The following is a 70497-nucleotide window of genomic DNA, read 5'->3' as shown; positions in this document are numbered from 1 at the left end:
CCCAAACGTGACTCCCAATGAATGATAGTTGTGCTGCGTCTGTTGGATATGTAGCCGTACCACATCTGACTTCTTTTTTAGCAATGATGCCGCATTCCCACATCTCAGATATCGATTGATTAAAGGGACAGTGTGTAGGATTTGTGGCATCAGAGGCGACCCTTACTATTATAACACTTCTAAAGGGGCGACAGAAGTCACACGGCAGCTGGTGGTACCATGGTGTTGCACTCTTCTTATAACGTAAATACATGAAAGGGGTTTCTCTATGGCCAGTGTTTGGTTTGTCCCTTCTGGGCTACTGTAGAAATGTGGCGGTGCAACAGTAAGTAGATGTGAAGGGTTCATTCGAAGCTAAAGAAAACACAACGATTCTTAGCTTCAAGTGATAATACTCTAATGACAACAAAGTTGTGATTTTATATTGCAGTTCTGCTTTCTCCCCCCGAAATCCTACACGCTGGCCCTTTAAGACAATGAATTGTAATTGTAATAAATAGCATTTTTGAGATGCATGGATTTTCCCTGAACAACCAAATTATACAATATATATAAGAATTGGATTTCAATAATCACAGACACTGCTCTATTTGTAGGATGACAGCATATCAATAATCTATCATTGTTTGTGATAATGGAGTTTATTTAATTAGACGATTACTCGTTTCATTTAACCGGTAAAAAACTCAAATCTTTTGAGCTCAGATCAATGTTCAACCATCCGGAGCCCCAAAACTGTTAAATCTACAGTGATGAAGAGAGAAGACTAAGCCTTTTTTTCCACTAAAGACTTAATAGCGAGATACCAGGAGAGTGGTGTTTCATACAGAGAAAACCAGGCCAGGGCAAGTAAGATTATCCAGTCAGTTGTTTGCTGTATCAGTCATTACCGAGTCCCTTTCATGTGGACAGCTCAGGGCATGGCGGCTCTCACTATCTCCCACTTACCCATCTCTCTTTCCGCAACTCTGCCGATTATCTCTCCGTCATACCTGATCTCTCACGGCCCAAACACAAAAACCCGTCTCTCGTATGCGCCGATGCTTCTGCTCAACCTGGGTTATCAGTCCGATCCTGACAGCACATCGCCAGATGTATCGGAGGCAAAGAATCTGGATGTGATGTTGCTATCTATCCCGGCTGGAAGTGGAGAGGTTGACGGGTTGAGATAAGGAGGGGGGAGGGGGGGGGGGGCACAAGGTGTGACACGAGCAAGTTAAGTACAGCAAAGCACCTCGACCGTATGTGATGACAGCAAAGTCAAGTTACAGGAAGTAACATGTGCCCCAACACTCAGCTCGGCTGCTGGGAAATGTTCTATTAGCCATAAAAAAATTATGAATTTATTGGAATCATATCTGCTGTGTTTTTGTATTTTGGGCAAATGATATCCGGGAGGTATTTGATTTCTTAGTACAGCTATGTAACAAACTGGCAGCTGGCAAAAGTGGAGCTAATTGTAAAAGTTTACACGCTCATAACTAGTAACTGTTAGCTGTCAGGCAAATGTAGTGAAATAAAATCTGAGAGGCTACAATGATTCCCGCTGGAAGGCAGTGGGCATAGACGTCATGCGCACGTGGTGAACTCTCCGCCGCCTGCACGACCCAATGCATGATGGGAAATACTTTAGACTATTAGTCGCATGTTATACAATAGAGGTGTAATCTAAAGACGCATCGTGTGTGGTCGATAGTAATAAAGCTTATTTATACAACACATTTTAAAATGAGCATCAAAGTTTCACAGGCCACATAAATATATATTCACAAACGCATATGAAAAAATCCGAACAAGGAGTGAAAACTACAAGTTTCTTTGACTTCCTGTTTAGTTTTTTTCCAGCGCCCCCTGCTGCTGCCGCCTGCTCTCGTCCAATTGGGTCGACGGGGATCGAGAGCCGAAGCACCTTCAGGTGAAGGAGAAGGAAAACCAGGTCATACTGTTGTGATTAGTGGACTCATCAGTGCATACAGCACCAACACATTTTGAATACGCTCTTTTGGTCGTCCTCCGCGTGACACAGAGCCGTATCACCATTGTGTCATTGTAAAGGACTTCCTTGCAGCTGTGTCTTTTGCGAACCTGAATGCACCGTTGTGGCGCATGAACTGCCTTTATTGCAGCGCTCCACTCCGTCTGGCAGGACAGCTACCAGATTGGCCATCCTCCCCACGCTGCTGGTGCCAAATACCATCCTAAGTGGTTACAGTGGGACAGGGAGTATCGCTGACGTGTGGATCGTTACATATAAAAAGGCCTTCACGAGACAACTTAACAACCTCCTCCTGCCATCTACTGTACTAAACTCCACATCCACCTCCTGGCCTCCAGTGGAGTACAGGGGGAGCTGCTAGACTGGAGATAGCCATTAGTGCCTGGTGGTGTTCTGGGGGTGGGGGGGGGGGGGGGGGGGGGCGGTAATGGCCCACTTTGGGGCATGGTGGGAGCTTGTCAGGGGGGGCCTAATGAAGACAAAGGAAGGGTTCTGAGTAGAGAGGCATGTGTGAGGAGGGACTAATGCTTCGTTAATGGCAAACCTCTGCTGTCCTTGACAAATCGTAGGGTTGGAGCTGGGCGCTCGCTCGCCAGTGGGCGTGTTAGTGCGTGGATGCATATGTACGAAAAACCGCAGCACAGCATGCTGCATGCAGGTGGAGTGAGGCACAGGATGTCCACAAGCCCAGCACGCAGGGAGGCGTTCAACTTCCATGATTATATATGTGATCGAGGCACGCGGACGCTGTTTACGGAAAACCCGTGCGTTACTCGAGACAGACGGGACAGAGGTCTCATTTTTACAATTGGATAAATCTCTATCCAACCAGATGCAAAGTTAACAAGTAGCGGGAGGACGTTAAAAGTTTACTGCTGTCTGGAATGGCCCTTTGCATTCGACGTGGTCAATTAAAGGCTGGCAAATGGATTCCTCGGGTTACACACCTGCTTTTATGACCTGGGAAGAGGATACACCAGGAAAATTGATATCGGGGGACGTGCGAAAGGAAGATCAGTGGCTCTGCCGCTTGCCCCCCTCTCACGGCCCACTGTAATGCGACACTGATGTAGCCGTTCCCCTCCAGGCCCGAGAAATGGGCCGCAATCTACCGGCATCAGCAAAGTGCTCCGAAAGATCCCAGAGATCAATACTGAGCGAGAGCTGGTGGTGCGTTACTGTGAAAACATGTTGTGTCTGACCAGAAGAGTTTCTGAGAGGAGACGATGCAAACGTTGAGACAAACGTGACAGACAGGCCGAGGGCGAAAATATGTGCATCATTTAAACTGGAACAATACCAGCTGGTGGTATTTAGCGGGGAGGCTATACCACAAAGGGACAATGTAGTTTTATAGGCCAACCTGGACAAAAAGACAATGGGATTTTTACATTTGGATTTATTTCAAATAGGTTTATGATGCTGAAAATTCCGAAAACTCCCATGACTTGTTTTTGGAAGGATGACTGGCGTGAGTGCCATCCATTTCCTCCGATTCCAGATATCAGAAAGGTTTGTGTAGTCGTGCAAGCTGCGAATCAGCTTCTGCGTATGACGTCTGGGTTTCTGCCAGAAGGAGAAGAGCTTTATTCCATACGCAGATAAATAAAAAAGTGAAAATGCAGCTCATAAAGCATGCCGGGATGTTTAAAGGTGCATTCAGTGCAGTGCAGGAAGCGGCGTGAGGCAGAAAGAGAGGATGTGGAGGTGATGGACGGGTGTGTACCGACTCTTGTGCAGGAGATGGAAGTTCACAACCTGTCACACACCTGCTATTAATGTGTTTCTTTAAATTATCGTTCACTATATATATCAGCGTTGTTGTATGGCTGGATAGATTAAGTGAGAATATATTGATTTGAAATGCGGGTGAACTAACACTTTTAGGGAAGAAAAAAAAAAAGGTGAGAAGTGGGTCTTTTTGTCTGCTGTGGAAAAACTGGCGATACGTTTTCTGGAATGCGAAGAGAGGCATCTTTACTAATAGCAGAGCATTGATTTTTGACTGCCGTGCCACACATCATTCAGATGGGACGTTCAGAAGAATAGCTGCACTCACAGGCACACACACACACACACACACACACACACAGGGAAAACAAAATGCTGCTCCCCCTATATCAAATCATTGATACCTGCCATAGGGGGAGGAGGGATGGTGGGAGTGGTGTGTGTGTGTGTGTGTGTGTGTGTGTGTGTGTAGGGGGGGTGCTGACAGCTGAGTGTCACAACAACTTTATAAAGATGTTGTTTTTCAGGAAGCATGAAGCCCTGTGAGCCGAGGATGACATCACTCACCCTTCCCTTTCCCCCTCCCCCACAACCCTGCATGGAAATGTCACAGCCCATAACCACAGCTGCTCTGTCACTGCAACAAATGACATTCACGCTTGTTACCGTTACACGTTATTTAGTTTGTCTTTGTGTCTCTAATAACTTTTTGTATTGGTTATTTTTCCTTTTTAAGTAGAAGTCCCACCCCCGGTCACCCATGATGGGTGATGGGTCAGCTCGGCTGCCGGTGTGTTAGCAGCCGAGCTGATTAAAGATACATCGTTGTAAAGATGTCCCTCCTGTCGCCCGAGGGTGTCAGGGCTGCAACACACTATCAAGGTTGTGATCAGTGCAAAAGGTGCACAACACTGCAATAAAATGAAGGACGATAGCATTAGCATTAGCATTAATGTGCATTGCCATAGGTAAAAGGAAAATCCCTTAATCTGATTTAGACTAAAACCATGTCCGACCACGGAAACGAGGGACCACGGATTTCTTGGCTTGGACCGACGATGAGGTCGGAGAGTCATGTGACAGGGAATCAGGGAAGGACGCGTTGTGACTGCTCAGACCCCAATCGAGTAGCGGAAGCTGGCGTCCACGTTGTCGTTTCCAAACCCCTCCGTCCTCGGTGCTCTAAAACTCCGGCGTCGAGTGGACACTCTAAAAATGGAGACGTCATCGTGTGGAGTAACCCCGAAGTAAATCAAAGCGTGCATAAAAGGCTCTCGGTTGATCCCCCAGCAGTGACACCTCCAGCTACATAGACAGTTCAGTGAAGAGTGCGAGGTCACCTCCGCTCCACTTCCAAAACCCCTCTGGGGAATTTTACTATTAATAAAAAATATGACTCACCCCTTCACAAAGAAATGACCTGACTGACAACAAACATGGTTCCTCTCTCCGTGGACTCACTAGTATCTCATTGTGGATGTTTTCCTCTCTCTTTGCAGGTGTTGTAAGTCTCTTTTTAGTCTTTACACGACTGTTTGCTGTGTGCTGGCTCCTCATTGGTGGAACGAGCTCCCCATTGACATCAGGACAGCAGAAAGTCTCTACATCTTCCGGCGCAAACTAAAAACACATCTTTTTCGACTATACCTTGAATAGGTAGCACTTAAATGCCGTAGTAGCACTTAAATGTCCCTTACCGATAGCACTTTAGTAGCACTTAAATGGCACTTACTTTGTAGTTTAACTTTATTGAAGAAATTGTACTTGCTTGATTCTTGTTGTTCTGAGTTTGGACTCATGGTTTAATGCACTTATTGTAAGTCGCTTTGGATAAAAGCGTCAGCTAAATGACATGTAATGTAATATAATGTAGTCTGTTTCTCTTTGTTGTCATTTTGAAGCCTTTTTTTTGTTGTCTGCCCGTCCAGTAGTCCTTCTGTAACTAACGCACACACACACACACACACACACACACACACATGCTCGCACATTATTTACAGCCTTCAGCTGAGGAGATCGGTGGAGTCGAGGGGAGAAAAATGCTTGTTGTGCTGCTGTGATGAGGCCCAGCTCAGAGTTCTGACTCCTATCAGACAGAAGCACACCTGTCACCCGGTTACCCTGCCTTACACATGGCCGTTTGATGCACCATCGTACACTGTTTAGTGTGAGTATCATGTGAGTGGGAGGAAAGGGTACTTTGTCACGTGTCTGGGTGTCGTTGCCAGAAAGCACATCAGTCAGGCAGCGGGGAGCTACCAACCCGGCCTCACGAGACTCCAGCTGCAACCTCTGTGGATGTGGAGTCACTTTCAAAGGGAAGTGTGAAAAAAGGTTCATTTCAAGGTGCATCTGTCGCTGTGACAATTCGTTAGCAGAACACAAGACAGTGAATGTGCTGGAAGCTCCCCATGGTCATGCTTTTTCTCCCTAAGGAGGGGGGAGGGGGGGAGGCCGGCTCAGGAGCTCCTTGGCGTGCTGCCAGACTGCCCCCTTCTGGCGGGAGATTGAAACTACAAGGCTGGGGTTATATAATAAATCTTCTGAATCTGTAGAGACTGGTGACTATTTTACATTTTGTGTCATTCATATGTGTCTGTGGCTCTTATCATAGTGTTTTATAAGTTTGCATATGTTTATGTGTAATGATGTCCTGTGATGCTGTTGCTCTTTGTTTATTGTCCCACCCCTTGTATGTGCAATCGTAGTTGGCAATAAACCGTTTCTGATTCTGAGTTTCTTTGAACCAGGGATCTGTGAACACTGATGTATTGTAAACGTTTGTGTACTGCAGTCATTGCATGACAGCTCACCCGGCCCATGAATGGTGGGATGACTTGCATGACTGACACTCCGGGCCCTCTTTAAAGTTTGAAGCGCTCCATCCTCACACGGCGCTCTGGCAATCGCCGTTGGGTTGGTTTTCTTCTTTTCTTGGGCCTGGAGTTTTCAGCACTATAACAAGGAAATGTACTTAATTATTAAATCTGACAAGTTACCCAATGTTACACAGAATGTATCTGCCAAGTGTTTCCTGACCTGTTTTTTTGCTGACCATTTGTTTGCGAGGCAGTTAGATGTGTTTCTTGAAGTTTGTGAACCACAAAGTGCAGCTGTGTGGAAATGGAATGAAATTCTTGAGTTTATTCTGGGTCAACAGTTTCCTTTTTGAGGGACAAACGGGAGTGTCAGTGTGTGTGTATGTGTGTGTGTGTGTGTGTGTGTGTGTGTGTGTGTGTGTGTGGAACTCCCTGATGAACTCAGGGTCCAGGATGAAGGACCGAGGTAGCCAAGACCGTTCCTCTGGGTCGTATCCCTCCCAGTTCACCAGGTTCTGGTACCCTCTGCCATGACGACGTACGTCCAAGATCCGTCGAACAGAGAAGGCTGGGGGGATCTGAAGGAGGGCAAAGAGGGCTGGAATAAACTGCATGCGAGACATGGGGGGTGGTTGCACTCCCCATTTAGCTTGAAGTGGTGACGAGTGGAAGCCTGCAAACTGACTGGGACGGCCGGCCCTCTCCTAGCGTCGCTCACGCAGGCGGTTATCGAGCCGGATAGCAAGGGAAACCAGAGAATCAAGGCAGGTTCATCACGAGAAGCCAGTTCATCCTTTAGGTATTCGCCGATCCCATTCAAAAGCACCCCTCACAATGCCTCAACGTTCCGTCTGGAATCCGCTGCGAGCGTTCTAAATTCCACAGAGTAATCAGCCGCACTTCTGGGGCCCTGGCAGAGGTTAAGCAAGCATAGAGCCAAGTTACCCACGTGGTCCGGGTGGTCGAAAACCCCCTTCATCCTGCAAATGAAGTCTTCATAGGAAAGGGTAGTTACTGCCAGATTAGAATTTAGACTAGAGCCCTTCCTTTCAACAGCCACAAAATATAACATACCTTGGAAACGTTGGAGGGGAAGGTCAACGGCCGCTGATCCGATGTGAGGTCCTGGGACAGGGATGTCGTATGTGTACAGATTGTAAAGCCCTCTGAGGCAAATTTGTAATTTGTGATATTGGGCTATACAAAATAAACTGAATTGAATTGAAAAAAATTAACAGACACACTTGATTTGTTAATTCCAGATTTGGTCTGTCATTGCCCGGCCGTTATCGAATAGGGTCTGGAGATACTGTTGATGTTGTCCGAGTAGAAGTCCTTGGCTGGAAAGCGCCCTTGGGATGGTGGACTTCTGCACCGGTTCCTTTGGTTCCACATGGACAGATCGTTCTGGGCTGGACCCAAAAGCAAGGACACGGAGCAGGAGTAATACACAATTATATTTATTTCAGGAGTTGAGATGGAAGAGGTGTGGGATCAGTGATGGTGTCCTCTGCGAGCTGGTGGCTGCTTGGGTGGCTAGTTTGTCCTCCAGAGAGTTCCGGGGAAGCAGAGAGGTGTGGCTGGGAAAGCACAAGTTTACCGACAAGATTTATACAAGAAATCCAAGAAAAGAAGGCCACGTCCAGGCAGACACCCACATGACAAACAGGGGATCATGACAGATTGTGTATAAACAGTCTTTTGGGATATAAATGCACTTGATGCAGAGACCTCTGGCATTCAGAGATCAATTTACAGATATTAAGCATTAAAAAAAAAAAAATTGTTTGCGGGTCATTTTGAAGATGGTGTGGCTCTCTCTGTGATCTGTGAGCAACATAATCCATGTCCATTACTGTGGTTATAGAGGGAGCTTTGATACTGGTGCAGCTGAATGGACTGAGAAGCAGATGGAAACAGGATGAACCATTGTAAACCCATCAGATCAGGTATTAAAAAAGAAAGAAAGATTGGACCAAAGAAGGGTCCCAAAATAAGTCTGACATGATCATTTAAATTAAAAGACAAAGCAAAACAATCTATTGCACAAAATGGTGTTTATTTTCATCCACTTTGACCCTTTTCTTAGACGATATAACTTTAGCTTAACTTTTCACAACTCATACATACTGCAGTGCCTCCATAAACAGCCCATAAAAAAGGACAGATGAGATGTTTTGGCACCAGGAAATGGATGATGAAGAATCAGGTGGAAAAGCAGGAGTAGTGCAAATAAGTGTAATTTATAGACAAAAGGTTCATTAAAACAACAACTTTTGTTTTTTTTAATAAAATACTTCCTATGAGACCATGAGACAAATACACTAATTTTGAGATTGTGCCATTTTAATTGAGAATGTATATAAACATAAATAATTTATAAACTGACACTTTGGACTGAAATGAATAATTTTACAAAAAGCACAGTTAATGAAAAGGGTTTTCAGCACTATAACAAGGAGATGTACTTAATTATTAAATCTGACAAGTTACCCAATGTTACACAGAATGTATCTGCCGAGTGTTTCCTGACCTGTTTTTTTGTTGACATTTGTTTGCGAGGCAGTTAGATGTGTTTCTGGAAGTTTGTGAACCACAAAGTGCAGCTGTGTGGAAATGGAATGGAATTCTTGAGTGAATTCGGGGTCAACAGTTTCCTTTTTGAGGGACAAACAAACGGGAGTGTCAGTGTGTGTGTGTGTGTGTGTGTAAAAAAAACATTGTACCTGACAAAAGGAGATATATCCGTGCACGAGGCCTGTTCAGCATTCCGGGTCTGAGCACAGCGCGTACTGTACAGACTGAAACCCCTGAAGGCAAATGTAGGATTTGTGATCTCGGGCTGTGTAAATAAAGTGACTTGACAGTCCTTTGAATTATGAATTCATGGAAACAAAAACTCTGTGTTTCACAAGGGGGAGCTTCTGCCTCTTTCTTTCTTTCTTTTTTACAATCCAGAAATGTTTACTTTTGCAGAGGCTCCTCTAGTCACACATGGTGTGTGTGCTCCTCTAGTCACACGTGGTGTGTGTGCTCCTCTAGTCACACGTGGTGTGTGTGCTCCTCTAGTCACACGTGGTGTGTGTGCTCCTCTCGTCACACGTGGTGTGTGGGCTCCTCTAGTCACACGTGGTGTGTGTGCTCCTCTAGTCACACGTGGTGTGTGGGCTCCTCTAGTCACACGTGGTGTGTGTGCTCCTCTAGTCACACGTGGTGTGTGTGCTCCTCTAGTCACACGTGGTGTGTGTGCTCCTCTAGTCACACGTGGTGTGTGTGCTCCTCTCGTCACACGTGGTGTGTGGGCTCCTCTAGTCACACGTGGTGTGTGTGCTCCTCTAGTCACACGTGGTGTGTGTGCTCCTCTCGTCACACGTGGTGTGTGGGCTCCTCTAGTCACACGTGGTGTGTGGTGCTCCTCTAGTCACACGTGGTGTGTGTGCTCCTCTCGTCACACGTGGTGTGTGGGCTCCTCTAGTCACACGTGGTGTGTGTGCTCCTCTAGTCACACGTGGTGTGTGTGCTCCTCTAGTCACACGTGGTGTGTGTGCTCCTCTAGTCACACGTGGTGTGTGGGCTCCTCTAGTCACACGTGGTGTGTGGGCTCCTCTAGTCACACGTGGTGTGTGGGCTCCTCTAGTCACACGTGGTGTGTGTGCTCCTCTAGTCACACGTGGTGTGTGTGCTCCTCTAGTCACACGTGGTGTGTGTGCTCCTCTAGTCACACGTGGTGTGTGGGCTCCTCTAGTCACACGTGGTGTGTGGGCTCCTCTAGTCACACGTGGTGTGTGTGCTCCTCTAGTCACACCTGTGTGTGGCTCCTCTAGAGGTGACACACGGTGTGTGTGACTCTGCGCCTCGAGGGCCGGAGCGGTGGAGACCGGTGTGCAGGGATGTGCGTTCACGTGCCCTGCAGGTGGATTCTGGGTTCAACAGTTTTGCCCATCTTCAGATCGCAGGGAAGGGGGCTTCAGAGGCGCATCTGAGCGCCTGCCGCCAGAAACCTCCCACACCTTGAAATCCCTCATTTGCCTCTCCGTAGAGGAGCAATGTCAGGCAATAAACCAACCCGCTTTTTTCTTTCTTTTGCCCGCCAGAGATTTGCGTCAACAACCATTTTTGCATCCGAAAGCAATTCCGCCGAAGCGGCATCACACTCTCGCGAGCTGGGAGAAGTGCCTCTAAAAGCACAAATAATGACTCCGTATTACAATCCAATACAGCACAAGAAAAAGAACCTCTCAAATTATGCCGCCTCCTCCGTGTGCCCCTGAGAGAGGCCTTCCCCCATAAAGCACACACACGTATACACTAATACGCTTTCTGGAGTAGTGGGAACAGCACAGACGTCAATAATTTCATTTTCCTGAAAAATCCAGCGTGAGAGAGAAAGAGAGTAAAAAATAGACCTGATCCTGGCCTTAAACCCCGGGTAAAAATAGGACTGTGAGTAGAGCGCCACAGATTAGGCCACGGGATTAACTCCCCATTCGTTTTCTGAGAGCATCCGCTGCCGCAGGTGCAAAAGGCAAAGGGATGAAGTGAAGGAGAGGAGAGGAGAGGAGAGGAGAGGATTGGAGAGGAGAGGAGAGGATAAAGGAGAGACGAAGGAGGGAAGCTGAGAAGAGGGGGAAGAAGTATGGAGAGGAAACAATAGGACAAAATAGGACCAAATAGGACCAAATAGGCCAAATATGATTTGGTTTATTCCCTTAGTAAACATTGTAAACATGAGTTTATGGTCTCAATCTCTAGTTTGAGTCTTCTTCAATACAGTATTATGTTCATTTAGTAAATTATGGTCATTTAGAACAAACAGACCTTGCAAATCTATGTCCCCAAAAAAAAGTGTGTGTGTGCGCGTGTGTATGTGTGTTTATGTGCGTGTGCGTGTGCGTGTGTGTGTGTGTGTGTGTGCGTGCGTGTGTGCATATGTGTGGGTGTGTGTGTTTCGCTGATATGCAACCAAAGTGGTGTCAATCAAAGGCCAAAAATAACCCGAGTTAATCACAGACACGCTTTATCTCTGGCTCTCACTCTGTGCTGCCTCGGTGTTCATGAAAGCCAGTGGCAGCCAACCAAGGAAGAAAAGGGTGAACATGTATTAATGTCTCAATATCAGAGGAAGATTTGGTTTTTGAGCCAACATACCTAATATTTTCTCACTGCTTGGTAGAGTTTGGAGGAGCTCAATCAAGTGAAGTGGACAAGGTGGGGATACTATAGTGCCCTAAGCAGGAGATGCATTTATTGGCCTCTATATCACAGGCTGCATTAAGGTTGGTCCCATTAATGTCATGCAATGCCCAGTGATTTTATGATTCATCATACCATAAAAGCCATGGGCTGCAAATCCCTAACCTTGAAGTCCCCCTAAAGCTGTCTTTTATAGACTGTAAGCCTGCAGATTTCACATGTGTGCAAAACACCATTACTATTAGCATGATAGTAGTAGTTTATGTAACATCATGGAAGTTCACAACGGCATTTCCGCGCCAGAATAGCTTTCATTTACCCTCTCTGCCTAATTTCTACTTTAGTAACTACATTATAGTATCTTGTTGTCAATTACTATAATTACTATATTAAGAGTAATTGTAATTTAATAGATAAATAAGACTCCCTTAGGTTAATACACCTCACAAAAGTGTGTTTTACTTTTCAAACAGCTGGTTCGAACCAGGCGGCACCCTCTGGTTACACCGAGTGAAGCCGATGTGGAAGTGAATTCAATATTTAGAGCATGTAAATAGCAGCAAACGTCTATTTGCGCCGTTATGATATAGTGAAATAATGTGAACTGGAGCTGAGAATGATGGTGCTCTCCATCTATGTGTTTTGAATCAGAAGTTCTCCGCTTTGGGGACATCACCGAGCCGGTAAACCCTACAGTTAGCTCTACTTGTTGTTGGCACCGTTAGCGCTGTTAGCTGCTAGCCGCCGGGCTCAGCCATCGCCATGTTGAGGGTATTGAAAGGCAATATAAATGCTTCAAATCTCTGTTTAGCACCTTTAAGCCAATCCGTGCAAGTTTCCAGCTTATCGTTTTTAAATGACGAGTACAGACTACTGCCACCTGCTGGTATGGAGAGTTATTTCATCTCACGCATGCGCAGAACAGAGGTGCAAGTTGACCGTCTCTTCTCTTTTTGGACAAGACGTGAGGCCAAACTTCTATGTCTTTTTGTTGTGTCTTGGCCTTAAGACTCGCCTTAAGAGTTTGCACCAGGGGGGGTCAATCAGATCCAGTGTCCATGAAGTGGCCCTGTGCCACCCCAGGCTACTTCATGGACACCCTCCTGGAAGTTGAACATGATGATTGAGCAACTAAAGAAAAGAGATGTGAAAAACTCAACATTGTAAAAAAATACATATTTATATCTATTATAAGGATTACATGGTGTTGAGACTGAGAAATATAATTTAGCAGCATTTAAAGTAAGCATTTGAGTCATAGCAACACACTGGATCAGTCTCTTCCTTCAACAAAAGTGAGTGAGTCCTGATATTTAACAATCTTAAGCTGTAGGTTCATTTCAAAGTTAAAGACTTCTGTTTCTTAACATATTACAATTCTCTTTTTTTAATTAATTTTACGAAGGTTATCAAAGTAAAATAATGCAAACCATATTTCAGGTGTGCAAAATGAGCATAAAGGAGAAATATTATTTTAAGCACTAAGGATTATGCCTAATGGTGTACTCAAGTGTACTCAACAGATTTAGCACTGCACTCGGATAATCACAAGAGATCCTAATACCTTTTATTTTGTATTACATTTTGACTTTTTTTTCATTAAAGTGTCATTTTTTTTGCACTCAGCCTGTACATTCATTCGGCAACTCTCGCGACACCAGAAGCGAAGCGCGGGACTTCACGAAACTGCTTTGCGAATTGCTCTTTCTATTTTGTCTCCAATGTCTTGCCGTCGCGTGCCAGTCTCCCCTTCTGGTATAAATTGCGGCTGCGCAAGCTCTGTCGGTCTTCTCCTCCCACGTCTACCGTTGCATCTCCTTCCTACTAGGTTACCCAACGTGAGCTCTATTGTCAAGGTAATGTGAACATTTTACTAGATATGTGGCATCTGGATTAGTAGAAATACTCATAAGTGCCTCCCTTTTACACACAAGGTTTAAAGCTAGTGTTCGTCAGTTTAATAACAGCGGGTGTGGCCGAAAGCCAATGTGGTTTGAACACGTTAACGGCTTCTGTTTTAACTGCATGTTAATAACTAAAGCTACGGGTTAACTCTTTGAAAAAATAAAAAAACATGTTGTAGGATATGTTTGGATGCGTCACTGACGTTAGAAGTGAATAACATGTTTAAACTCCGCAGCAGTGCGAACAAAAGCGCATGCGGCTGTGTGCCTGAGAAGGCCCGGCCTTGTCCTGTCATCTCCTCTGGGCTGTGGGTTCAACCTGTCTGACTATCGTCCGTTTGATTGGCTGCTCGGGCAGTTTCCTGCAATGACGTGTTGCTCAGGACGATGAAGCCCACTTCTTTGTTCGGGGGTTTTGAGTTCAGACGAACGCTCACGGATGTCGATGACTTTCGGTAAGCCGGCTGCGCGCGACAGCCGGCTTACCGAAAGTCATCGACATCGGTGAGCGGTCGTACTTTCGGTGAAAGTACTATTTTAATTTTAAAAATGAATAAAAGCTATCTCGCGCACACCGGACATAAAATATTTCCTGACCCCTGATGCTATACATGCATATCTATTCTCATGTGCGCTATGCTAACACAGCGATGCCTCCGCTGCGTGAGCCTCAACGTCAGCCTGCTGCGGGTGCAAACGCAAGTTGGAGGCTGTCTGCCTCAATGCTGAATATATCCGTCATATTCCGGATATGCTGGTTTACAATGGGAACTTTAGGGCCGTTGGTGCCTCTTTTCAGGCTGGAGTTATTTTAATGTTGCTCTGTCTTGGACTCCATCTTGTTTTTTGGGTGCATACATTAAGTTAATGTAGAGCTGTAAATAATTGTATCATATCTTAAAAAAAAAGTGTAACCAATATCTTTGAATATCCATGGGGAGATTCCTAAGAACGATGTAATTAGTTTCTTAATATAATAGAACAAAATCTGAATATTATGTAATCAGGTTCTTCACATTTAACTGAACTCTGATTCATTCTGTCAGAGGTTTGAAGTCCAGCGCCTGTAAAAGAAACATCCTAAAATTAAGACTCACTTAATCACTCAACCTTTTTTAAAGTCTGGGTTCAGGATCCTAAATGTGGATGGTGTAAATAAGAAAAGATGACGACCGCACAATAAGATTACAAAAAGCTAGAGAGCAATTTTGTCACACCAAAAGCACGAGATTGATGGAAGATCACATTGTGGACCAAGTTTAAAAAAAATCAATCAATGTGGGCCCTGGAAAAAGATGCTTCATTGTGTAGATAACAAAATAATCACAATTGTTAGTTTCCATATGTTCCTCACCGGCTGCAGGTCTGCTCTGGCAATAATAATAATAATAATAATAATGCACGTGGGCAAACGGTCGGTTGCACCTCAGAAGTAGTGTAAGAATAACTCTGTGGGTAGGGCTTGCCGACAAGGTCAGTGGTTTAGATTAGGTGATCGAGCTGTGAGCTCTGAACCAACCATTGTCCGTTGTATGTGTGCAATGGGGTCGGGGCTCTCTGCCGCCGACCCCACCGCTGACCGTGCCAAATGCAAGCAAGAGGCGTGAGTGACACTCCGAGCTTGATGGACTTTATGTCCCTTTTCTTTTAAAAACATGATTTGATTTATTTTTCTGCTTGGTTTCAGAATCATGTCTGAGATGGAGCGCACATTCATTGCCATCAAGCCTGATGGTGTGCAGAGGGGCATCATTGGAGAGGTCATCAAGAGGTTCGAGACGAAGGGCTTCAAACTTGTGGGCATGAAGATGCAGCAAGTAAGTACATGTTGTTGTTTTTTATACGGTGCTCTTTTAAATTGGTTTCTTTCCTGACGGCTGCTGGTGTTAACCATCCACACTGAGTGAGAGTGCAGTGTTGCTTTTAAGAAACTCTGGTGAGTGGATAAGCCTACGTGTCTATTTCTGACTGTAGCATAGATTAGCACAGAGTTAAAGACTCCTGATCCTCCAACATCTGAACAGAGGTGGATGAGGCTTTTACCGTGAAGTGTGTTCATTTATAATCCTGCATTATGCAATAACTCATGTAAAGTGCAACGCATGCAAAAGTCTCCCTCCGTATTACTGAAGTGTAGGAGCTTAACCCTAATTGCTCAGATTTGCAATCCTGCTGTCAGGGCAGTTAGAAGTTGAAGGAAAATGGGTTAAAATGAGGTGCACAAAGGCCTGTCCAGAGACTGTAGCGCTGCAATGTGTATTTTTAATTGACGTTGGGTCAGAAGTGATTTTACTTGACTGACTTGCTCAGATTGTTCACTAGTTTATCGATGTTCCAGCAGTAGTTTGTCTCTCTGCCCCAGTGTCAGACCCAGTCATCTCCTCACACTGGGATGTAATGACCATGTGACCTGAGGTTTGTCGTTCCAGCTGTGAACAAAGAGGATGTAGTACTTGTTAGTCTTGTAATCTGACACGCTTAACATCAAGCCTTTGAAGCACACAGCACGCCGCAATGGATGTCACAGAAGCCAAACTAGGCCAGAAAGTGTCATGACATTAATTGCATGGCTGAGTTTTGTGTGTGTGTGTGGCGCAATTGATCAGGATAGCTGCAGCGTTCTGATTTGGCTGCCAATGCTTTCCCCCAAAACTCCAGGGATCTGAGTTCTCTTGAAGATGACACTGGGCCAGGATTACCTAGCTTTGGAAAGTGAGTTGTCATCGCGTTGTGGCCAAATGCTAGCCTTCCTAGTGGAAACTAAAACATAGAACCCTGAGTTGGCCAGAAATGTACTTAAAGCTTCACTTGCCCCGATACAAATAGTTTTATTAGTGGTTATCAAAAGCAAAGACCCAAGTGGCCCACTTATGTTGAAATCTTTAACGTAAAGTAAATGAATCTGTAGTTTCACCCTAATCCTGTGAACAGGATTTTAGTTGGGTGGCATTTAAGTCTTTTCTCTCTATGATTTTATTTTCGTTGGCTCAACTCGGCTTGTAAAGTGCAGCTACTCATCCTTTAGAATGAATTAAAATCTAACATGTCCGTTTTGGAGTTTAAGATTTTCAGCCCCGAGCAACATGGCTGAGTTTCTGCTCCCCTGTAAGTCGGGGTGCACTCAGATCCTCAGGCTGGTCTTGAGTCCCAGCTCAAGTTATGTTTATGTGCATACATTTTCCTTGTTTAGCCCCACTGTACAACATGGACAAATCAGTGTTTCATGTATTGGGTTCACATGTCCGATGCCCAATTGGCTTACTGAGGTCTGTATGTTTCCTCATTGTCTCCATGCAGGCCTCTCAGGAACTCCTGAACAATCACTACAGCGACCTGAAGGGAAAGCCATTCTTTCCTACCCTCATTGAGTACATGAGCTCCGGCCCAGTGGTTGCCATGGTAAGAACATGTGTTGTGTATAAGACTGGTAGTGAGAAATGTACCAGGAGATGCGTTAATGTACCTGCTCCTGGACAAATGTTAGTTCTGAGGACTACTGGAGAAGCTGGCCTCATATCTTTCTCTCGCGTGTGTCTGTGTTCCAGGTGTGGGAGGGCAAGGGTGCAGTGAAGACCGGCAGGGTGATGCTGGGTGAGACCAACCCCGCTGACTCCAAGCCCGGAACCATCAGAGGAGACTTCTGCATTGATATCGGAAAGTGAGTACTTTTCAGTAACCCAGACACAACTCTTTTGGTTGTTAACGTTTGTTACTATGGACCGACTTACGTTTCGCTCTTCCTCACGTTGTTGTTGTGCATTCCTCCCATAGGAACATCATCCACGGCAGCGACTCAGTGGAGAGTGCCAAAAAGGAGATCTCCCTGTGGTTCAAAGACGACGAGCTGGTCAGCTACACTAGCTGTGCCTTCAGCTGGCTGTACTGAGCACCCGGTCCTGCAGCGGTCCTCTCACTGGTTGGAGACCAGTGAACTTTTGCCTCGAATTTCATCTTCATGACTAGCCTAGAGGGGCAAACTCACATCACCCTCTGACCATGGACATCATGCTGATGTCGTCATTCCTCAGCTCTATTCCTTTTTTAGAAACATTCCATTCAATCCTTGAAATGTACAGTTGGTGACAGTCGTTTTGTTAAAAGGTGATCTGCTTTCCAATAAAATGAACACGTACCAACTGTCTCTTCTTTCAGAAATGCCACACTCGTACATATGATCCTAGGGCAGACATGGGCAAAGTACGGCCCCCAGGTCGGGCTTTTTCATCCGGCCCGCCGAACTATTAAAAAAAATATATATATATATATTTGTTTTTTAAACTAACAATTTTAAAGGAGCGCGCACACAAACAGCCTGAAAGAGCTGAGCAATAAATGAGCATTAAGAAACATCGATGCTGGTCTGTTGCCGTCATCGTGCTTCAGGAAACTCAAGTCGGGAACGACACGCTTTCTGCTGCGTGTCAGGCTGCGAGTCCAGCCGGCTGCTCTGCTCACGTCCACCAAGCTCACCGTAATGTACCGCTGGAAAGCGCCGCTTCTTAGTGTTCAGAATGCTTTGGAATTACGTCGTAAAGCGTTAACTTTCGAAGACTTCTGGTAATCTGAATTTGGCATGTCGCCGGAGACGGGGTTCGTACTACAAGAGTTGTAAAATTAACAGCTGCATCCAGAGTATTTCTCCTCGGCATAACGAACGCACATCAAACCCACGGGACCAACAACACTGTTCAACTGGAACGGATTCTTTACTTTTTGGTTATTGGCTTTTACTTGTAATTCATATTGGTTCACACAAACACTCCAAGGGGGTCGTTAGGCCTATTTTAGGGGGGCTACAGAATGTGTCTGTCGGTAGTTTTAACGTGTTACCTGTTTACTTGAGGCAAATGAAAGGGAAGTTAGAAACTGTCTCATTGAGCGAGTGAACGAGCGAATTCGAAATACAAGAAATAACTCTTCTTTGCATTAATAAAAAAAAAAATTTCTATTGAATGTTATATTTGGCACTGAACTGGTTAATTATCTCAGTGATGGTGTCCAAATGAGCATAAAATATCACTGACCCTGAAATTCTGTCTTGTGTTATATACTGAATGAAGCAAAATCACACTGGTTGTGACGTGCCGGGCCGGTTCTATGAACCGGCCCGGCACGTCTGTCAAATTTTAATGTGGCCCCTGAGATAAAAAGTTTGCCCACCCCTGTCCTAGGGTGACCTGCCGACCTCTACCGGACCGCTTTAGTTGATGGTCAAAGTTATCGGCTCCCTTGAGGATTGGAGGGAAACCTAATCTGACATCAGCTGGTTTAATTTTGGGAAATGTACTTTTACTTCACTCCACCTACGTACTGCTTTTGCTTAAAGATTGAATGTACACAAATAAAATGGTTTGTGCTTTTCCAACCAGTTTATTGTCTCTAATGTAATAACTAAATGATGCAGAATGTAATGTTCTATCAGGATTTGTAACCCACATATCGTGACGAATAAATATAGAATCATGTATTGTTATATTCTAATTCATTCACTGGTCATGTTATCTATTTAAAGTAATTAATCTTGGTACATATACTAAGGAAAGTACCTAATGTCAGCTACCTCTCAAATGGAAAGTTGAGTACGTTACTCAGATGTTGGACGCTCCTCCATTCGAGGCCACCGCTGTGCTTTCTACAGGACTAGTTCATGTACAGATAACGAACCCCTGGGCTTCAACACGGTCACAAAGAGTTTAGGTATCAAAGTGAAAAGTGCCATCAGAAAATATGCTATGACTGTCCAACTAAGCTATGATGTTCCAAATAGTCATGTTGGAAAAAGTCAAACAATATTAAAGATTGTTAATGACTTTCTTTTTTTTTCTTCAATATACTATACTTTTATCGACCTATTACTTTTTTGGACATGCTAAACATGACTACTATTTCCATTTGTTTGTAGTGGTTTGTGTACACCTGTTGTCAGGGGAGGGTTCCCCATAGCTAGTGGGCTGCTAGGACCACATGCTGCCCGTGGTCCCCAGAATGTTACATAGATCAGATGCTGTGTTAATTGTGGGTTAAGTGAACACCTGGTTGGTCTGCGCCTAACCTTTTGCTGACCGCTAGAATAAGGCGGTGTTCACGGATGTTGCAGACTCTGAAGTTAAGGAAAGAGGCAATACTGGCAAAATATGGAATCATAGCAGCTGCGTACCGCGGAAGGTTTTTCGGTCTATAAATATGAGAGCCTTCATCTGTTCGCCCCAAAAGACTTGTTTTCAAAACATTTTTTTACTTCACTCATGACTTCTATATCACATGCTATATAGTATGACCTTTGAACAAACAAACCCATGAAACCAGCAGACACCAGTCGAACCAGCTGGAGGACTGAAGGGCATCCAGTCTGGAGGAACTGGTCCCTGTGTGCAGGTTCAAAGAGCCCAACGTGCTGACACCGTGTTTGAAGTCATACGCCTTTTTATTCAGTGTAAAAGTCAGATCTTACAAAACCACCAGATAAACGTTCACAGCCATGCGGAAACAGTTTGCAACGCCTGGAAACCAAGAAGCCATCCATAACAACCGATATTATGATCCAAACGTTTGGCTTTATTTACAAAGTCTATCAAAGCTTGATCACAGCACAGATTTACCATATGAAAGGAAAATGGTATACACTATCAAAAAGATGTACAAACTTTAAACTGTAATCTAATAATGTACCTCAGGGGTCAGTGTTAATATCAATAGCTTTATAATTATTAACATAGATTTTTTTTCTTTTTCATTTGTATCCAAAATAAATTTTGCACAATAACCCTCTCAACTCACAATTATTTTCAGACAATAGTAATCCCAATACATTAAGTCATTTTTATCAAATATATATAGCACCACAATATAATGGTTTAATATAGGGGGTGGAGGGGGGGCTATCACATACAAAAGACCCGTGTTAGTATCCAAGAAAACAAAAACAAATACCGCTGCCCACATTTGGCAGAACCAGTTCAGACCTCTATGGAAGCCCAATACCGTCAGGGAAAGAAAGAATTATGAAATAGAAAGTTCAGATGTAGTTTTCCGTTATGAGATACCTCAACATTTGGACAACTAAAAGTCAATATTATTAAATACATCAAAATTATGAGGCAAAATTGTGAGATACGGTGTCGAAAGTTTGATTCACCGAGCCAAAATTAAGATAAGTAAAAAAAAAAATCAAACTGTCCAAATGAAAAGAAAAAAAAAGGTAATATTATTTGTTATTTAAACGGACACATTTTTACTTTGTTATAATTTTTCCTGAGTAAAAATAAAATATTGAATTAGCATCTCATAATTTTTCTTTTTTTTTTTAATCATGGCCCACTTTACATTTATTTTCTTGGCAGACATGGGCAACCATAATACACTTTACGACCACAGCGGAAGAGGAAAACAAACCCACAGAGACTGGAGAACCAATGACGGTCACAAACAAACAAACAAACAAACAAGGAAAGAAAAACAACCCAAAAGAAACAAGCGCAGCGCGACATCGCGTTCTGTTCTACGTGCGTTCAGTCGGTCAGTGAACACATCATCGCTCCATCTGCAGCTGCTGATGCTCACACACACTTCTCCGACACACACACACACACACACACACACCCAGGGATGGAGCTCAAGCGTTCCATTTCTTTTAGATTTGGGGATCAAGATGAAGCAAGAAAGTGTTCAATATCTACAAGGAGTGAGGAACAGAGGATCCAAAACAGTGTCGATTGTGCGTTTTAAGTATTTAGGGTTAATCTAGAGGAAGGTAGCAGCAATTAGTCAATAGAACAGTCTATTGTTTTCTTTTTGTGTACTAAGATATTAATGCAGTTTGGTCGGGAAGTACTTCAATGCTTCGTTCTGCCTCCAACATCGGAGAACTCCCGTGACCAGATCCTAACCTGAACCCAACCGGCTCCAAATGATTGTGAGACACTGCGTTTTATTGCTCGTTTGGTCTGAGAAGCTCCGTCTCCAATCGGATCCGGAGACACTTCCCAAAACCAACAAGGAAACCGGTAGAAAGGTCATCTCGCATCCCGCTAACGAATAAAAGCAGGAAGCCACGAAACAAAAAAAGAGAAGAGAAAAGCAAATCAAACACCTCGCCGTAAGCTTAAATGTTTAGTGTGAAGGCGGATCTTTTTGAAAAGCCACAAAAACACGTGGACATGAATGCGTCGGATGGTTTGGGAGTTCAGACCTTTGTTGTTGGAATCGGATGGAAGCAAATGAGGGCCGAACGAGCAGAATCTTGAAAAGCCACAGAAAACGCTGAAAATGAGCCACGACTGAACGCTTGATGTTGAAATTTAAACACCGACAAAAGCACAACATGCTTTACTTTACTCTGGAAAACACCCTTCAATGCACGGCATTTGACTTCAGGGGGGGGGGCGCAGATTTTCAAAATCATCCGATTTGAGGTGTGGCGTTCATGCTCAAAGCTTTTGATGCGGCCGCCCCCGGAGGTCACAAGGTCACGCTCAGGCGCCACGTTTCAGCCGCTCGTTTGCTTCCGCGAGGGAGACGAGCGCGACGAAGATGAAGATTTGAGCTTTTCAAAGTCGGACGTGTGATTACAACCCCAAACAAAAACAACAGCACAAACTTCCTGAGAATCTACTGGTGAACCTTACTGGCAGAAAGAGAAGTTATGGATCTTTTACCGTCACTGAGAAGTTGAAATCTGCTCTGCGCTTCACAAAAACTAAAAACAATCATACAATACCATTTTTTGTTGTTAAATTATCTCATCTGTTAATTATATTAATGTAGTGATTATGACATTTGAGGGTGCTATAAGATTTATTCAACATAGCAAAACAATACGGGATCTATTATTATTGCATATCATTCAAATAAGAAGACTACCTCATGTGCTGCGATAACATTCTTCCAATGTTTGGTGTCTAGTCTTCAAGCGGACAATTTTTAGGTAATCACTCTCATTTGCATATGCTAACACACTGCCATATTCTATTTCACGCTCTGGTTTCAGCTGAACGTGGCTAGCATCAGGAGGTAGTAGATGAACAGCTCAAAGATCTCGCTTACAGAAGAAGGAGGAGGAGTCTCTTCCACGGCCACGCGTGGGTTTCAGACTAATCAGGACATGAAACTCCATACCATCATAGTCTTGAAGAATATATATTCTACATATATATATGTATATATAGAATCTATGTCTTTATGCCACTTTTAGATCCTGTCGTGTTGAGTGAATGCTGCCCTCGGAGAATATTGGAAAAGCAGTGCATTGTTCGTGTTTCATTATTAACAACAAACCTGTTATTCTGTGGCTCAGGTGAATCATAAACTAGCTTGCATACATATGGCTCTGACATGAGAACAACCTAAGCAATAATTTTTTTTTTTTTTTTAAACCAGCAAAAAAACAAGAAAAACATGAAAGCTTTGCATATTACCCTAATAAAATATTTAACGTGTTGTTTTTTTTTGCATTTGAAAAACCAAACTTGATGAGTCCAACGTCTTCTTTTGAAAGACAGAAACCACGGCGTGACGCTACAGGTGCTGAAGTACGGAGTCTCGACTGTGCCACATTGTCAGTGTTCAATTATATTCAATTAATACATTACGTTTGTTTTTAAAGAAACTATTATTAATTAATTGCAAAGCATAAAAAAAGAAGAAGAAATCGCTAAATTATTTTGTAATTGTTCTTCGCTTATACATCTTTAAATGATAAGCAAACATAACAATTAAAAAAAAAAAAGGTAAGCCATTTGCAATTCATAATTTACAGACAGAATAAGAAAGTAGAAATATTAATTGCCAAATTGAACATTCTTTTTCCGCCCTTCCCCCACTGTTAAAGCATATCATCGAAACAGAAGGTGAAACTATTTATAATTACAGGTATTAATTGACTATAATTTCATACTGAATAAGTCATGTGATGCATACTCCAGACTCCATATGAGCTGGTGCTCCTCTCGGGGTCAAAATACAGCAGACACAGAAACACCTGCATCACCTGTGGGCGACGCGTCTGCAACGCGGTCTGACACACACACACACACACACACACACACACACACACGCGCGCGCACGCACACACACGCGCGCACACGCAGGTCAGCTGCGTCTCTCCGATAAGACCCAGGCCCCTCCCACGCCGTACAAAGGTCGAGCGCATACACATATGGGGGTCGGCCTGTGAGTCGGCGTGCAGCCCATCACACCAGTAAGGTTTCTCTTGTGTACAACACACCCTGCAGCTCACGCAGTCACACTATGCTAATTATGATTCTTTTAGTATTCCTTTCAAACTAAAAATGTGATTTTTAGTTTCATCATCATCATATATATATATATATATATATATATATATATATATATATATATATATATATATATATATATAGGAAAACAAGCTTATCATCTCCACAGCGCCGTCATTTCTGTTCAACATTACAGAACAACTAAAGAACCATTAATTACGGCTGAATTCTCACTCTATGAAAACACCGTGACCTCATCAGATGTGCAGGTGCACGCTCCTGATTGGAGCTCACCCTCGCCCGTGTGTGATGGACAGTAATGAGCAGGAAGTGAAGGAGGCAGTGTGAAGTACAAATGAAAGTGAAAGCCCAAAGAAGTGATGAAATAAAACAATGAGCATGGTGGATTCACAGCTGCACTATGCCCATTATCATGAACTATTCTCACAATTTCTAGGTCTATTGTGAGTGATTGTGTTGAACTTGAATCAGATGTCGTTGTTCTGTAATGGGTGAATCAGAAATGACTGCGTCAGTGGGAATCTTCTGGCAAACATCGGAAGAAACAAACAAAAGAAAAAGTAAGAAAAAAAGAAAAAGACCGATATCAGTAATGCTGAGCAGCAGTGTACTGAGATCTCTCTTCTAAATCACAATCCTTTATATCTATACTCTGTACTTCTATTTGAATAGCTCTCCACATACTATATGAATATAATCACTTTTATGAAAACAATGCACATCAAGTTTCCCACACAGCCACCAAAGAAACGTTAAAAATGCAAAATAAGTACATTGAGACAAAAAACAACTCCAAAATCATTAGAAAAATAAGAAAGAAAAAAGAAAAGAAAAAAATTCAAGTACTATTAACAAAGTATAAGTCCAGCTGGCAATATTGTTCAGAAGAAAATAATCAAAATATCCACAACTCCGTTCCTCTTACTGCCAGCCTCTTGTCTCTCCTCAGGCCGTTCAGTGGCTGACTCTGACCTGAAAACAACAACAACACAACAACGACGACAACAACAAAAAGAAAAAACAAATGAAAGACCTGGCTCAATAAATGGTTTCTCACAGTTTCTACAGGTCTCTGTGCGCAGCCCAGATTGTGGCGGAGGCAGGACGGGCTGGTGTTGCCTTGCAGGACTCCCACTCCCATGAAAAGAGGATGTTGCTTTTCACCCATCCAAGTAGCTCGCGTCCGATTGGACGCTCCAGACGGGAGGAGAGGACGCCGTTGCATCATCCGTGGGTGGTACGAAAGAGAATGCCCATGTGTGACCCGGGGGGGTGTTTCTTGTGAGTGATGACGTGCACACACAGCTACAAGGTTAGAGCAATTGTTCAGAGGAGTGCTCCCTTCAGGACATTTTGTTTTTCAGAAGCATGAAACTGCCCCACACTGCATCGTACTCCGTAGAATGAGGAAGGCCGGTGGCGTTGGTCTGAGTGCGATTCAAAGCTAGTTTGACTCTCCGTGTTCCTGATCCTTGCTGGGGGAGGGTGGGGGTTTTGCATTGGTCTTGTCCCGTTGGTTCTTTTGGGTCTCGCTCCGTCCCGACATCAGGGCTCCTGTTTGATGTAGTAGCTGCCCGAGCCGTTGCTCTCCTGGTCCGAGGTGCCCTGCGAGAAGGTGAACTCGTCCACCTCCGCCGTCTCCTCCTTCATCCGCAGAAGAGACTCTACAGACAGGGGCGGAGACAGAGGTGGTGGTGGTGGTGGGAGGGGGGGGGGGGTGAAACAAAATGAGACAAAGAAGCATGATTGCTTCAAAGTGAAAACATCGAGGTCGATTTAAGAGGAGAACATGCCGCATCAGCAGCCTCCAGCTCCACACGAAGAGTCTCAAACGTTACCTGATTTGTGGGTTTGGTGGAGGTGGGTTCGGGGTCGGGGCCGGGAGGGCCCCTGGGCGGGGTAAGGGGGCGGGCTCTGCTCTTCGTCCCCGGAGAAGCTGCTCCTCCTCCTGCCTGCCTGACTGAAGGGCCGCCGGCCAACCGGAAGCTTCCTCTCTAAAAACAAAACACCAGCATCCCTTCGGTTCAGAGAGATCCATCAGAAACAGACTCCATCATGTAAATTGTACCCATTTGGAATCAGCATCCGATGTCGCACCCGAGCATGCAGGTGTGTTATGAACTATCAGCGTCACAAAGACTGGTGTCTGGTGACAGACCAGAAGAGGAAGAGGAAGGTGTAGACAGGACGGGGTACTCACTTTTCTTTTGGCCTTTGTACTGCTGGGCCTTTTTCTTCTGCTTGGGTACAGATTGAGGCATTTCTCTGTTACCTGAAAGAAAGAAAAAGACAGTAAACTATGGGATGTTTAAGGGATGGTGAGGTGACGCGCAGTCCAAGAAAGCAGATGCTATCAAAAAATGTGATAGATTTAGGAATTCTATCACAACCTACAATTAGGGGACCGGTATCGACGCCGATACTGGCTTCATTAAGGGCGCCGGATATCGACAACGACACGACCTACTGATGCACAGGAAATAGTTTCCACAGGTATCGAGTCAGCGGACTCCTGAGAGTCGAGACATGAGACTACGTGCTTGTGGAAACTATTTATAACGGTACGTACAATAAAAATGTATCCAGAAGTCTATGACTAAGATGACAAAATGATGAGTGGAAGAATACGGGAACGCACAAAAAAGAAGACTACATGATGTTCAAGAGGTATTCCACCATGTTCTGGCAAAATGCAATTATTAATTAATTATACAAAGCATATCTTTAGAAGGCCTTTTTTTTCAAAAACAGCCGTTTCTTATCTACACAAACCTTCTGTGAACCCGGTTTTATCCAATGTTCAGATTTCTGTTTTGGAAATGTATGCAAGAAGCCTCATTAATAGTTCTACTCTTACTCTGTGAGGCGGGGGGCTGGAGCTGGTACCCCGTCAGCTGACACCAGCCCACGGGGTAGAGGTCAGGTGACTCGCAGTCCACCCACTGGTCGTACTCATCCTCCCAGCCGTCGAAGTGGATCCTCAGTAGCCGGTGCACGATCCTCGTCACCGTGGCGACGCACACCAGCCGTGGCTCCATCAGGTCGACGGCCTCCAGCTTCATGCCTCGGCGGAAACCGTGATTGGGAACCTCCTAGGAGAGTTGCAGAAAATGGAAGCCTGGCGTCGGTGAGCAGTACGCGACCGGTGAACACATGCTGCTGCAAACCGAGGAGGAGCACCAGCGAAGCCTGAATCCCACTGGGCAGCAAGTATGACAAGGAGGCGCTGATCAGCCACACAACATCTAGCAAGTGGTACCTCTGCTATTATTTATTTACACTGATATCAATTTTCCAATTCATGCAAGTGGCGCTTGTCCTTTTTGAATGTGTTTCTTTCTAAAAATTGGGTTTGAATGGATTTGTAAATGGACTCAGAACGTGATCCACGGCACGCCGAGGGGAGAAGTGGAGCGAGGCGGAGGAAGAAGAGTCGACAACGTGATCCACGGCACGCCGAGGGGAGAAGTGGAGCGAGGCGGAGGAAGAAGAGTCGACAACGTGATCCACGGCACGCCGAGGGGAGAAGTGGAGCGAGGCGGAGGAAGAAGAGTCGACAACGTGATCCACGGCACGCCGAGGGGAGAAGTGGAGCGAGGCGGAGGAAGAAGAGTCGACAACGTATTACAAAAGACAAAAACATGGCGGCGTGCGGTTCATCCAAAACATTTTGGTTTAAAGCCAAAGGGGATTAAACATCCACAAACATCGAGCAATTCAATATGTATATGCATGTACAAACTAGAGGATTTTTTAAAAAGACCAATTAATTAATCCAAAAAGCCAATAAAATCTGATACATGTGGAACTGAAGGGTTTTTTTCTATTTCTTGGGAGTTGTTCCTGATCCGATGTGAGGTCCTGGGACAGGGATGTCGTATGTGTACAGATTGTAAAGCCCTCTCAGGCAAATTTGTAATTTGTGATATTTGGCTACACAAAATAAACTGCAAAGTAATAAATAGGAGGTATCGTGATTATTAAATCTTTTCCGAGAAGTCTTTAAAAAGGACTGAAAATCAAATAGATTGTCGAGTTATATAAAATCTAATATATGAGTTAAAGTAACAGGTGAATTATTTATTTTGAATCCCCGTCTTGTATCGTGGACAAAGAGCTGATAGTGTCGCGTCACATCTTCGAGAGAAAACTGTTGTGTTGAAAACGATCGACTAGAACGTGATCCCACGTGTCCGCTCTGCCGAATTATTTTTTAATAAACCCGCGGTACATTGCAAACGCTTCGCCCCAAGTTTTTCGAAACCTTTGGCCAGAGAGAATAGTGCGTTGAATGTTTTGGATTAATCCCCGCGGTGCTCCGTGTACCCGTCCGCGCCCGTTACAGAAGCAGAAAAATGACACCAGAAGACAGTGAAACTGAATGACAAGATCTCAACACAAACACAGTGGAGAAACCAGCCTACCTTGTTAAAGAGCTTGACAGGAGCAGCTATTGAACCTGTTTCTCTGAGGTAGTCAAACCATTTAAATGGCAGTTTAGTGTACCCTGGGGAACAGAGTCAGTGTTGAGACCAGAACATTAGGAAAATCATATGCAAGAAGATGTTATCAAACTACTAACCATCAACTTCACCTCAACGAGAAATGGCATTCAAATATGGCATAGTGTCGAGGAATGGAAGATTTAAAGAAGCTCAATGAACATTTCCCATCAGGAGGTGCGACAGAACGGGTTCGTTTTCCTTTAGGAAATGGAGACACATTGTCCGTGCATAAAAAAGAAAAGAAAACGAAAAACAAATCAAAATATCTGAAACACAGCTTGGTGAGTCGGAGCTTTTCATCACAGCTGGTTGCAGCCGTGACAGACAGGCGCTCACGTTCAAGCGGCCTCCTGCGGCTAACCGGCCGGGGGGGACGTTACTATCAAGTGGATGTTTAATTCCATCTGTGATTGATATCGATACGTCTGCTGGGTGAGAGCACTGTGGAAGAGAAGAGGCTCCCCGGCGCCTCCCCATGGACAAACTGATGCCAACGCTGTGGACGGAAAGGCAATACGCCTCACCTTCTTTTGTCTATTGTGATGTGGAATTAATGCAGCATTAATTCAAAGTCCTATTATCGAAGAAATTAGTGAAATATCTTGTCACTCAATGTGTCTCGCTATCAGCAGATTCCCAAAAAATCAGGTATTGGTATTTTGATTGGGGTTTTGATGGCTGCATCCCTAGAGATTTAAATAATTGGGGTTTCCTTGGACACATGACAGTAAATGCATATATGAAAAGGGAAATAGAACAATCTAAAGTTGTTTCCCTGTGTGATTGTTTTTATTCAGGCCTTTTAAATCTTCCATACCTCTGTGGTCCACTCAATGGGATCAAACGCCCGTTTACATTCACGACGAGAGGCTCAAACCATCGAAGACGAGGAGCGTACAGTACCTCTAGGGGGCGTGAGCTCGATGTCGTTGATTTCACAGAAGCCGACGGGGTAGATGGACGGGGAGGTGCCGTGGTAGCAGAACCAGTCTGATCCGTCCACTGCCTCCGAACCGTCAATCCCGATCATGAGGAACCCGTCTGCCAACACCTACGGAGAACCGCAATGGTTGAGGTCAGTCTGGACCGAGCAAGTCCCCCCCCCTTCCCCCCCATCCCACAGCATTATCTAAACCCACTTACCTTTCTTACAGTGGCTACACATATAGCTGAGAGGTTGAGGGGATCAATGGCTTCTAACTTCATCCCGTCTTTGAACCAATCCCCACTCTGGTCCACGTCTTTCACCTGATACACATTCGGATGGAAGAAAGACCACTTGTGGATTATTATCTGAAATATGATTGAATCATAACAGGGAGATGAAGAGGGCATTTAAGGGTTTGTGGAAACCAGTCGTCAATAATCAATAATCTCATCCCGTGCACATGAGACTGAAGCGCAACACACGGCGCCGCTCCGATTAACTAATCCAGATAACGGGCTGTTATCAGGCTAAAATAATCCCGTTGGTTGTCATCCATCATCAGTTTCAGGACCGATTCGTTCACCCTGGATAAAGTTATCATGAATAATAGTGGGCTCTTATTTTGAAATACGGTAAAACGCAATTGCATTACACAAGGTAGGGGGGGGGCCTCCCAGAATGCACTAGGGCAAGAGATTCAGGGACCCAAGTCTTGTTTTTTTGTGCTTTGTAACAGGTTGTTGTTCTGTTGCACATGTCGCTCCACATGTGTACAGGCTTTCATTACTGATAAACTATTTAAGATATTATCAGAGAATGTGGTTAGACTGCGAGTGATGTTGGAACATGATTGGTGAGCCCCCCCTCCCCCCTCCCCCCCATCAATGGACATGGAAGAGACTTTTCAGAGAAAATGAAACCTCAATAATATCTTTAAGCGAGTCATTTTATTAAATACATTTTTAAAGTTCAATTCACGAATTATCTTTTAAATGTCAAATTGTCTTGTCAATAATATTTTAGTTGAGTTGTTGTTGTTGCAGCATCTCAAACTACCTTTGGATTGGTTCTTGGTTTGACATTATGCTTTTTATTAAGCTTGGTTTCATTTGCCCGATAAAGCCTTTTTCTTTCTTTTTTTTTTTTTTACCAACAGGATTTGGAAAATTATTTTAATGTATTAACATACAAAACATTGAATTAACTCCACCTGTTAGGCCACTTCTTAAAGAGAGAGCGAGTTGGTTTTACCTTCTGGAAGTACGGCGCGGGAGCATCAGCTTGACCCTCGATTTTTTTTGTGAAATCTGAAAAATAAATTGCGATCAGAATGACTTGCCTGAGCAAAAGATGCTTCAGCTTCAACAAGCTAACAAAAGAGTGAAACATGACTGCAGACCATAGAGGAGGAGAAGGAGCCGGGCTTCGACAAACACACTTTGATTATAATCCTTATTTATTTTCTCCTCAATGCGAGTTATGTCTATAATGTCATTGGACTCATAATTTAAATATCCAAAACCGTTGGTGGCAAAAACGAGCAATTTTAGTGGACGGATACTGACGGAAAGGAGCGAGTACATTGCAGCATTCTCCCCAAATACAGCGAGTTCCGAAAGTGTTGCACCTGAAAGTCACGTAGACAATAAACATGGGAAAGAGAGTTTAAAGTGCGCCTTGGTTTCTCACCAGATCTTTTGAAGCGGTGTCCGATGCTGCGCGACCAGCCAATGTTATGAATGAGGGGGCTGTACATGTGGCACCAGAAGTCGTCCGACCCGTCCTGGCTCTCCTCGTAGACCAGCCGGAGGCGACCCCCGATGACCTGCTCCACCAGCGCCACCCGTGTCCGGCACAGATAGTTCTTGTCCACCACCTCCACCCGCATCAGCTTCTTAAAGGGGAACTGCATGTTCTCGTGTACCTACAAGGAAGAAAGAAAAAAAAAAGGTAGTGCGTGGTTTCAACGACGGCAAAGGGATTGAAAACGTTCTGCTCATTTATTGTTCATAAAAGTCGTTTGTCGATTGCTTTGTAGAGGAAGTTCAGGGCCGACACACATGAACGTTTGGCGTCAGCACTATGTGCTTTTGTCAAATCCTTTATCAAGTTTAGAGATAGAAAATGTACATCAAATGTATCATCTTTACCCTATTATAAAGATAGTGGCACTGCCCATCAAAAACAGAAAGAACTACAGCATCATCAAACCGAAGAGGCATTTGTGGGTCTCACCTTGGCATTAAAGTCAGGTGGCAGTGTTTTAGCTCCAGTGAGACGCTTCACAAGAAAGGCTTTCCAGTTAGAGTACTTATGTTGTATGCCTGTAAGGGAGGTCACAAAAATAAACAGTAACAATTGCCACCAAACCCTGCCTTCCTCCCCTCCTGCCCGGAGAACAAGACCCTGCACACGTTCGGCACGAGACTCACTTTTTGGAGGCACGAGGGGCTTGCCGCTCGAAGCGCACCATCCCACCGGGTGCACCTCGGGGACGCAGAGGTCCCACCAGAAGTCCTTACTGGTGTCGTTGTCGAAGCCCTCGTACCGCAGGAGAGCCTTGAACCCTGAACAACCACAGATAAAACACACGGGTCGATTGGACAGCGTCTCCGGAGGCGTTCGACTCCGTCGCCGGGTAAAGTTTGCTCTGTTGTCATGGAGCCGTGGGTGTCGCGCCGACGAGCACTCGAAACTCAACTTTTAAAAAGAGGGAGGAACGTGGATGAGGACTCTTCAGCATGCCCAGAGTGAAGAACACGTTTATCGCCCATGGTTCCATGGCAACGGTGCAAAGTCAAAATCGGCTGAATTTACAAAACGTCATCGTCCCAAAGAAGAGACTGACCCGGAACAATCTCTAGCTTATAAAACACAATGCTCATTGAAAATATTATCTGTTGCTGTTATTTCTCCGCTCAACATTACTGGCCATGAATCGCTCGCTGGCACCACTACGCTGCACGAGATGACTAAAGGAATACAAAGTCACTTTTCCCTCGTGGAGCTTTCCTAATTATTTCAGCTGAAGTTAGGAATGCATCTCTACAGAGAACGAGGACTGTGGGTTTAGTCTCTTTCAGTAAAGCTGAACTACTACCAGATCACAGGAGGAACCATAAAGCCACCAACAATACTTCCAACGTGCTCGTCGACCAGCGCTCATCTGTGCACACCGACCACAATGCAACGACACAAAGCCACCCCGCCAGAGTAGATCAGTGATTTGTGTCCGAGCCGTGTCCCACTGATGTGCATCGTGTTACTGTACTGAACCGCAAGGCAGTTCCTTTTGCGTATGTTTGCCATGTTGAGAGACACAGCATCATATTCATATTCATACATATAGGATTATTCTTATTAAAATTGGAAAAAGCCATTTAAACCAAATCAGCTAGTCCCACCAAATAATCCATAAGAATGAAAATGTATTCATTCTAAACCAAAGGAAGCAGAAAATACGAATACTAACGATACTTTCAGGGCGGATTTGTCATTGAACCAAATGTGCTGTCCGAGGACGTGTCGTCTTACCTGCTAGCTTAATGATTTCTGCTATCCAGTACACCTTGGTGGAGAGGTTGGTATCGGAGTTGGTCACTTCAATCCTCACTCCTTCTTCTATGTCTCCCCAGCACATCCCCATAGGGGCCTGAGACACAGAGGAAGTGAGGGTTTTAAGCCACCAAAAGCAAGAAACCGGGTTGGGGGGTTGCTACCTACCAAAGTGCAGCTTTTACTTACATGCTTGAAACAGCTGACTGGAGCTCCGATCGTGTTATTGCTACAGATATACCGACCCCAGTCAAAGCTCTCTGCGGGGACCACTGGCACAAAACAAGAAGGAGTGTAAAGGCGGAGTATTTCTAAACGGAGCAGCGCTGCAACGCTCTTTTGGTAACATACCTGCTTTTGATTTGGCCTGGTTCTGACTTGCTTGGTACTGGGCGTAGGCAGCCAACTTTGCCATGAGAGGCTGTTTCTGTAAGACTTTTGCCTTTTTTGTTGGGGGTTTGCCCTTGCAAAAAAAAAAGAAGAAAAAAGATATCAATATTATTCGCAATAATATAGGTTTAATCGGAATCTGCCGTCGGAGGCCCGACGATACACTTACCTGGAGTCTTGCCAAGATGCTGGCCTTTTTGGAATTTGAGGAATAACTCCGAGAACAGGACACACTGCAGAAGCGCTTGGTTTTTGAGTAAAAGGCATCTCGCACTCCAACCATCCCACACATCTCACACGTGGCTGTGGAACACAGGCCACAGAACAGACACATGTATTCTGTTAAAATCCCCTCAGGTTACTACGCGCGGGCAAAATGGAACAATACGATATCCAACGGACAAGTTCCAAACATGTTTCCGTGCACTGACCCATTCCCGCCTTGCCGTCAGGGTACGTGTAGACTTGACCATTGTTCTTGATGATGGGCAGGCTCGCGGGGATGGAAGGCACCACCTCATCCTCGCTGTCTTCTGAGCTGGAGCTGCTGGTAGACTCCTCGCTGCAGCTGTCATAGCCATCAAACATCCCGAAGGAGTCTCTCCGCTTGCGCTCTGAACGTGGGGTGCGTTCCGCCTTTACAATCAAGGAAATTACAAAAAAAGGGTCAAATGTTTAAAAAAAAGGCAGCAACTAACAATTATCTTCAACAGTGAATTTTGTGACTACGTTCTGATAGTTGGGTCAATAAAAGGTCAGATAACGGTGGGAATGACCATCACAGTTTTCCCCGACATAGAAAGTGACATTGTTAAATATCTAAAGACATAGTTATGCATCATACAACTAAGCAAACTGGAAATAAATGCATTTGAAGGTTGGTACCAGTGGGTTTGTGTCAAGTTTATTTAGTAACAATAACTGTTGCACAGTCAAGATTTGTGATAATATTTTACAATCTCATTGAAAGGCCATCTGCTATGGAATGTGACCTGGGAAGCTGGCTGTGGGAGCCAATGAGAAATGCATAATACAAAATACTAAAACATTAGAATTTAAAAAGGTGATGTCAAAATGCAAACAATCCAACAGTCCTCTCCGCAGTGAACACCTGACGCTCCAGAAGGCCTCGGTAGACACAACGTCCCGGAACAGAGCGAGAACATGTTTATTTTGACACAGCCTCCACTTCCTCCTGCGAGCAGCGCATCCTAACTGGCGGCGCTAACGAAAACACATTTAGCCAGCGCCAGAGAGAATTATGAGAGAAAAATTTTTTTTAATCAATGCTGCAGCCAGGACATACACGCTACGCGGAATGTCAGCTGCACGAAATAGAAAAGCTAGCTGAGACGAACGGCAAAATTAGGGGCGGCCTTTATTCCAAATAGCTCCCGATGCTAACTAGCGTTAGCGCGGCTAGCTAGCGGAAACCTGTTTTTATCCATAAAGCAAACCACAATTCACACCAGCGTAGCAAACCCACGCCTACACACACATTGTTCAAATAAATGGGGCTTATGTTATTTGTATACGTGTCTGTTTATTATGAGAGCTTGCTCATACTTAACGCTGGCTGAGCCACTAGCTAGCTACCAAACAGATAACAACAAAGGAAGCAGCAAATCCTCTGTGATCGGAGGCTCGCGGACGTAAAATGTCTCCAATTCACGTACCAAATCCCTTGTGTCCTCCATCAGCCCTTCATATAGATAACGGTCTTGGTAACTGGGCCACCCGGTGCAAAGTAAACCCCCGCGCCGGGGATAAATGTTGGCTTTGAAATACCAAAGTCTAAATGAATACTACCAAGCAGGATATCAACAAATTACTCTGCGGCCTCTGCGCATGTGCGAGCGTAACCCACTTTCACGCAATTGGTCAATCCGGGAATGGAGGTCATCGACCCACAGAAACAAAACAGAGGACTCGGCCGTGGAAATGAATGAATGGCCTCCTCAATTTAAGGTCCGAGAACAGACTCATCAATAGAGGGGCTATTCATTGTGAAACTAGTTGTTTTACCATGAGTTTCATAACACTTTCTAAGAGGCATTCGATAACTTTAACCATGTTGGATTTATACAAAAGGAAGATAAACTTGAGAATAACCCTTTCTCTAAGTAGCTTTGGGGTAAAAATGGTCTCACTCCTCTAAATCCATTTTTTTATCATTATTTTTAAAATATATATTTTTAGCATGACCAGGATAACAAAGTAAGACACAGACAATTATTGTGACACAAAATAAATCCTTTATCATATATAGTGCAGTCTATTACACCTCTGAAGAGAAACTACCACTTTCGTCTGGCCTTTAGTTAGTGATCCGGTACATCGTTATGCTTTTATAATGAACAAAATCTGCAGAGCAAATTCAATAATACTGTATGGTTTCCTTTCCAAAATATAAGAATTTGTCAGACCAAATATGTAGGCCATCAAAATCAAAATATACATACAAGATAAAAACAACAAAATTAAACATTAGCTAATCAGCAGCCTTCTCGTACCACCGACTCATCACAGTGCTTTAAACAAATAATAATACTGGCAATACATCGGAACAGCATGAAGGCAAAACACAGGAGTTGTATTGTGGTAACACCAATAAAAAGAACCGTCGGTGAGGCTTCATAATGAGGATTTATGCGGTTGAGTTGAGGTCAGACAAGGAAACGTATCCCTTGTCTCATTTGAACTGATGCAGAGGAAGAGGAGGAGCTGGAAGACAAGAAGAGGAGAGGTCGTTACTTTTGATGACACACATGAATGTTAAAACTCCTTACGTCGCCTAGACGGGAAACAATACCTTTGATGTATATTCATGTCTTTGGTCTCAGAGCAGCTCGTCTTCTATGACATCGTCTACGCTTCCTGAGATTGAAGCAGCTTCTGATGTACAAAGAGAAAAAGAAAACTCCAGTTAATGGCCATTCAACAATCATCTTAACAACATTACAACTAGATTTAGAAGGTCAGAGAATCACAAATGTAATTACTTTTAGACACAAAGGCCCTCTCATTTCACTGAACATGTAATACAGTGAGATAATGTCATAACATACTAAGAGGGCTGCAAATTGAAGTTAAAATAAATACTTCACTCATAAAATGAGTGAAGTATTTATTTATTCTTAATGTATATCAATTATTCCCCCTTTCTTACCTTGAATTCTTGAAGAAAACTGTAGCTTTTTTTTTTTTTTACCGCTTTAAACTACTTCCTTGTAAGTGTCCTCTCATCACCGGTTAACTCCTCAAAGAAGTAAAATACACAAAGAACCCACCAAATATTGAGCGAGGGAGGGAAAAGGAAGTTACTGTCCTCACCGGATAAGCTGATGCAGGAGAGACTAAGCTCCGATGACGCTCCTATCACGTCGTCCTGTCGGGGGACAAGAAACCAAGATGAGAGGGTTGGAGCGAAGAAGAAGAAGGCGCAGCGGCAGCATCGAGTCGGCTACGTTGTGTTCGATGAAAAAGTCACTTCATGGTGGCCGTCTTGTTTCAGAAGGCAGCACAGACTGACGGTTTCTTTTTTCTTTTTACAAGAACAACAGTTTCTACGTACGTCTGTCTGCCTGTCTGTCTGTCTGTCTGTCTCTCTCCAGGGGCCCTAGGACGCAGTACTTAATGGAGACAATATTATTGAGATTTTGCGATACGCTGAGTATTGCAATATACGTATTTGCGATATATTGAGATTTATTACCCATTTTTAACTGCAAATGATGCATTTCATCAAAATCAGTTGGATCTAATAAGATAAAGTTTTCACTTGGTTAATCTCACATCAGTCTAGTTCTAATAGGTCTACAGCCAATGAACTACAATATTTATCGTGAACTATTTTTAATTGTCCTTGATTTAGGTGGTGATTTGCATAAACACACGATTCAAATCATTAGGAAATACAAGATTGTATTTATATTGATAAAAAAAAAATCTGAACATTACTTATTTTAATTCATTTTGGTCCAATACTCATTTATTATACTGAATGGAGCTTGAACAATGTGATTGGTTGTTCACATGCGTCCTTATCAGACTAGTGACTGGAAGCTGCTGGATGGTTTGTTTGCTTGGTTGAGATACACTTTCGTCTGGTTTCTTCCAACTCAATTTCCATGCGTTTCAAGTCGAATTGTTTTGGTCCAATAAACGGTTCAAACAGCCGCTCCACTGCCTGCGGGTACAAGTTAATACAAAATTTTAAAAAGCAATTGGAGGATGTTTTCAAATATTTCAGTCCAGGTTTGAAGATTATAAAGGAGGCTCTCGCCTGAAAGTTCTCACAGTAAAATGTTTGATGCTTTGTTGCCAAATCATTTTCTGAAAGAAAAAGAGAAGTCTTCTTATTACATTTCCTGATTTCAATAGAAATAATAATTGTTCCTTTAGTGTCCGTTAAATCTAAATAAAACCCCTCGTTCTCACTCGGCCGAACATCTGGTTTAAAGATATTAAACAGGAGCGAGAAATACTGGCCTTCAGATAAAACCACCATCGTTAAACCTTCCCGACAGCAGTGTTAATCAGGCCAATGGAAAACAAATCCAGTGTGTTTAGTGCATCACCAGCATCCTCTGGAGACAGCCCTCGGTCCTCCCGCTCACCGCCTCCTGGAAGCTGACGGCATGGCCCAGCCGTACGAGCTCCTCGCCGATATCTACAGTCTGGGATAGGCAGTTTTTTTTTTGTTTTTTTAAAAAAGATGTGTGCAAAGAGACAGAAGACAAACAAAGATAAATAACGCTCAATAAAAACAACCCACGCTGTTGTCGTAGAGCTTGACGCTGGGCCAGGAGGAGATGTCAGAGTGGGAGTAGCTGCACAGTTTGGCCTGCAGGGGTCTCCAGCAGGCGCAGCTTGTCAGCTGCTCGAACTCATCCAAGGCGGCCTCAGTCCACACCTCTCCTGACCAACAAGGACAATTGCAAACGAAATGTGAGTGGGGGGGGGGGATTCATTGTCATTTCAGAATATTGCATTTTTCAACTTTTTCTTAGTGGGCTTTTACCTTTTGGTCTCACTCCTGCTAAGTTGCACTCAATGGCTTGGAATGGTAAGCTGAGGAAGTCACTCCTGAAATATCAATGCATCAAAAGCAATAAATGACTTAAAAATCGAAAATATCATCAAAATCGGACATGTGTCCAAATAGCATTTTAATTAGAGTATTGTGGTGCTGCAGAGTCCCAGCCCACATATGATCATCATCATCATCATCATCTCGACAGACTAATGAAAAAAAAATCCTTTAACATTGTTTTCTGTTTTCACATTGTCATTTGATACATCGATTATAGCCGCGACATACGTACATAATTAAGAGATAAAGTCTCATTGAAAGCGAAGGCGTCAGTCATCTTACCTCATACGGCAGAGGCCGTCTCGTGGCAGCTCCCCGTTGTCCCCAAAGTCAACGTAGTAGAGGTCCACCAGTCCGGAGCCCAGCACTCCCAGCACCCTGGCCCTGTTCCATGTACCGTGGTCGTGGTACGGAGCGGCCACAATGTCCCCCACCACAATGGTCTCCACCCTCTGCTCCTGGAGAGGAACAGCTGACTTATTACTTCTAACAACAATTTTGTTTGATTTTGAGTGGGTTTTTTTTCAAACTTGGACAACTGAAGCACAAATCTGCATATGGATGGACAGAGGAGAAGGTCAGTGTTGACACTTATTAATATTTATGGATTCACTCCATTTTCTCGCTTTTATTTGGGGTGTATTCATGCTACACGGTTTGGAACTACAGTTCCCATAATTTGGGGGCTTTGGGGGGGATCTTAAGAGGAAGTTTAAAGTCAGTGAGTACAACTTGTTATTCTTTATACAGCCTGCCTATCATTTGTTTTCAAGCTCAATAAGCAAATTGGACTGACTTTCTCCCATGTTTTAAATCTTCCAGGAGACAATGGCTTCGCATAAAATCCTGATTGGAGCATCCTGACAATGTACCCATATCGACAACTCTCACTGGACTACTGAAGAAAGCGGATTTTAAGCGGATTCATGGCCGTTAATTCACAATGGACATGGGAGATAATAATATGCTTGGATAGTAGAAGTCACACTGATTACTTAAGAGTCTGTGTGGTCAGATTTGACTGAGTTACAAGTCCAACACAAACACAAACTGTGGTTTTTAAATGACTAATTGCCTCCATGAGCTGTGCGTCAGCCACTTCAGTGGTTAGTGCTAAGTGTGTTGATAAGCGGGCCCTATGGAGACACCTCAAACTTATATATACATATTAAACATGTATTAGACAGTTGTCCTTACGCCGGGGTTGCCACTGTTGTAGAAGCGGTTCATCTCCTGCATCAGTTTGTCCAGCTGAAGGGAACGCACCCCGAGGATCTGGATCCAAAAGTGGTTTGGGTTCTCCGACGCAGAAACATAAACCTCGAGGTGTTCGTCGGGCTGGAAGCTAAGGTCTGGGCTGGGAACTGGACAACAGAGAGGATGATATGAGATGTGTGTTCAAGGACAGATGTCAGTGAGGCAGAGTGGATCGTCTCCTCGAGACTCGATTATAGAGAAATCAAACTCACTTTCAAACTTGGAAATTTCAGAGAGAGAGTCTGTGGAGACACTCTCCTCCTCTTCCTCTTCCTCTTCGTCATTGGCTGTGTTGGTGATTTTAAGCTCCTCGATCTTGTCAAAAATAGTTTCTGGGTGTTCTGTGGTCCCATTGGCATGGATACGCCCATTGCTCTCCGTCTGCGAGTAAGGGCCGTTGTTGTTGTTGTTGTTCAATCCCGCTGGGGCCTCCGTCCCTGCGTCGTCTGGCCTCTGATGTACGGCGGTGTGGCCGCGCTTCTGGCGCAGGGCAGACGACTGCGAGATCTTTGTCCTCACCATCGTGTCCTCCCTGACCTTTTCTAGAATCAGCTCCTGCGAAACAGATCGTGTTAAAAAAAAAAAAAGGAAGTCGGGAGTTGCATTCGTGTTCTTGCGAGTGGACCGTCACCTTGGCCTGTTCCACTTCCTGTCTGGTCCCTGTGATTGTCACGTTGCCCGTGGCCCCGGGGCCGTGCGTCTTCTCTTTGGAACAAGTTACTTTGGCCCCCGTGGTCCTGGTGATCAGTTTCAAACTCTCTCCGCCGCGGCCTGCAAAACACACGCCAACAATGAGCGCATTTTGCTTCATGTATGAAGTAACATGTATCATATTACAATGTTATCACATATTGATTAGTACGACTTCTAGCATGCAACTGTGTGTATGCTAATGAAGTGAATAGGCTGCCAGCAGTCAGAGAAACAACAACCACCACAACAACAACAACAAGCTACCTATTATTCGTCCGAAGGCGATCTGAGGAACTTCCAAAGCCTCGCTGACTGGCTCGCTGTCCGTGACCAGGTTCTGCAGGACGCAGCGGGCCAGCAAGACCTGCTCCTCAGAGCCCTGCAGCAGGAAGCAGACAGTCGTCCTACAGCCGGGCTCCCCGGGATCTGGCAAAATCCTCACATGAGCTCCGGACTTCTGGGCCACCTGAGAGGAGGAGACCGCAGGAGAGCAGTGAGGCGGCCGGAAATGACCGACTTTCCTCCTCGTGTATGGAAGTACATTTGGAAATTATGGGCATTTTCCCCTGTCTTCAAAATTTAAGAAATTATCTAAAATGAAGACTTATTATGAAATGTTATTTTATAATTCTGCATTTGTCAAATCTCATTTTATAAACCTCTGTAATTTCACAATGCCCCTTTTTTTCAAAAGACTGTTTTTTCATTTTAATGTTGGGATATTTCCCAGTAGCACTTTTTAGGCAGTTGGTTGCAATCTAAAGACGCCATCTAGCTCCTGCTCTGAATCCAAACGGAAGATGGAAAATCAAACATTTATTTATTTAGCTTCACAAGGCTCTGCATGGCAGCGCCATGAGCATCAAAGTGAAGAGATGTCAAATCAATTATCCTGAATCCGCATTATTATGAATCCCACTGCTCTTGTGGCATTATGAAAAATGCCATTTTGAAAATTGGATGAAATCACATTTCCCAATAATAACTTGATTTTAAATAACTTTTTCAATTATTTTAGAAATTGCAATCACAATGTATTCATTGATTATTTAATAAATCACATGTTTTAATTCATTTCATTTGGAACACTTTTGGAGAGACATGATTCTCCAGAAAGTAATGATAGTTGCAACCCTAACCCAGATAAAAACAAACCTTGGCAAAACACACAAACACACACTTTTGTGATATTGATATGCATTCCGTTTTGTTTTGGTAAAGCTACTCACCGTGTCCAGAAACGTGGCTTGGTATCTGGACATGTTCCGATAAACTTCTACTGGAAGTGTCACCTTGGACACCTGCGTGTTGGGCTCCTGATCAGCTGATGGCAAAAGGAACACAACCGCCAGTTACAGATGAGGTCATCAGAGAACAAACAGTCAGAAAAGGCACAGTAACCTTCCAGCAGCAGGTACTCACGGTGGTTGGCACTGCTTATGCGGCGATAGACGATGTAGCCCACCGTGGCCCCGACGGAGAGCCCCGCAGCAAGGGCCACCATTTTGCCCGTGTTTAGGGAGCTCTTGTGACCCTCCATCACTGCGTCCAAGACACGGCGTGCACCCAGCGGGAGGCTCCACCTAAAACACAAACACCACATTAGCCTTCCCGACTGTCCTGCAAGTTACTGCTCCTTATATTTTACGTCCAGTCCCATCAACTCCTGCCGATGAAATGTCTACACAACAAATCAGGCTTTTTGTAAATAAAATTCAAAGTGAAATGCAATCAGAATGCTGTTGTCATGTACAATCCTCAGAGTTTACAGTCATGCAGCTTAAAGCATTAGCCAGCCGGAAATCAAAACAGGAGATCAGTGTTCTCAAACATACCCACACTACAGACCACTTATCAAATTGTTATTTATCTGTGTAACCCCAATTGATTATGCAGATGATACTCAATTATATCTATCAATCAAGCCAGAAGAAACCAACCAGCTCACTAAACTTCTTAAAGACATAAAAACCTTGATGACCTGCAACTTTCTGATGTTAAACTCAGACAAAACTGAAGTTATTTTGCCCTGAACACCTCAGAGATCAATTATCTGGTGATGTGGTTTCTGTAGATGGCATTGCCCTGGCATCCAACACCACTTTCAGTCCGGGGGGCAGACACAGTCACCATATTTAAGAATAGACTTAAGACTTTCCTCTTTAATAGTGCTTATAGTTAGGGATGAATCAGGTTTGCCCTGGTCGAGCCCCTTGATATGCTGCTTTTGGCTTATAGGCTGCTGGGGGATGTTTTAGGATACACTGAGCACCTATCTCCTCTTCTCTCTCTACTTATGGACACATTTACGTCTCTTCATTTCACATTACTAACGCTACTTCTTCGCCAGAGTCTTTGTGCCTTGTCGCCTCACAGGGTCCATTGGACCTGGCTGTGTCTGGAGCCGGTCCTGGCTCCTGGGCCCTGCCCCCTGACTCCTAGCCCCTGCTTCCTGCCCCTGGCCTCCTTCCTCATTGGCTCTGCCTCCTTCTTTGTGCCTCCTGCCTCAAGGGCCTGGCCTCATGCCTCATTGGTCCAGCCTCTTTCCATGCCTTCTTCCTAATGGGCCGGCCTCTTGCCTCCGTGGCCCTGCCTCCTGCAATTTGGGTATCAGCCGACACAGAGTTCTGATGCCAGTGTTTCATTAACTAGCTAGTTGAGAAACTGATGGGACTTGGACACTCCAACATCCCATCAGGCAGCTGTTTTTTGTAAGGTTGTTCATTATGAGCACTTGAAGGACTTAACATCCGGGTTGTTCGGGGGTCAAAGTTCAATCTTGATCTTAGAAAGAGCAGATGAGCAGTCTTCTCAACCGAGTGACGATTATCGATGGTGAAACGTGTCGTTACAGGAGCGATTAGGTCATACAATTTAGATCATTTCCACTAAAGTAAATTACATTGAATTGGAAGTGTCCCTTGTTTTGTCTGGGACCTCCCTAAAAAAAAAAAAAAAAAAAGGTATTTTAAAAACCACTGCAGGAGATTCTTAAAATGTAGCCCCTGACACTGTCATCAGACTACATCAACTTGCTAAAAAGAATTAGCTGGCAGAAACGTGCACAAGCAGTCAATAAAGTCACCTAAATGATGAAGCATTTAGTGTGCATACACAAACAGCACCAAATCTGCAGCTGCTGTGACCCTGACTTCAGGACAGGGTGCACTGAAAGCTGCTCACAGTTGGGCGACCTCCAGCCATTCCATTCATCCCTGAACACTGGCAGCCAATTGTTTACGAGGCTTTTTAGTGTATAAAACCCCCCCCCACACACACACACACACACACACACACACACACAGAGACAGAATGCACCGGAGGTGAGCCAACAGCAATGAGTATTGAGACCAGTCATGCAAGATGCCGTCTCACTGGGAGAAGAGGGCTCTGGGACAGTAGTTGAGAAACACATGGGACTTGGACACTCCAACGTCCATCTCGGGAAGAATCTGATTTGTTTTGGTTTTCATCCACGTTCAACACTACTGACGAGACAGGTAGAAGGAGAGGAAGAGTTTCAGCTTTTCAAGTCCCTACATGGAAGCAACTGGTCAATCACATTGCGCGGCGTGGGAGACAATCAGAAAGGCATCGTTAGTTCATCAGACATCACCTCAATGCAGACCTTCACTGGTGTGACGATCAGAAAGGCATCGTTAGTTCATCAGACATCACCTCAATGCAGACCTTCACTGGTGTGACGATCAGAAAGGCATCGTTAGTTCATCAGACATCACCTCAATGCAGACCTTCACTGTGGTGACGATCAGAAAGGCATCGTTAGTTCATCAGACATCACCTCAATGCAGACCTTCACTGTGGTGACGATCAGAAAGGCATCGTTAGTTCATCAGACATCACCTCAATGCAGACCTTCACTGTGGTGACGATCAGAAAGGCATCGTTAGTTCATCAGACATCACCTCAATGCAGACCTTCACTGTGGTGACGCGTGCAAACGAATGAGTGTTTTCTAAAACAGCAACTTCAAGTGGAGTTTCTTACAGAAAGACGGACACAAATGGGCAAAACATAACACGAGACTTTTCTTGTAAATTGTTACGGCGTCAGACAGCAGTTTTGTTAACGCCATAAGCCCAACATGTCACTTGTTCCGCCGCCTGCAACACGCTGTGTTTCCGTAGGACAAGCGTTGATAAACTCATCGACAGCCGAACCGGAAGGACGCGCGGTGTCCCGCTCGTGCGTCCAGCGTCTTGAGGTTGACGCCACCGAAACATCAGCTCCGTGACCAGCGGAGAGGAGGGATAACCTTGGCTCTTCCCTCGGCCGCCCTAGAGGCATGTTATTATCCTGAACCACTCGCGGCTTCGTTTGTCTCACACCGAGACGCGAGCTGGTAGAACTCAACGTCAACCTCCACATTGGTTCGGTTTTCCGACGCGAAAACACACAACGCGAAGCTAGCCGAGGCTAGCGTTAGCTGTGGCTGCGGGTTGACACATGCAGGCGAGTGGAACGTTTAGAAAACAGGTCAGCAAACGTCCTTGGCACGCGCACATCACGCCCCAACACATACACACAAGAACAGCCTCGGGATGTTGTCAGGGTCTAATGCAATTCAAAAAGAGGAGGAAAAGGGTGTTATAATGTGTGACACTTACAGAAAGACACCTCGCGCTCTTTAGAATCGACCTCGTCTGCAACTTGTCAAGCTGCAACTAGCTACACCGGAAGCAATACTAGCTACACACACACAGAATATAGACTGATAACTGAATAGTTGTGAAAAGCATGCGAAACGGTAATATGGTTAAAGCCACTAATCAGACCCCGCCCGAAAATAATTCACGTTTATTTCTTAAGGAAACGGGACTTTCCACCGAAATAACGACGTTTGCTTTGAAAGGTCAACCGGAAGTCTGTCTCTTCATTCTGGTTACTTTACACTTGTGCCAGTAGATTTGATGCACTGCCCTATCCATACACGTGCAATATTGGCGACAACAGTAAATCACGCGTGCGCTGTAAACCATCCGGGGGGAGGGCGGGATGTCATAAATATGTTATGAAAATAAATGGTTCTTATTATACACCTAACTCATATGAACCTGTCATATGAATCATTCCTTGTTTAATTCTAAAAAAGAATTAAGGGAAATACGAATTAATGCAAGTGACAAATGTGTCAAATCAATAAAAAAAACAAGATTTAACATACAGATTATAAATACATTGCAGGGATCACACTTGCAGAACTGAGTCAATACAAACAAACAACTCGAATAAACGAATAAACTATATTTCTTGAATAATTGTATGGCATTGTACATATTTCCAACTCGAAGTTGCTTAATAAACCTTTAAGAATAATTATTATAATTTTGCATTTACTGTTGAATGTGTGCGCTCCAATCCGCTGACACCTGTCAATTTGAATATGTGTGAGAGTTGAGTGCTGTCAATTATAATGCAGGAGGCAAATTGTTGGCACTGCATTCATTTAGTAATATTCCCTTTATTTATTTTTCTTCTAGAATGGTAAAAGAAATTCTGATTTCTAGTCTCTAGTATGGGTCAAGCTTTAACAAAACATTGACTCCTACTAGACACCCCCCTGGTGGCATCACAGGGGTTATTTTCATCACAGGCTGAGCAGCATCCCTCCTGACGAGTAAACTGAACTGTCTTTAAAAAAAAGAATGAAATAAAAGTCTTTAAAAAGCAAAAAATAAAATTAAAGATCAAACATAAAATTCGCAGAGCGAAAATACCAATTTCAATTCAGAGCTGAACCTTTTGTGTGTGCGTGTGGTGAGAACCTGCAATTGAGACAAAATATAGCAAATTGGTTGACAGATGTGGTTTTCCTTACACTGCACTATGCTCCTCCTCTCGTTACTTACTGTACTGAATTGTTGTGTGCAACAATATAAAAAAACAAAAACAACTCATAAATAAAAGTGTATTTATTAACATGACATAATCAATACACAAACAAATTTGTCAAAGTCCTGAACATAGACACTTTAAAAAATACAAAATATACATTTATGTATCTCGTGAACAACTATATCATAGTCCATCACCCCCCCCCCTATCCCATCCCACCCTACAAATCAAGTGACAGAAGCTTCAGCTCCGAGCATGTGCGTGATGATGTCATCAGCTCTGCAGGTTGTACCTGAGGCTTGGTAGAGTCAAGTCCTCTTGTGTTGTGAACTAAACAGTAGAACTAGAGACAACGTGTACACCGATCACGACAGAGCATTCACTGGATCTTATTCATGCAGCATAGTCCATATGTGTGTGTCATGACGTCAAAACACAAGTATGAAACAGGGCCGATAAAAAAAATAAAAATAATAATGTAAAAACCATAAATGTTTTCTTGCATTGTGATTATCGTCTTTAAAAACCACCTTCAGTCGTTCCATGCGGACTACGCTGTCCAGTCAGAGTGATGGCGAGCAGTGGCGTAACACCAAACTGTTGACTTGTACCTCTTCACGTACACACAAACACTTTAAATGTGGATCTTAAATGAGCATTTGTAGTGATGTATTCACTAAAACAGGCTAGCAGAGGTTTAAACGGAGCCATAGCCAAGATACTAAAGATAATGAGGTCACAAGTCCCAATCATGTTTGACGCCATCTTCAGATTTAGTCTGTAAGTGTCTAGACAGTTATTTAGAATAGGGTAAACGATATTGATAAAACGCTCATCACAATTGACACTTCCTTTACTTTCCACACTGCCACTAAATGTCCTCCCGGAATAACTATTATCTAATATTTTGGAGAACAAGAAAGCGATTTCAGCGAGAAGCAGACAGAAGGGTCTACAATGTGTTGAAAGGGATGTATCCAGGATGTCGAACAAGTTCAAAAGATAAAGCTAGAGGCTAAAGCCCACACATTACAGTGTCAAAGGGAGTCACCACATCTCCATGGTGATCGAGACGCAACAGTTCCTGTAAAGCCGGTTAGGACTTTATTCACAATCATTCCAAAGCTAAAGCAGCCCGTGTTCACATTCAGTAAACAATCGTCTTCTTCCAACCTTTCTGGGTATCGAGTGTCACTATTCTACAACGTCTGACCCCGACGAGCTCCAAATCCACTGAACCAAATCGGAAATGACTGCACGACAGTTTATTAACCACAGCCGGACCCTGGTCGGAGCTGGCCAATGCTACACTACAATTGGCCAGTCTGCGTTGGAGGGCGGGACTTAGCAAAGGGCTAATTATTTCTGTCGGACCAAAAGATTTTAAAAAGGGAATACGAAATTTAACAATATGTAAATGTGACTTGATTTCCGCAAAAATACAAATTTGGAGAAAAGAAAAGAAATCCTACATTACAGTATATATAATTTGATATCACAATATTAGTATAAATATCAATTGACTCATGTTTGCCCCGATACCTCCTAGCAGTTAATCCAGCACTGACAATAATTACTTTCATTGCTTAATATTTGTATAAAGATAAGCTATTATGAGTGGCATAAAATCATGGTATTTAGTTCTTAAGTAATTTATTACCAAGTCATACCATCATCCCACTTGTATACAGAAGCAATATCAAAAGCCGTGTCCATCTGAAATTATGACAGCACCACAAAGAAGGCTGGTCTGATTGAAATAGACCGTCAGTGATACAGACGTCTGCTGATGCTGCACATTACAGGAACTGTAGGAATTGAAAGGCCTCAACACAGTAGATGAGTGGGGACACTCGAGGAGGATCAGGAAAGGAATCCAAGGATATGGAATATTACGGTCAGCAGATCAAATATTGTCTATGGAGTAATTGGGGAAATTTACTGAAATATTCATTTTTTAAAAAGTTTAAAACAAACATCATGAGCTCATGTCTGTCCAAGCGCTGCGAGCTGAACCAGCCAGACAGGCTGAGAACAAAGGCGACTGAATGATACAAAGCACCTTTCAGAAAGCTCTGGAACATTAGCACAACCAGAACAAACATCGTTATGTATCCAGCAAATCTATCGCTTTATGGGAGAGACTTGCTGCGACCGCTGCACAGGCGGCGGCGTGCGTTCACGGTAGCATGCCGGCACATTCTTCAGTTCGATAGATGTGTACAAAGTAAATATTTTAATGCAGATACGCATGTAGAAAACGCGACTGATCCAAATGACTCCGTAATCTTCGGTCCTCGTGTTGCGACAGGCTCAGCTTAGCTCGGGAATTTAGAAAAACAACAACGCAGCGTTTGTTGCGAAACGCAAATCAAATAATTGGCAACATTGTCAACCGCACATTCACACTTCGAGCCATTTGGCTCAAAGGCTGAATGATGGAAAATAAGCTCAGGAAAGACTCTTCGTCATATCTTCTCAGAGGTAGTGTTAAACCCTATTCTGTCAATGCCAAGCAATGAAGCAACACCACATATGGAGCCCCAAAGTGTGCAATATTAAATGAATACAAAAAAGACAGTATGAAATAAATAATCAAAGGAAGACATTGTTTAAAATATCAACCAAAATTACTAATAATAAAAAATGAACAGAATTTTATTGGAAATCTTTTGTATTTCATTATAGATATTATATATTCAAAAGTCTACCATTACTCTATCAGGGCATTTTTCCCCAGTTTTTGGTGACTTTTCAGAACAGTGGTGTCGTCACTGCCCTCTCATTCAGTTCCTGTTATCTTCCGTTAGCTAGAACGTCAACAATATCAAAGGACAGTAGTTGTGAATGATCTAACTCGAGGCTGCTGCTGTATATAAACAGACACTAAACCTCTTCAGCTTCAAAGAATTAGCTTTACGAGACTTCTCATGCAGCTGGCTCGGTAGCCTGTGAGCCGGTAGCCTGTGAGCCGGTAGCCTGTGAGCTCTGTTTATTAGCCAGCATCAAAGTGGTGTTAGCGGTGTCGGTTAATTGTCGCTCAGCGCGTTGTGCATCCCTTTTCGGGGAACACCTTTAGGTGGAAACTGTGGCAGAAGTAACTATGAATTAACAAGCTGACGTTAGCTGCTGCCGCTAACACCGTCTCTTCACTTAATAAAGCCCACAACCAGTTAGCTGAATAGGTAAGTAGCAGGTGCAGTGTTTATGTGTCCAGGTACTGCTGACAGCACACGGATCGGGTTTTGACATTCTTGTTTTAGCTAGCAGGATTTACCGGGCTAAATATTGTTGCTGTCGTTGAGTTTGTTAGCTTAAGAGGCAGAAGGCATGTGACTTGCTGTGAGGGTGACACCACTGCCATCAAAAGTGGAAAAAGTAAATGGTTGCAAAAGAAAACGAATTTAATAGTATCTTGGATAATTAATTAAATAATTTTTTTTACATATCTTACATAATTGACTTATTTATTTCATAATATAACATTTGTTTATTTAATATTGAACACTTCATTGTTACTTTCCTTCTCGTGAATAACGATTGGACCGGCCTATTTACGACACGGTTCTCATTGGCTGACATTACAAATGAACGTCACTGAAACATCCTTTGTTTTGGGGCCATGCACAAAGTCTCTCAGAAATGGAGAACGGAAGTGATAGTAAGAAAGCATAAACCTCTTCAGAAAACATTCCTCATGCCGTTAAAACTAACTAAAACCAGACAATAAATAGTTGCCTATTTTTGGCTCTTTTCTATTAAATGGAAATGAATGCTTTGGGATTTTCAGACCCAGGAGTTTAAACATTTGCGTCATCCAGCCCCCACCATGACATATTATATCGACTCCACCTGATGGTTGCAATGCTGTTGGTGCTGAAGTGTTAATGTACGGTTCTGCAGTCTTTGCATTCTGCCCTTCCCTGGTTTGCAGAACTAATGGTTCCCAGTATTGCCACAACTGCCTCAGAATGGAGAATTCATCCCCAGCTTTGTTTCAAACTGCAGCTTTTGTCTCTTCTGGTAGCGAACTCGCACCCTGAAATGGACAGAGGGGACAAAAGTTAGAGCTTTTGGTCCAGACGGGGTCACAATCGGCTGCATTTTTCACATTACGAGAGAAATTCTAAGACTGATCGAATTACAAAATAATCCAGAAAAATCAACGCTGATCCCTTCTGCCTTTACCCCCCCAATCCCCCCAACCCCCCCCCTGCATCATTCGGCCATTTGTTGCTCAAGAATCTCCCATGACTCCAAGTCATTGAGTTTATAGGTTCAACCCATCGTTTTAGTTCCCCCAGTGTCTGGGTTCATACCGTATCTCGTGTAGCTTCACCACTTCGTTGACCATCACCACCAGTAGCGGGGACAGAGAGACCAGCAGCCACGCCATCAGGGGTATGTCACCAAGGTTAAAGGCCAGGCGGCTGTCCCGGTCACGCCATAACTGGTAATCCACTGTGGCCTGAACCAGCTGGCTTAGCAGACTGGAAGAAAAGGAGAGAGTGAGGGCTGAAAATGAAGTTAGACCGTGACAATGGCAGAGCAGACCAGATCCACTTCTTCCATTCTTGCCTTTCAAAATAAAAGTTCTAGACGTATACAGCACACTGAGTAACTGGGGGACCAGAGGGAACTCAAATTCACCAAGACCATTTTGCTTAAAGGAAACTCAAAAAAAATAGCTACCAGTAGCTTAGACTATACAACTATGTTCCTCGGTCAGACTGCCAGACGATGCTCTGGGTCAACAGGAGCCTTGTAGTTGGTGCTCTGCCTGCGCAAATCGGTTCTGACAATCTATTAAAAATCACGCATTACTGCTGGTAGGAATAGTTTGGATGCAAAATATTCTTAGCTGAGCATTCTGGTGTTTATCCGTTGCAGGCAGGAGATGATCACTTACACCACAGGTACAGTGAGACACCACCAGGTATTGCTGAAGGGATTCTTTCTCCACAGAGGTTGAGACCGGTGGACGTAACTGAGGGAGATCACCACTGAGGAATTGAGACCAACAGCAGAAATAAATTAGATTTTAATAATGATGATAAATCATGGGTGACCATGAATTATGAGCGGTACCCTACCTGTGTGTAAGACGAGGAACCCTGCCATGACCTTCTGAGTCAGCAGCAGACCGTTGGACAGCTCGCCGAACCAGTGAGGAGCGTCAACTAAAGAGCTGCAGTCAAACAGAAAACACATCATTCACTGCGTCGACTCATCCTGAAACGCACTGCGAGACTAACAAATGAGCCTTGGAACGTCTCCTACCTGGCTGCGAGTATATATACGTGAGTGGTGTTGTCAGCTGTGCTGGAGTTGCTGCTTCTGCAGCAGACCTCCTGGAGAGTGAAACCGAAGGCCAACAGGTAGGCACACACCGTCATGCCAAACTTCAACAGGAAACAGCCGAGGAAGTAGTTCTGGGTCTGGTTAAAGGAGGACGACAATGATGAGGGAGTTAGGCTGATTGAAACAACAGGCTTGTTAGGTTTTCCTTCGTCTCGTCTATTCGGTAAACAGATATATGTCTGCAATTGCAAAACATTGGGGCTGCACTAAATGTAATTGTTTTTACTTTCAACGTTTCTATTGAGAGTTTACGATCAAGCTCAAAAAAGTGAGATTGTTTTGATTTTGTGGTTGTATGAATGTCATTTATTAGAGTTCTGCTAGTGAGCAAACTGTTCTCTACCTCAGTGAAGGGCTACACGCCAACACGCATGTTTTGAATTTAGAAATGATTGCTTCCATCTTTTGGACTCAGAACTGTATCCTACACAGCTTCAATGTAATCTAGTTCTTTAAATAGTAAAATACTAATAATATTAGTGTAGCCTGATCTTTATCAGCAGAAACATAGAAATCAAACAGAATTAATGGACATGCACAAAATAAAAGATGTGTAGTAAATAAAGTAAAAGCCAGAATCTTGTGAATTATCATTTAGTAATCATCATCACAACTTCATTGTCTTTTCATTAGATGCTCTTGTACAATCTAATGCAATCAAATACAATATCTGTAAAATGCATGTAGAAGTGCATGTGTACGCTGTTTACCTTTATCAAAGGCCTCATAGGTGTGGTTGATCATTACCATTATTAGGAAAGTGTTAATCCAAAATATCTTTTGCGCTTCATTTGCTTGTAGGAAGGGATCAGCAGTGCATTTGAAACATTCGACTTCTAGGTGATCCTACCTTCCTTGGGATCGCGTCTAAGTTCTTCCCTGTGGCAACCGTCATGGCTAAACTGTCGGGCGGCTTCCCCAAAAACGACACGCTGTCAACACAAAAATAAATACGGAAGCATGACATCCGGTACGGCAGTTTCTAAAGTTCGGTTTCTACAGTATGTAAAGCAGGTGTGTGTACCTTAGCAGTGGGCAACTGAAGCAGGACAGCCAGAGGATGTCAGTGGTGTTCATGGGAGGGGGAAGCTGAGCTAGACAGGCTAAGAACTGCAGAAAAACAAGTCATTTATTTACATCACAAACACGAGCGGATGACATCAAAGCTGGCATAATACAGCAGTGTAAACATCCACGTGACTGTGTGCGGTCTCCCGTCTCACCTGGATGATGACCAGACTGAGCTGACACTGCAGCAGGAAAAGGAAGCACTTGCGGATGCCGTAGGTCGTGTGTCGCGCCTGGAACACATTCACCCGAAAACGCAGATTAACGAATGCATTCGATTACCCGCTGTGACTGAACTGCGTGTTCGTGATGTGTCTTGACCTGCTCGATGAGCTTGACCATGCTGACGCTCTCTCCTTGGTGGAAGGTGACGGAGCAGCCCAGACTGTTGAGCTGTCCCGAGAGCCTCAGAGGAGACAGACCTTCGGCGTCTCGGTCGCTAAATCCTCCCCCGGTGGCGTAGCCGAACGTCTCCCACGAACACTGAGAGGGGTACAGAGGGTCCAGAGCGATGCTGCCAGAGGGTTAGGGAAAAAATTAAAATATGGGCCAAATCGGGATTATATGTACTACATACTAGTGTATTGTAATGGAGGCAAATTAAATGTAATTGGTAATAAAACACATTACCACATTGCCAATAAATTATTTAAAGCAACGCTGGTAAAAACAGATACAAGTGGAAAGTGGAGGAAGAAGTCCATTACTCTCGTTAGAGGTAATGAGGATCTGCACTAGGCTCTTTTTAGTCATCTGCTTTAATGGCTGAACTCCTTAAGTTGTCGTTTTATTTTTGTATCGTATTCACCACTCAGTCCTTTGTGTTGGACGAGGGAAACAAAAAAATATAGAATCCTAAACTATTGGTTCTATTCATGGCTTGATACCACTAGAGGTAGATGAGAAACTAAAGCTTTCAACTGAATTTCACAATCAAATGCAGGAATATTAAATATCATGGGTTTTGATTGATTTAGTGGTTCTAATGTTTTGGGATAAAAAAAAAAAATCAACCATTTAGGTTTCAAATCAGCATCGGTCAAACCCAAACCACAATAACGTCAATTTACTAAATGAAAAAACAACAACAATGAGCAACATACTATAATGATGTCCGTTTACCTGAGGTCACTCTGTAGAAACAGGCGGCTGTTGCGGAAGTTGGCGGAGCTTCCCAGGCAGCATGTAACCTCCCTGTTCTCCTGCATTATCTTTATCATCTCACACATGGCTGTGAAGAAGAAGAAGAAAAAGTGTCAATATTACTGGAGGACCGAGACAGTCATTGGGACCAGGGTCGGAGTTTCCCTGGCAGCCATGGCCGCCGCGGCCCCCGGCGTCGGGCCTCCATGTCCTCCTGACAATCACGAGAAACGCTGCGCACACTAACCAGCGGCAGGTTCCATTTTCGGTGTGAACCGCTGGAAAACTGGGCCATTTATATCCTGCAGTCCTTCCAGAAGGACGCTGTTGATCATGACCAACGTTGTTCGCAGACGTCAGCACAACGAAATAGGAACAATGAACAACTTACAAGCATCAGTTATTTGTAAATACAAACAAATCATTTAGTAAAATAAACATTTCACTGATAAAATCATCCTGAGCCCTGAAGATACACTTAGCATGTCCGCAGACTTAAAATCATTGTTTTCATGTGATGGCCCTGCTACTGGGTATTTATTTTAGGGTGTCATTGCTTTTCCTCATCGGAATCTACTTCATTTCAAGTAACAGAAGAAGATAAAGAAAAAGAGGAAAGAGGGCACTTTGGAACGGGTCCAGACAAAAGTGTGCACAAAAAGAGTGGACTTGCGCACAAGAAGGGTGACTTATTATGTTTTTTTTAAAAACGCGTGAAGAGGACTCACTGTCGGGGGTGCAGTCTGTGAAGAGCGGCACCAAAAGAGGCACATTATCGATGTTCTTCAAATGAGGACGGACCTGGTGGATGCCACGAGGTAGCTTGGCCTGAGAAAAGATCAAAGAGACAACATATTGAAACGAAATCCCTCACGTTTAAGTTATTTTTAAGACATTGTAACGTGCGTACAAATAATTCAAGCAATACATCATCTGTTCCAGAAAGCAGAGGACAGGAAGATCGGTCTGTATTGTGACAGATAGCGTTACGTCCTCTATTGGAGAGAGAACTGAGCAGTAGCAACATTGGTTTAAATAAAACTTATCGTTACCCTGTTGCAGTCCTCCAGGAAGCTGGGCACGTCGCTGTCTGTGGGCTGGAAACTGGCCAGGTCAGAGTGGGCCTCCTCTTCCGGCAGCAGCGGACCTTCTGCTTCGTCCCGGGAATCTGTGTCGCATATGAAGAGAGACGTCTAAACGCTTTGAGACCCTCTCGCACAATTTGGAACTAGCTAACACAGGGTGCACTTGTTGAGGCTGGATTTTAAAAAAGGAAAATGGATTTGACAGCCACCTCAACACTGATTGGACATCCACATAAAAGGTCCCGGAATACGTGGGTTTAATATCGGGTTTGGTACCTTGGTTCAGGTCTTCACGTAGGGAGCCCTGACCGGGGCTGGACGGAGCGCCGTCACAGGGACTCTCTCCGTTTGGAGTCAAAGAGATGTGACAGTTCCAGCCGGTCTCTAGACCCATCTTCTCTGCAAAGACCTGCACAGACACAAAAGCCACAGAAGTTAGGTACTCACACTTTTTTTCTGATGTGCATCACACTGTGTGTGTATATACTGATATATAATCCTTTTTCCAAACTTTAATGTATATTCTTTTTTTAAGGATGAGATATATACGAAAACACATAGCTCTACGCAGACGGCAACCTCCTGTTGTGACAAGTGAAGCCGATGTGGAAGTGTCCTAAACCTGCATTCTCTCAAATGACCATCAGGGGGCAACTCTATTGATGTATTCCCTCAGTAAACATTGTAAACATGAGTTTGTGGTCTCAATCTCTAGTTTCAAGTCTTCTTCAATACAGCATGATGTTCATTTAGTAAATGATGTTCCATTTAGAGTCAAACAGAACATAAAGCAGCACTTTAATTGACAGGTCTCGGCGTCACTGTGTCACTCTACCACATTCCAAACAAAAGTCCACAACAAAAGAACAATTGCATGCTGGGTCATGCCCTGAGGAAAGCGTATCATCCTCACCACACCATCAGTCTGGCCAAACTAACCAACTCGGTACTATCGAATGTGTTCACCTTGCTGCGGAGCTCATCCTCCATGGAGAAGTAAACAAACCGGATGCAAGCGGTGACGAGGGCATCAATGAGCCGGACCGTGTCCAGCCTCGCCTGGAACTGGGAGGATACCATGCCCATGAAGATCTGCCCACTGAGGGCCTGGACGCAGTCCTCGCGCTCCACACCCTCACCTATACCCTCTGAAGACATGGATAATGAAAAAGAAACAGAGACGAGGAAAATGAGGGAGAATTTGTATCGTTGCGTTAACTATGCGTCCTTCTGTCCATTACTCGTACCGTCGGAGCTCCAGCTGTTTCTACAGGAGTTGTGTTTGATGGGGGTGGTGGAGGGCAGCTCCACCCCGGAGAAGAGGCAGGGGCCAGGGGCCAGCTCTACGCACTTCCCATTCAGTTGGCCAGACAAGGAGACTTGCATGGGTTTGTAGGCAAACGCTGAGCAGTAACCGGACAGACAGGCACGCTGGTAGAAGTCCAGAACCTTCTTTCTGTTACGGGAGAAGGGACGGTTAGAAAAGAGAGAAAGACCAGAACTAGACTGCTGGGGGCTCAGGTGAAGTCTTTGATTCTTTATGTTTGACTGAAGCTTTGCAGCTAAATTAAAATGATGAGTGTGAGAGACACTGCACCTGTCTGAGCCTGAGAGGGGATAGATATCGGTTCCATCCCAGAAGTCGGTGCAGGCTTCCAGGATGAGGTCGGCTGAGCCATGCGACAGCATCTGGACGTTATCTGCAAACAGGAAGGTCAGAGAGGTCACGACAGGATGACATAACAACATCTTCCTCTTGGTGTGTGTGTGTGTGTGTGTGTGTGTGTGCGGACTCACTGGAGGAAGAGTCTTGCACAAACAGGGAGATAAGATGCGAGATTGGAGGCTGACGTTTGGTGAAGTAATGAAGGTGGCGGGAAGTTAACTCCTTGGTCTTCTCTCCTGATGGCAGCTGGTACAACGCCAAGTGGTTCTCCTGTTTAAACAGCTCCCTCGCACCAGGAGTGAACCCTGATACACACAGACATACAGAGAGGAAAGATTTGTTGTCCAATAGATTTGAAAAAAGCCTTGTGATCTAGTACTGAAAACTCATTTCACGTCACACACAACACAAAGTTCATTGGATTTGGATGATGCGTGTCCATTTGTCCATCAAACAATACAATTAGTGTACGACGAGGAAACGGGTTGTGAACAAAAGAAAGTCCTTTCGTTTATTATCTTTCTGACCAGAGACGGAAATGTCTGCTCCTTGGTGGAAGGAACTTTAAAAAACAACGAATTGTTTTGCCAAGTGAAATACTCCCATCCCGGTACATCAATGTGACATAGGAACAACCTGTGGCCCTACGTTATCATTAAAACCATGATCAAAGAAGTGAAGACATTTACTTCCTCCTTGGGTGAAACCTAATCAATAATTCATCCTGCGTGGCACGACAGTCGCATCAGATATTCCCTCTGAAGAAGTCACAGTGCCAGGAGTTCACATATGAGTTCTCCATCACTTCCCGCTCACCTATGAGCCTGGAGAGCTCGCAGAGTCCCCAGGGGACGCAGACGGGCAGCACTGTGCCGTGGCTCTCCTGCAGGGCCAGGTTGGACAGGTGGTCGGAGAAGCGGCAGAGCTGCTGCGTGACGCTGGCGTTGCAGAGGTTCAGCATGATGTTGAGGCCCAGCGGCTTGAGGGACGGCAGGTGGCACTGCCAGGAGAGGTCATCGAACTGGATGCTGGCCGGGTTCTGCTGGTCCTGCGACAGGCTCAGCATCTCCAGGTGGTAATCGCACACAAAGTCGTCCGCCTCCGCGTCCGGGCAGCCCATCCCAAAGTCCTGGAGGCACAAAGGGGGGGAAATGACACAGCATGAATCGTGGACTCAAATAAGACGTTTCCCCCTTCTTTCATAACTATTCAACACACTTGAGAAGTTCTCTCTTCCATTTTATTTATTCATTTGTTACCTGGGCCTGGTCATCCTCGCCTCCCTCGGTGTCGTGGCTGAAGCTCACGTTGGACCCCGAGTGGTGTTTGATGCGAGTGTGCGCTGGCTGGCAGGCACGCCGCAGCCGGGACGTGTCGGTCGAGCGGGCCGTGTCGTGCGACGTCTCACTGGGCTCAGGGCCCTCCCCCAGCTGGGCAGAGGACTCTGCTGGCAGACAGAGCAGAGCCTCCGCCTCCTGGGCCTGGACAGCAGTGACACAACGAGTCAGGGATGGATACGATACGATACGATACGATACGATACAATAACACACACACACACACACACACACACACACACACACACACACACACACACCTCATCCCTATCCTCATCGATCTCCATCCGGCAGTAGGAGCTGACAGACAGGTCGTCTCTGAGATCGTCCTGGCTGTTGTGAGGCGGCTCCACTCGTCCACTGAAGAACAGCACGGTCTCCGGACTGGGGTTAGGCCACGACAGGAGGCCTTGCTTGTCCACACAACACAGCACCTACACACACACACACACACATACACAAAAGATTTACAACACTCGTAAACCTTTTTCCACATGTGTGGATGTAGGCGTATTAATTGTTTGTCCTTTGTCGAGCAGCTACATTGTTGGAAATACAACAGAAGAGCGTATTACATCGGTTTTCGGCAGTGCCGGAATCCTCGTGCATGTGAAGGCATTTTAAATGCAGGCTCCACTTACAAGGTTATCTATTATATAGAGGTAATTACAGAATGTGAACTGTGATAATTGTATTTATGGTTGGCATGTTAACATTTGAAGTTTTACTTCATGAAAATCCTTATATTATAACTTGAAGTATTGATTTGTGCGAAGCTAATCCACAGATCAAACAACAGATCTGTAGAACGATCACCATAAATCAACATTTTTCAAATTACATGGTCACCTCTATTGTACCGGGTGGTCAGAAATTTGACAACCTGGAAGAATAAATCCCAAACTAACTGCATAGCGAGATAGTTAGTTAGTGAAATATATTATGCGTTGTCGTTTGGGTGAATGAACCCTTCAATCTGAGCAACTCTCTGAATGGTGAGCAACAAAATAAGAGTCTGTGAGGAAGTCTGCCTCGTCATTCTGCAAAGCTAATAATGTGAACTGAAGTGTATATAAATGAACACCCTTTTGGTACACGTGTATGTTGCTTAACGCACTGTGTAGACAATCAATGTGGACCTGGCGATGAGGTTACCATGAAACAATCACAAGTGAACATTTTCAAATGAGATATTTTCCCGGATCACGGCCGTAATACTCACAGTGACGGATCCCAGAGTGTGTAAAAGGCTGGAAGTATAACAGAGTGTCTGAGACTCTCCCTTCAGGACGCCAACCAGGTGTCTCCACACACAACGCAGCAACTCCTGGACGCACACACATACAACACAAAACACACAACAAGCAACACACACACGCGTTAAGTCAGAGAACTGCTACATACTAGAGGAAAAGGAAATTCAAAAGGTATGATTAAAATGAATTTGTCATAAATATAGTGATTCAGTTAATAAAATGGCAAAAACAAGCAAATTGACAGCTCAGCCTAAAAGCCTCAACAAGCTGGAAACAATCACAACTGGCCCCTTCCTTGCCTCCTCTCTTTATCAGACAAAATGAGCTCTCTAAGAAAACATGTCCATCGGGATGTAACACAAAGCCACTATTCAAAAATGTGATCTTTCAATTTGAGAGTGACTTATTGATTTTATAATGCTTTCCTTTAGCTTTGCTCTGCTTCTGCTCAAACTGCACAGACTACCTGTGCTCCAGCCGCTCTCCTCGCACTGCGTTGCCTCTGTGTGCGTGTGAAGCCATTGCTTTCAGATTCATGAGATAGTTTCTATGCATTAACTAAACATATTCAGTTAGCTTAAAATCATCCATGTTAAATCACAATATTCCTCAATCATTCAAATGTTGCTGTGATTGGCTCAGTCCAGCAGGGACACGTCTTCAATAAATAGGTGGGGATCAAAACTCCACATGGCCAACAGCCAGTGGGTGAGTGACTATTACGAATTGATCTGCCCAACACAGATTTCATCAGCATTTGGTGCTGTGACCAAGTCAAAAACCTTTTCATAATAATTCCAAAAGGAGGTAAGGAAGGTTCACAAACCCTAAATAATTACCAGTATAGAACCATATCGGGGCTGATTTCCAGTCATGCAGTGCAGGCAGACAAGCAGAGGTGGAAGACTCTCTCAGGATCATCTCTTCTCTATATCTTACACTTGCTATGCATTCGTTGGGGGTGGGGGGTGGGGGGTCAATGCCAAAGCCAGAGACAATCGATGGTAATCTACTGATTTTGTTTGTTCTCCATCGAGCACTAAGCAAGGCAACAATGGAGGACGGGGATCGGATTTTGGTCGGGAGCGGTGTGAGGTCGGGGGAATAGAAGCATTTATGAGGTGAGTGAATTAATTCTAAAAGAGAGACAGGATTGACTGGAAAAAAATTACCGTAGTTATTTAACAAAACAAACCATGCAAAACAAACAAAAGAACAAAAAGGGACAAAAAATAGTTAAACTAAACGAATGATCTTAATATATACAAAAAATGTATGAATAATGATTATGAATAAAACGACTGGCTTCTACAAACTAACCAAAGAAGACTGGCTCTCCGTCAAGTCATGTTGACTCATAATCGACGGATGGAAGAGAGACCAATAACAACATTTTAAAAAAAGGGAGAGAAAACAACATGTCGTGCAAGATGAATGAAAAAAAGTTTAAAAAAATATATCGATTTTTTAAATATAAAAAGAAAAAGATAGCGAACACGTGGAGAATCAGAGAGGCGGTCTGATCAGAAGATGCACATGGGGAAGAAATCAAAGATGTAATTGAGATGGAGGGTAGTGGGAGGGTAGCGAGAGCTGTGTCCGGGGGGGGGGGGTCCAGAGAGGGAGTTGCAAAGGGCGAGGACAGCAAGCGAGTGAAGACAGGCGGTTCAAGTGGAGTTGGTAGCCAAGCGAGTGGAGGGAGAGGGAGAGCGAGACAGTGAGAGGTTATACCTGGGAGGAAACCACTTCGGTGTAGCTGCTGAGAGTATCCTCAGAGAACTTAGCAAGCTGGGGCGAGAGAAGAGTCTAGTTAAAACACAGAGGGAGGCCTTCGCTGTGTCTCCTCTGTGTGTGTGTGTGTGTGTGTGTGTTATGGGTTTCAAGATCACTGTAACTGTTTCTGAACCGAAGGTGCCAGTAGCGTTGCACAAGTTTTGGTACAATTTGATTTGTGTATTTAGCTTCTTGGCGACCTGTATGGACCTGTCGAATGTTGCAGGGCTGCGTTCGTTTTAACGTGAACGTGTAGTACAATCCTTGTACTACACGTTATTTATTTAAAAATAAATAATTGTGATCTCGGATTATTGTTGTTGTTGTAATAGTGTGGCCCTCGGTGGGCATATGTATGTGTGTGTATGTGTGTGTGTGTGTGTGTGTTGGTAGATATTAGTTAGAACACACATCCTCCATGTTAGAAACTAAAGCGGCCTTTTTCTGCCAGTGCACATTACATTTTTACTTTGTGCGTGCCTCACCAGACCAGCTGGCGATGCGCGGCTGAACTCGGCGAGGACCCTGGCCTCTCCGAAGGCATTCAACAGCACCCACATGACGGGGAAGAGCAAGGGCAAGATGGGCAGAACTCCCATCAACTGCGAACACAATTTCACACTCTTTACCCCTCTGTGCAGTCAGCTCGTTGGCATTTGTGACCTCTTGAGCCACATTCGGTTTAAAATATAATAACCGACATATAATGGAAAAAAGCTAGACTTATAGGAACATCAATAACCTTTTGTGTTTATAATTCAAATATCAGCTGGTCGACTGTGTCCATATACAAGTGACTAATGTAAACCAAGTACGCACTTTTATAGCTTTCAATGATTGTACCTGAAGTTGAAAGAAATTGTAGCAAGGAGGGGTGAGGCTGGGTGCGTCACAAAAATAGCGAACAGTGTTCACCACCAGGAATGCCGCCTGAAAAGGGAGAGATCGTTAAGATACCAGGTGAGGCAAAGCTGCAATATATTACACGCGGCTGTTTTCAGGGGAGAAAAAGGGATTCCGAATACATCGCAGAGACAATTAGGAAGCTCTGATCTTCTTAACTGCTCACCAGAACGACTGGACAGACTAACTTGGTGATCACCAGCTGCACTGTGAACCTCTCATTATCCAGCACTGTGATCGGTCGAGCCAACGCCAACTCCAAACTGTTCCTGTTTTTAAACAAAGAAGACAAGTGATTAAAAGTTAAACGACACTATTTTTTTCCTGTCATCCTCATGAAGATCTGACAACATCCAGGGGTTGCTGTCGAGTGCCTGAACTCTATTAAAAGAGCTCAAGACTCATTTTTATCCAGAAGAAGAAAATCTTTTCTTTTTATGTAACCATGTAGAATCCTATATTTGCATTTCATCAACATACATCCCTGGCTAAGAGCTTATGTCTGTATATATGAAATATATGGAGATATTGTGGACATTGAGTTATCTTTGTAAACCCTTTGTGCATCCAGGATGTCGTATGTGTACAGATTGTAACTTCACACTCCACACAAACAGTTTCTCGGCCCGACATGGACGGGTTCCCTACCTGACTATGTCCAGCACTGGAGTCCGTACCACTCTGAAGAGACGGTGTTGCTGGGGGCTCTGCGGCCCTCTCTTTTCATTGGCCCGTGGGGAAGGAGGAGGGGAGAACGGGGGGAACAAATCTCCTGGCTCCAACACAATGTGCTCGTCATCCTAAGGAGACAATATATATATATATATCATGAATCAAAGTTCAACTCAAACTTTTGAACGTCTTCAAGTAAAACTTAAATTAAGGAGAAAGTTGAGTCTGGTGCGTTCAAAAAGGAATCTAAATACCAGTACTCAAACGAATGTCAATGTATTTAATATGAGCAGAGATGTGTTGACAGGAGTTTGTCAATAGCTGCCGTCGATAATTTCTGTTCATCCAATGCAAAATCGTCTGCATTTTACTCACGTTCCATATTGGGACTTTTACCCCCGCACCTCAAAACACGTGTGCACGTCCGTGTGTGTGTGTGTGTGTGTGTGTGTGTGTGTGTGTGACCCGCACGGGCTGACCTTAATGCCCCTGAGGGAAGCAAACGACTCCTGGCCGGGCCTCAGCGCAATGATGTCTCCTTCTACCAGCAGACTGATGGGGAGGTTAACCAACTGGGAGTCCCGGTAGGTCCAGTGAAGGGACCACGACGTGGACGAGGGCGTGTACAGATCCGGGTACAGTGATGGGGACCACCGCACTTCACCCACGCAACCTGACAGGTAGTCTGGAGTGACAGGCATAGAAAGTCAGCAGTTCGGGAGGGAAATTATTTTTCATTAATTTATAAACACCTGGACATTAATAGCGTGTATGCATTCCCAGCAATATTTATGTTAAATGTTAAGTTAGACAGCAGTCACTCGTGAGGATATTCGCGATCCTCCTGATAATGGGAAATCATCAAGATCAACTTATTGACTTATAATTATACAGTGTTTTCTATTGCGGTCCACAATAAAATCCCATCCCTAATCATTAGCAGAATACATATACTAATGATTTGCCCCCCCCCACCCCCTCCAATATACAGAATAATTGCGTCTTGCCAACTTCAACAGGACCCCCACCCGAAGTTGACTGACAAACAACAGGCAGACACAAATTTCCCCATAGATGTCGGCAGACAAATGTGTTGGGGGGATAAAAAAAAGTTAAATGAAGAGGAGAAGCGCAACTTATAAACAGGGATCATCTTGTGAAGGAAATAAAAAAACGGCATAGTTCAAGTCAACAAACCCGACTCACCGCTGAGCTGTGTGATGATGCTGTTGAGACGCCGGACCATCTCGCTCCTCTTCAGCCGCTCCTGACGTCCGACCAGCAGCAGGTTGAGCAGGAAGAGGAGGAGCAGGGCTGCGGCGTTCATTAGCTCGATGCCAGAGCTGTGGAAGAGCGAAGGAGGCCGGCGGGGTCAAATTAAAAAGAAATTCAAGGACTCCCTCTTTTGGCGGTTCAGCACTTTTTCACACTTTAGAGACACGTTTTGAAATGATCTTAAAAATCTATTTCGGAAAAGAAATGTCAGCAAATATATCTAAATTAAAAACAAATATTGCAGTTTCAATTGGTCTGCCAGTATTGGTGAGTTAGTTAACAGACTTAACTAAATGGTATTTGACAGAAAGGAAAACTTGTTGACAGCAAGAACGACAGCTGGGCTTTCTGTAGCTGCCGATTCATCACAGCGTCTCACTTCTGTTCATCTTGCATTTTTTGTGAAAATAATACGGTGGGCAAGAAGATGAGCCGTACTGAGACGGACAGAAAAACAAAAAATGTAATAGGTGGCACTGAATGAATTCCAAGGTCTTTTAGATGTTGTCCCTGTAAAGGATGCACTGCTCCAACAATGGTGATGCGACTGTTGGACAACTCAGACAGAGCATTAGTGGTGGGAACCACTACGCACAGGAAAACAGACCTTACAGAAGAACAAATATTTGCATTATCACACGATCTTATGTTCCAGATCCGAACTCGGCTGTGTCTGCGTGCGTGTCCACATTTCAGAGTGACCAGCCTGAAAGTGCCGATTGGATACATTTTTTGGTTCAAAGAGCAGCTGTGAAAAGGTGGGTGGACACATTGTATTTCATATAATTCTTCACAATAAAAGTCCCTTGTTATCTTTGCAGCACACTCTTCCTCTGTGCAGTATTAGTAAGTAGACTTATTATTGAAGAATAGCCGCTAGTTTTGTGATAAACACATGCTCCTATAAATTCTTCACAATAAAAGTCCCCCGTCATATTGTTTTTTGAAAGTTTTTCATTTGAAACAGCACAATCAGGAGACAGAAACTTAACAGGATAACTGCAGCGGGTCTCAGCTGTGCTCCAGCCCCTGGTTTCCTCACCTCTGGAGAGAAACTCCCATGTGGGAGGAAGATGATGGAGACCTACGTTTGATAGATTGTGTCCACAACTTGTCCGTATCTCACCTCGGCATGCGGTCTGATCAGATCCCGAACAGTTAAAGCGCCCCGGCGCGATTCGGATGACAAGTTGCTTTAGAAAGCACAAAGTGTAACCACGGCGACAGATGTTCCAGAACAGGATGGTTCGGCTGAAAGAGGACCACCTACCTGCCCCTTGGCTGGCTGCCGTAGCAACAGAGTAGTCCCAGCACCACCAGTAGAGTGAGGGCAGCTCCCGGCCAGTGGAGACAGGAGTGACGGTTGCCATGGTAAAGAAAGCTATGTACCCACTGTTCCTATGAAAAATTGAGCACAACAATACGCATTGCGTTATGTAAGGCACTGAACACGTGGCCGCAATATTTAAAGAATGATCGAGGAGTGGATAATAAAAAAAGAATCATGGCCGTCTGTGTGTCTTCATGTTTTCACACTCATGATGTCACGAGGATGACTAACTTTGCAGATTTGGGTTTAGGTTTCTTCATTAGATTCTTTTGTTCGATCCAGGTGAAGGCTTTAACTTCAGGGAGTGACTGTACTCAACTGAAGACCACTGATATGGATGTGCATGTCTAGCCGTGCATGTGCACCTGTGCACACACCTGTGCGGAGGCTCGCCTGCGCTCAGGCCTTTGGTGCTGCTCCAGCAGGCTGCTGAGCTGGTCCCGCAGCTTGGCCAGAGCCTGCCCAGTGGACAGGCCCAGAGTCACAGCTTCCTCCTCCTGCAGCGACACAAGGAGAACAAGAGAACAACCCCTTCAGTCTCAAAACTCAAGGAGAGGCATGACGAATCTGGCAAATACAAATTTGAAGACTTGAACCCAATCCCAATGTCCCCCTTAAAGGCCTTAAACCCCGAACCCTCAGGTGACTTATCTGACGTCACCTGTTAAATGGTGGAGTGTGAGGGACTGTGAGGACTTGAAGTGGTGTAAATATAATAATAATGATGATTTTCAGGATAAGATTACATAACTCAGGCTTTTCGGTTCCACAAAGCAAGTTTGGCAAAATCACCATAGCAACACATCCAAAAACTTGAACCTGCTCCAGCGCAGGCTAAGTTAAGTTAGCTGGATAAGCTGGCAGCTCCCTTCCTCAGAGTTCCTATTGATAAAGGAGTGATATTAGTTAGATTAACGTTTCATAGGGAGAGAGTTCTTATCACGTCATGATGACTTCTCGAGCCATCAAATCGCCCAAACAAGGCAGATTTTGTCAATCGAAAAAGGCTTGCACAGCATTAATGTGTAGGGACATAATTTTCCTCAAATTACATTGCTATAAAAACAATCATATGTCTTTGACAATAGGGGTCATGAACATTGCAATTGCCTGCTGTAGGCTAATCATGTACTGTACAATAACAAAGTACGACACGAGCATTGACTGTCTCACAGAATGTGTGCAGAGCCTTGCACTTATTTGTGAGTGGTACATTGTTGTACAGTGTGGTACATTGATGTACAGTGTCGGCGATGCAGAACATTGGGAAAGCCGCTGCATGCTGTGCTGTTCGTAAAGTTCATTTAGCGCTTATGAAACTTATGGATGTGTTCATTACATTCCCCGGCCATGTCCGAGCAAATGCAATAAAAGAGGGCTTTGCGGGGATCGAACCGGCTACCTAAATCAAGAGGGAAGTATAGTCATTTTCTCATAGACTTCTATACAATCGTCAGTAGAGAGGATGCAAGTTTTAAGACACTTCCCTATCGGATTCACAGGTTGCCAACTCAGTAAAAAAATGTATAATGCGTAAATAAAAAGGAAGAGGCTGTGTATATAATGGAGAAAGGGAAACACCACATCTAATGTCGGTGGGAAAGCGACCTTTCCCACTGTGACAATGTGCATGTGTCTGCAAAGGACTACACACACACACACACACACACACACACACACGCACGCACACGCACACGCACACGCACGCTTTTGAGCTTTGCATCCCACACAGGCGAGCTATAAATATCTTCCCGTTTCCCCAGAGTAACAAAGCCTCAACAGAAATCCTCCAAACAGACGTAAACGTGCAGAGAAGAACTGGGCATGCCTACAATCTGGGGGGGATCTAGAAGGATCTAGATTAACCTTGGACGCTCACATACAAATAAAGAGCATTATACCAACATGCAAACACTAACACTGACATAACTACAGTGCATCCGACTGACACCATCACTCACCTGACAGGTCATGCTGCGTTCGTTGAGCCCATGCTACACGTAAACGAGAAAGACAAACTTACACTGCTCTTCTTCCTGAAGAAGCACCCTTCTCCCATTCTCAGCACCATGACGACCCTGCTCTGCTTTGCTCTGCTCCACTGAAATCTGCATCACCGGCACTGTGGGCTACGAGGGCAGTATCCAGCAGCGGCCTGCGCTTACGTGACGAGAATCGCTGCGCTTTCAGAGACTAGTTGTCGGAGGTGTGAACCAGGTCCCGACTGGAGCCAGCTCGTGTCTGCAGTCGGGAGAGAGATGCGGCAGGACCTCACCCTGATTTCCCTCGTCACCAGGGCCGCAGATCAACGAGAGGACAGCGTCAGTGCACACTGCCAGCTGGCTTCAGATTTAAAAGCACCAGGTCTGGGTGTCTCTCTGGCATCGACTGAGCCTTGTTCGGTTCAACTCAGTTCAGCGGCTGGCCTGGAAACTAAGCAACAAAACCCGACTAGAGAGAGAAAAGGAGGGGTGTTGAAAGAGGGCCAGACATAGTGTGCATGCGTATGTGGGGGGGCTCTTTTGATGCGAGGAACAATGACAACCTGGCCTGTATAACCCCGGCTACGCTACGTTCCACTCTTGCCAGCTTAACATATTTTGCAATGACGTAGGGGTGCAGAAAGGAGCAACGGGGAGAATAGAGGCGCTTCAGGGAGGACAGCTTTCTGAACGCAAACCAGGAAGTTAGCATCGCGCTAGTTCCCTCGACAAAAAAAAAAACATTGGATTATTTCAGCAAAAATAAGGTCTGTGGCAAACGACCGTTTGAGACGTCACCACCGCCAAGCTAAAGACGGGACCAGTATTCTCCAATTCAGCCACTTGTTAGCACCTTTCATCATGAGACGTGTAAACACTTTAAACTTTCACAAGAGAGGTATTTTACTGATGTATATAAAGTCGTAGAATCACAGACCTCAATACAGACACCTAACCAAAAAAACCTGCTGACCTCGAGACGAGGGAACCAGAAGGTCAAAGAATTGCTGACTCATTTGCTGGATTTTAAGACTCATTCCAGCAGCTCTGAAATTCAACCAACATGGAGGAGAAGTCGTTTTGGGTGCTCAGAACAACACACAAGCGCACAGCATCTGCTAAAGGATTGAAAGCTGCATGAAACAGCGACGAATGAATGAACCCCCGCGATGAGACCATTTATGCCGATCAATACGATTTTTTTTTTACTGATATAGTAAAAAGTAGTGGGGTGGACAAAATAAAAGAAACACCTGCCAGTAAATGCAACACAGTTCAGCAGCAGCACAAACCTTCAAAATGACCAACCATGGATCAACCCCTCTCGAAAGGGGTTTTGACCAACAACTAAAAATGATATTCATGACAGAGGGGATTCATTGCAGGACTGTCTGTCTGTGTGTGTGTGTGTGTGTGTGTGTGTGTGTGTGTGTGTGTGTGTGTGTGTGTGTGTGTGTGTGTGTGTAATACACCCCCCCCCCCCCACACACACACACACACACACACACACACACAGAAAATACATTACAGAAAATACATATATGAAATCATACAACTGAAACATTCATCGTGTCAGTCAACACCATGTTACCAAGTAATTTAAAGAAAACACCTCTTGGACATCTCGGACCACCGTGTCTCCGTCAGAAGGTACAGTTATGAGCTGTAATGATTGTACGAGACAGAAAGCTTTTCTTTGAGCCCCTTGAGCAACAGCTCAGCGGCAGCACGTTTCCGCTCCCATGCTGTTGTGAAATGCCCTCCAACGATCTATGTTTAACAAAAGAAGTTTGATCATTAAACCCGTTCTGGTGGGCTTGACCGAAACGACCCGAAAGAAAACGACCAAGGACAGCGAGTGTGAGGCTGTATTTCACAATGCAGTTGCATCCACTTTTTTACCACCAACATCAAGTCAACACATCCGTGAGTCTACAAGGACGCTTGTGCCAAATAAAAAATAAATTAAAAAACAGGCAATCCTGAGATACCGCATTCACAAGAATGGGACGTAGCTCAGTTTAGCTCTTAAATTGAATGGATTAATTGACTTATTTATCTGGTTCTTCTCTAATGATTGTCAGTGCTCGTTTGAGACAGCCCTGAATCAGAAGTTTACAGGGGCCTCGAGGCAATATTTCTGATTATGCATCGTCTTTTTCAGAAATAAAGCTTATTTTGTTTCCCCTAAAAAAACTTTGGAAAAGCGTGAAAATCTGCTAGAAGATGCCGCAGTATAGCTGAGCACTCCCCTCTGGTCTCAATCCCAGTAAACAGCTCTCAGCCCAAGGGGACAGTTAGACGGCATTGTTAGGCACTGAACTAAGCGAGCAAACTCACCCGCTTCTTATCCTGCAGCTCCATGGCAACCGCAACCACTCAACATGCTCTGCTCCTCAACCAGCCACCAGCACCTGGCAGGGCCCACGTCGGTGCTGCTCCACGAACGCCAAATCCAGACGCTGGGGGCTCTCGACGAATCCCTCTCCAGCAGGCGAAGTGGCTCAGATCGAGAACGGAGGAAACTGGAGAAGAAGGCAGGCGGGTGCGGCCTCGGTCCTCCACCTGGCAACACCTCCTGCCCTGCCTCCTCTGCCAGTGTGACAGGAGGGGGGGCACACAGGGAACTGTGGGATTTGAGGGTAGGGTTTTTTTTGGAGGATTAATTGTTGCTCAGGTGCAGCACAGGGATCCTCTCCAGAACAATCATGTAAAGGTCTGTTGATAAATGACAAATAACAAGAATACATTTAAATAAAGCAGGTCTAACTGGAATTATACGCACATTGCACAAGTTTGCAAATGGTCCACATTAGGCTGTTAAACACCATGGAGGTTCAAGTTAGCTCCAACGCTGTCACGCTGTGTGGTGTAGGTCCAGATGTTGGCATAATAGATCTATTGAAAAGCAGACCAAGGCCCCCCTGGATCTACCGACCCCAGGGGCTCGCCACTCACTCTGACCACATAAGCAGCTTCCCCTGGAAAACAAAACCTGCAGGATCTCCAGAGTCAGCAGTCTCCATTGGCAAAAGAGTTGGCAGCGCTCAGCCAAAACAGGAGAGGGGGGACCAGCCAGACAGAGGTGAGAGGGTGTTCTGACGATTACTACTGTCCGAGTAAGATTAACCGCCTTACAACAGACCTAATGGAGGGTCCGGCAGACTGCAAGCGTAGTCGAGTGACCCAGTAAGTCCCAGTAAAGCCCACTAAGTCCCAGCGGCGCGCACAGACATGTCTCCAGGTTCCGACAACAAACTGAACCAGTTTGTCTCACTAGCTGGCGCGCGCGTGAGAGATACAGTCCCAAATATACTACTAGCTAAAGTAAAAGGTAGCGAACTAATCCTCATCGGTCAGTCGAGCTCAACGAGTTTCAACTGACTCGTTTTCCCTATTGGACGTTCAAATAAATGATTTAATCTTTGTTTGACGTCAACTTAAAAAGAACAATTAACTTAGCTGACGTCA

General features: G+C 44.4%; 4 protein-coding genes across 25 annotated transcripts; 1 reads left to right on the top strand and 3 right to left on the bottom strand.

The window, feature by feature from the left end:
• Positions 1-13464: 13464 nt before the first annotated feature.
• LOC117748881 (nucleoside diphosphate kinase B-like) lies at positions 13465-17776 on the top strand. The gene is made up of 5 exons (XM_034558999.1): positions 13465-13595; positions 15331-15460; positions 16941-17042; positions 17189-17301; positions 17415-17776. Exons 2-5 carry the CDS (start codon positions 15335-15337, stop codon positions 17527-17529), a joined length of 456 nt encoding a protein of 151 aa, XP_034414890.1. The 5' UTR covers positions 13465-13595; positions 15331-15334; the 3' UTR covers positions 17530-17776.
• Positions 17777-24522: 6746 nt separating this feature from the next.
• mbtd1 (mbt domain containing 1) lies at positions 24523-35108 on the bottom strand. The gene is made up of 17 exons (XM_034558328.1): positions 34951-35108; positions 33706-33910; positions 33444-33577; positions 33236-33347; positions 33074-33156; positions 32864-32981; positions 31762-31896; positions 31565-31653; positions 31019-31253; positions 30581-30636; positions 29545-29649; positions 29305-29452; positions 28321-28403; positions 26754-26988; positions 26097-26168; positions 25735-25890; positions 24523-25560 (listed from the first exon to the last, which is right to left on the bottom strand). The coding sequence occupies exons 1-17, from the start codon at positions 34969-34971 to the stop codon at positions 25442-25444; spliced, it is 2106 nt and encodes a 701-aa protein (XP_034414219.1). The 5' UTR covers positions 34972-35108; the 3' UTR covers positions 24523-25441.
• A 398-nt stretch (positions 35109-35506) lies between these two features.
• Positions 35507-45065, bottom strand: tdrkh (tudor and KH domain containing). Of its 16 annotated transcripts, none has more exons than XR_004611582.1 (16): positions 44948-45065; positions 44060-44262; positions 43936-44014; positions 41742-41902; positions 41549-41643; positions 40584-40785; positions 40258-40397; positions 39839-40181; positions 39567-39733; positions 38652-38827; positions 38298-38362; positions 38036-38194; positions 37855-37953; positions 36608-36662; positions 36087-36169; positions 35507-35998 (listed from the first exon to the last, which is right to left on the bottom strand). XR_004611582.1 is itself a non-coding variant. In XM_034557897.1 (16 exons), exons 4-15 carry the CDS (start codon positions 41857-41859, stop codon positions 36114-36116), a joined length of 1659 nt encoding a protein of 552 aa, XP_034413788.1. In that variant the 5' UTR covers positions 41860-41902; positions 43936-44014; positions 44060-44262; positions 44948-45065; the 3' UTR covers positions 35507-35998; positions 36087-36113. The 16 variants fall into 16 exon arrangements, 11 of the variants coding, with proteins under 11 accessions (XP_034413788.1, XP_034413791.1, XP_034413789.1 ...); XM_034557897.1 differs by having other exon boundaries at positions 38052-38194; XM_034557900.1 differs by having other exon boundaries at positions 38052-38194; positions 43948-44014.
• Positions 45066-46234: 1169 nt separating this feature from the next.
• tmem94 (transmembrane protein 94) lies at positions 46235-69477 on the bottom strand. 7 transcript variants are annotated; one of them, XM_034557889.1, is made up of 31 exons: positions 69367-69477; positions 65410-65541; positions 64985-65112; positions 63646-63782; positions 62919-63124; positions 62416-62567; positions 61934-62036; positions 61708-61794; positions 61326-61466; positions 60823-60879; positions 59058-59162; positions 58096-58269; positions 57758-57979; positions 57315-57627; positions 56630-56803; positions 56430-56532; positions 56080-56288; positions 55799-55980; positions 55109-55241; positions 54800-54915; positions 54476-54575; positions 53727-53835; positions 52926-53118; positions 52760-52837; positions 52561-52646; positions 52387-52468; positions 51456-51613; positions 51269-51363; positions 51085-51178; positions 50495-50665; positions 46235-50214 (listed from the first exon to the last, which is right to left on the bottom strand). In XM_034557889.1, the coding sequence occupies exons 1-31, from the start codon at positions 69388-69390 to the stop codon at positions 50142-50144; spliced, it is 4137 nt and encodes a 1378-aa protein (XP_034413780.1). In that variant the 5' UTR covers positions 69391-69477; the 3' UTR covers positions 46235-50141. The 7 variants fall into 7 exon arrangements, with proteins under 7 accessions (XP_034413780.1, XP_034413782.1, XP_034413781.1 ...); XM_034557891.1 differs by having other exon boundaries at positions 61350-61466; XM_034557890.1 differs by having other exon boundaries at positions 65422-65541.
• Positions 69478-70497: the final 1020 nt, after the last annotated feature.

This window comes from Cyclopterus lumpus, chromosome 19 (genome assembly GCF_009769545.1).
Source record: "Cyclopterus lumpus isolate fCycLum1 chromosome 19, fCycLum1.pri, whole genome shotgun sequence".
In the NCBI taxonomy this organism is placed as follows: Eukaryota; Metazoa; Chordata; class Actinopteri; order Perciformes; family Cyclopteridae; genus Cyclopterus; species Cyclopterus lumpus.
The sequence above is the reverse complement of the archived record's forward strand: the minus strand, read 5'-3'. Positions and strand labels throughout refer to the sequence as shown.

Bases quoted from the DNA above. Each gene is read 5' to 3' on its own strand.
- tmem94 (XM_034557889.1), bottom strand. From the start codon at position 69,390: ATGGAGCTGCAGGATAAGAAGCGG. The intron at 58,270-59,057 runs GTGAGTATTACG...GTGTGTGTGTAG, and splicing joins ACACTCTGGGATCCGTCACT to GTGCTGTGTTGTGTGGACAA. The intron at 55,242-55,798 runs GTGAACACATTC...GTGTCTGTGCAG, and splicing joins AGGATGAGCTCCGCAGCAAG to GTCTTTGCAGAGAAGATGGG.
- mbtd1 (XM_034558328.1), bottom strand. From the start codon at position 34,971: ATGGAGGACACAAGGGATTTG. The intron at 33,578-33,705 runs GTCAGTGCACGG...TGTGTTCCACAG, and splicing joins TGACGGCAAGGCGGGAATGG to CCACGTGTGAGATGTGTGGG. The intron at 25,561-25,734 runs GTAACGTTTGAG...CCCTGTCTGTAG, and splicing joins CCACCAAACCCACAAATCAG to AGTCTCTTCTGCGGATGAAG.
- LOC117748881 (XM_034558999.1), top strand. From the start codon at position 15,335: ATGTCTGAGATGGAGCGCACATTCATTGCCATCAAGCCTGATGGTGTG. The intron at 15,461-16,940 runs GTAAGTACATGT...GTCTCCATGCAG, and splicing joins TGGGCATGAAGATGCAGCAA to GCCTCTCAGGAACTCCTGAA. The intron at 17,043-17,188 runs GTAAGAACATGT...TCTGTGTTCCAG, and splicing joins CCGGCCCAGTGGTTGCCATG to GTGTGGGAGGGCAAGGGTGC.
- tdrkh (XM_034557908.1), bottom strand. From the start codon at position 43,792: ATGAAAACCAAAACAAATCAGATTCTTCCCGAGATGGACGTTGGAGTG. The intron at 41,644-41,741 runs GTGAGTACCTGC...TTTTGCCATCAG, and splicing joins CATAAGCAGTGCCAACCACC to CTGATCAGGAGCCCAACACG. The intron at 38,363-38,651 runs GTAAGATGACTG...TTGATATTTCAG, and splicing joins GACGGCCTCTGCCGTATGAG to GAGTGACTTCCTCAGCTTAC.